Genomic DNA, 72,089 nt, shown 5'->3' on the forward strand with positions numbered 1-72,089 from the left:
AATCTTAAAATTTGCATGGAGACTTAAAAGACCCCGAATAACCAAAGCAATCTTGAGAAAGAAAAATGGAGCTGGAGGAATTAGGCTCCCTGACTTCAGTCTATACCACAAAACTACAGTAATCAAGACAGTATGGTACTGGCACAAAAACCGAAATATAGATCAATGGAACAGGATAGAAAGCCCAGAGATAAACCCATGCACATATGGTCACCTTATTTTTGATAAAGGAGGCAAGAATATACAATGGAGAAAAGACAGCCTCTTCAATAAGTGGTGCTGGGAAAACTGAACAGCTACATCTAAAAGAATGAAATTAGAACACTCCCTAAATTAGAACAGCTCTAATTTCATCAAATACATTTTTGATCCCCTTCTGTCTTTTTTCTCCTGCTGGGATCCATGTAATATCAGTGTTGGTAGGCTTAATGTTATTCTAGAGATCTCATGAACACTTTTCATTTTTTACAATTTGTTTTTCTTTTTGCTGTTCTGATTGAGTGATTTTCCATTATTCTGTCTTCCAGATCACTTATTCATTCTTTTATATCAGTTAGTCTGCTATTCACTCCTTCTAGTGTCATTTTTATTTCAGTTATTGAATTCTTCATTTCTGATTAGGTCTTTTTTATATTTTCTAGTTCCTTGTTAAAATTCTCACTGTGTTCATCTATTGCTATCCCTAATTCAGTGATCATTCTTGTTACTAATGCTTTAAATTATTTATCTGGTAAGTTGTTTATTTCTTTTTCATTATTTATTTCTTCAGGAGTTTTCTTTGCTGTGTTTCAGTTGAGACCAGTTCTTCTGCCTTTTTATTTTTTATTTTAACTTTTTCTGCCTCTATGAATTTAGGTGAAACATTTACCTATTGTGGTCTTGAAGGTGTGACCTTATGTGGGAGTGTCCCTATACAGACTGTGTGAGCCCAGTGCCTTTGGTGGGAGAGACGGATTTGACATGGACACAAGACATGTCCTTCCTCAGGTTGTACTCAGCTATCATCTTGGTAGGAGGTGGGACTGGAGATGGAGGGGCTAGAGCTGGAGTCAGGTGCGAGGCAGGGCTTCCCCTCTGCTCAGTGGACATCACTGCCCTATCAGGAGTGGGGTCTGATCCCAAGTTGATGGAGGAGAAGCCCTGAGGGTCGGGCCCTAGCTGGCTTTGTTCCCTCTGAGTGTGTGCTTTCCCTTCACCAAGCACTGAGACCCTTGCTCCAGAGTGGCAGAGTGCTGACACAAGGGGAGGCTGTGTGGGCTCTCAGCTCGTGTTGGTAACAGACAGAGGTCAAAGAGGTCTCCAGTACACTGCCTGTGCTGGTGCCTGCAGTTGTTTACCTCACTCTGCTGAATTGTAGCTTCGAGTCCAAGCCCCTTTGTCCCTCATAGCCAATCACTCCCCCAGCCTCTGACACCCCTGCCTTGTTGCGGAGCCACACTGCAGGGCAGGGGTCCTGCATGGAGTCTTGGACTGGTAGCTGTCAGAGCCCTGGGCTGCTTCCGACATGCTGCTTGAATAAGCACCAGCAGTGGCTACCATTGCCCTACTCAAGTGCTGCCCCAGGACCGAGTCGCCCCTGTGTCTGACATCTGAGCTTTCTTCCTCGTGGTGGCAGCCATAGATCCATTGCCACGTTGTGACATCGAGTAAGCGGGGCTGGAGCAAACCCTCAGCTTGAGCTGCGGTGTTCCCTGAGTTGGTTGTGGTAAACCCGGCAGCCATTGGAGCCATCTCCTGTCTGCTGTCTCTGCCCTGCCTTGGGGCCACACCACATAAGTGGAGTCCAGGATTGTCTTAGCCCTCCTGTTAGTCTCAGCAGTCCTTAAATCAGCCAAGGGGGCTCGTCTCCCTGTGTAGGACCCCAGAACTGGGGCGCCCAGTCTGTGGCTAAAACTGCTTGCTCCCCAGGGTGCGTCTTTGCCCATGTATTGATAATTTCCCTTTTTTCTCTGAGTCCCCTCTCAGGGGCACAGGTCCCGACCTGATTGTTTCTCTTCCCTTCCTGCCCAGTTCCTTGTGGATCTTTCTTACAGCCTTGGCTGTACAGGAGTCTTTCTGCTAGTTTCTATTTAGTTTTCACTGAGAATTGTTCCATATGTAGATGTATTTTTGATGTGTTCATGGCGGGGGGAGATGAGTTCCATGTCCTCCTACTCTGCCATCTCTATCGATCTCCTCCATTACTACTTTCTGATTCACATTAGTTGTTGGAATTTCCGTCATGTCGTGGTCATCCTCTCAGCCCATGGCTGAATCACCTTGTTTTTAAGTTTCCTGTGTAACCACTCCTTTCTGCGTCTTCTGCACCCTGAAGCAAAGGTGAAGCGGTGAGCATGTTTTGCCTGATCTGTTGCAACTCTCTTCTTAGCTCTCACTGTTTCAGATAGTATCCATTTTAAGGTGATTTTCAATGATGCTGCTAGAACTTTCCTCAGGACTCGTGGCTGTGATCTTATTGCCTTTATTCTCTTGGCCGCTGGACACAGTTGAGATAAATCACACTTTTGTTTTCATTATTCTAGGTATATTCTTCAACTAAATTTATTGCCAAATCTGAACTGTATAACTTAAAAGGAAATCTCTCAAATGTAATATAGTTTCTCCACAGTGTTTTCTCAAAAGAACATCATTCCATTAAGTTGTAAGAAGACAATTTGACATGAAAAAAATTAATTTAGGAATTTCTTTCCCTCTCCCATTTAGTAAATACTATCTAAATTCTTGGCTGCAGAAAAGACCAGAGCATTGAACTAATTACTGTGATAGTTAGCAGTCATAGCCTGTTTATTTGCTAGACCCAATATAAGCTCATCCAAAGTAATAGTCATGTTGATTTTGAATAAATAGACTTGGGCAGTATTTTGGAAGGTACCTACATGATTCATATATATATTTTTTAATGGGGTTCTCTCTTTTTTTAAAATTAATTTATTTTATTTTTGTCTGCGTTGGGTCTTCGTTGCTGTGTGTGGGCTTTCTCTAGTTGCGGTGAGCCAGGGCTACTCTTCATTGCATTGTGCGGGCTTCTCATTGTGGTGGCTTCTCTTGCTGCGGAGCACAGGCTCTAGGGGCGTGGGCTTCAGTAGTTGTGGCACGCAGGCTCAGTAGTCGTGGCTTGCAGGATCTAGAGCACAGGCTCAGTAGTTGTGGCACATGGGCTTAGTTGCTCCGTGGCATGTGGGATCTTCCTGGACCAGGACTCGAACCTGTGTCGCCTGCATTGGCAGGCAGATTCTTAACCACTGCACCACCAGGGAAGCCCCTGATTCACATTTTGTGATGCTGTTGTTTTGGAAGGGGGCAACATAGTTTAGTAACTTAGAGCACAGATTCTGGATTCAAAACGTCTGGGTTCAGATTTCAGCTCTAGCATTTGTCAGTCACGTTGCCTTGGACCAGTTATACAACATCTCTAAGCCTCATTTTGTCTCATTGGATAATAATAGAACTGATAAGATTGGTTGTTGTGAGGATTACATAATATAATGCATATAAGCATAGAACTCTGTCCTATATTAAGAATTTGATAAATGGTGGCTCTAATGATTTTGCTGAAGATTGGATTTTAGTGGATAATTTTTTTTTTTTTGCGGTACGCGGGCCTCTCACTGTTGTGGCCTCTCCCGCTGCGGAGCACAGGCTCCGGACGCGCAGGCTCAGCGGCCATGGCTCACGGGCCCAGCCGCTCCGCGGCATGTGGGATCTTCCCGGACGGGGGCACGAACCCGTGTCCCCTGCATCGGCAGGCGGGCTCTCAACCACTGCGCCACCAGGGAAGCCTTCCCTTTAGTGGATAATTTTGACAGGAAACTCATCCTCAGCCAGCTTAAGAAAAAAGAGAAGTCTGGCACAGAAAGCCAATTCTTGAATGATATCATAAAGGCTTGGTTCCTCTCCAATTCTTGGTCTACCCTTTCATTATTTTAGTTTCATATGTTGACTTTACTCTTATGCTTTCTGTGAAAACACCAGGAAATTTCTGCCTCTGCCTTTGGAGTGACCAAATGCTGCATCTGCTTCTCACATTTACTTAAGTTCTGTATGATGAGAAAGAATAAGCATTTTGTCTGGTGGCTCCTGGCAAAATTAGGAAATTCACCTTGATTGGGTCCTTTTAGGTTATGTGCCTACTGCATTGCAGTCAGGGGAATATATGGGCTCATTTGCTTATGTCTCCTCACATCCCTCATTGCATGTGTTTGGAATAGGGGTAGAGCCCTATCCAGACTCTACACTAAATGTGGGACAGAGAGGGCACCGAAATGGAAATAGGGGGCTATTTCTGTAGGAAGATGAAACAGATATGGGTACTCAAGGAACAACTATAAAGGTGATATCAGTGAAAAGGTTTTTTTTTCCTACTATCCATTTACTACATGAATGAATGAAAATAACGGTTACTTATTTGTAAGGGCATCAGATTATGTGCTTGGGAATCCTTTCTCTCTCTCTCTTTTTGTTGTTGTTGCATATCTCCAGAGACTGAAATTGAGGTGCATCTTATTTTCTGGAAGTTATCGTTTAGCAACTCTGTGTGCCAATATGGCATAGCAGAACTTTATCAGGCTTGGAAAAGAAGTTCTGTGAGATATAGCCCAACTCATTGGGATGTTCAGCCAGGACTCCTATTTCTCTTGTTTAGTTTTTCAAAAGAACCTTTGTAATACATGAAACGAATCAAAAAATGGGCCCCAGGACATATATGGCTCATCATCATTTTGATATTTGAAGCAAAGTAATCATAATAGCAAACTGGTTTTTAATAGTTTCAAAATTAACATCATTTATTTATCAAATTTACATCTCTTGTGCACATAGATAAATATTTTCCTATCATGCTGTTTGAAGGGCAAACCTCAGTGTATTTAAGCTCTTAGAGGTTATTATACAAAGTTTCTTTGTATATGAGTGACAGAATTAAATAATAATAAAGCTAAATTCTCTCATTCTAAGTTACTGTCTTTTGAAAAAAACGACAATAATCCAATTCTGACTCTTTCTGATTGTGAAAATTCAGTTATCTCATTTCTCAAGTAAGGTGGATGGACTTGTTGAATGAAGGCCTTTTCTGTTGTATTTGGGCAGGGTAGGATGCAGTGTTCACAAGGTCTGTGAGATCTAGAGAACATCCAGGTCATGGAGAGAGGGGAGGGTCCAGACAGCATGTGGACCATGTATTTGAACTCTCAGGGGGTGCAGGGTGCTCATTACCTCTCTTTACTTATATTTAATGGTTCAGATAATACTTATCATCATTTCCTGGGCAACAGAAGAGTGTTTTACCAGTGTGCCACCTCAGGGGAAGATCTCAGTTTATAATAATTTATAGTAGTAGGTACTGTAGTACCTTCAGTCTCATCTAAATATGGGTCCTTTGCTATCAGCACACCTCTTCCGCTCTACCACACACAATCTTAGATGTCTTGGTCCTCGCCCTTTGATAAGGAGACATGTGAAAAAAGGATGGTCGGGCTTCCCTGGTGGCGCAGTCTCATCAAAACCTCCAGTATGGACAGTTCTTCAGAGGACTTTTTCTTTCCCAAAATGCAACCTGAAATATATAAAAATTGCTGAGTTTTGCCACATACCATTGTCTACTCTTTATTACTTGCTTCCCTTCCTGAGATTTAGGTTCTTTCTTCCTCTGGTTGGTCTGGGTCTAGTGGATCCAACATGGCCCTGGGGGCCTAAACATCTGTATGCAACTCTCCTGGGGGTTTGCACCCTGACATTTGAGGCAGTGTGTGGCTGTCCCCCAGCCTCTACCACTCCTCAGTCTTCTGTATCTCATCTGCTCCTGATTTATTTTCTTCACTGCTCTCAGGGAAATCACCCTTCATACCAGTATTCAAAATTCCCTGGGACTCCTTTTCTTCACTCACTTCACCTCACTTTTGTGACCTGTCTGAATCTACTTTCCCACCTTTGGTCCTCCAGGTTGGCATGTATTGTTGGAAAAAAATTGGCCTGGTATACAGAGTTATAAAACTGAGAACCTGTGGCGTCAGACCTTTGTGAGCCTTTCCGTGGATTGGCAGTCAAGCTATTTCTCACTTGGTTTGCTTTCATACTCTCCACAGCAGCTGGTTGAAAAGGTTACTGTGCATTTTAAGCTGTATGTTACATAACTCTAGTCCTCCAGCACAGAATAGGTAAGCAATACAAAATTTATTGAATCCATGAATTAATGAATTATTGACTGAAAAGATGAATCTTTCATGGGGGAAACAAGGATTGGAATATAAAAAAATTATATATATATATGGACCTCGAGTTCTGTTGGGCATCTAGATCCTCATGGTAAATATTCCTTTCTGATTAATTTTAAAAATATTCCAAAAAATAAGGAATCCACCTAACCTCTAAATATGTTCATGAAGAATAACATAACAGAATAACAGAATAACAAATAAATCATGGCATACCATCCTAACATTTTGGTAAGCAGAGTCTCAACTTCAGTATTAAGTTGGTCTCACTGATAAAGCAAGATTAATCATGAAGTTATCAGTATCTATTTCACAAAATGGGATGGGGAAATATCACAGTATAATTTGATGAAATTCAAATGAAAACGAGGCTTGGAGCTCGTTATTCATACCAGTTAACAAATACATGAGATAGAGGGTATCTAAGTACAATTGTCTACCAGAAATCTTATCAGCTATAACTTATTGTTTCAGCAAGTTTGAAGTACTTGTAATCACTTGGCTTAAGATGATTACTGAATAAAAAAACGAATTGTTACACAGCTGACTCGGAGGGATTTCAAATAGGGTAAGTTTACACTATAATTTGAGACAAGCTAGAATTTATTTTTTGGAGGTGATTGTGAAAATAGTAAAGGACCTTTGGAGTTAGTGGCTGGCATTTTATGTCAGTGGAATTCAAAATAATATAAAAGGAAAACGAGGCACATGTAACCACATTTATTCACAAAATAACTCTATCCTTGGAAATGTGAACGATAGTAGGCTGCTTTGTGGAGATTCTGTCCAGCTTACCAAGGCCTCTCTGAATGCTCCCCCTCCCTCACGCCTCCCGTCAGCTCCTTTGTACATCACCCCAATCCTTGGCCACTGTTTATGGAGTCAGATGAGTACCTCTGCCTGCCCTGTGCGGAGCAAAGCAGCAGAGGCGTCTAGGATGGTCCAAGGGGAGCAGGAACGCAACAGCACTTTCTTCAGTGCAGTTGCATCCTTGCTCTTGCATGTGGCCCCTGAATTCGTACAGTAAATTCTCCTTTTCTGCTTAAATCTAGTATATAGTCCATGCTGCTGAGGCTGTGGTGAGATGTCATACATAGTTGGTAGTATTGTAAATTGTTACGTTTTCTGGAAAATATTTGGCAATACGTATTAAGAATATTAAAAACATTCATATCTGTATATGCACTTGTACCACTTCTAGGAGTGTATCATGAGGGATTTATCAGATTCATGCACTTGAATATTCATGTACAGTGCAATTTATGATACTGAAAAATCAGAAAAAAGCTAAATGTTCCAATTTGAATATTAGCTAACTGTATCATGATGTGTCTGTATTTTGTAATGTTATACAATTATTAAAATGTTTAGAAAAACATTTAATGGAGTAGCAAACTACTGTGCTATGACATTAAGTGAAAAATGTGTATACAAAATACTACATACTTTATGACTCCAGTATCATGATTTATACACGTACATGTGTATAATTAATAAGAGAAAAGTAGAACATTGCACCTAAATGTTAAAAATGGTAATTTTTGAGCAGGAGAACTAAATATGACATTTTTTTAACTGCTTTCCTATATTTCTTACAATAATCATGTATGTGAATAGAAAAATCCTATTATTAAAAAATTCTGTATAAAATAATATATTATTTTAGTGTTAAAAGGAATGAGTTTTTTCTTTGTTGCATGAAAAACTTTGGAAAATTCAACATGGTGTATTTACTCCGTGTTGTGCAGTGGAATAAAGTGTGTTCTTTATCTTTTCATGGCAGGATATAAAATCTAAAACCAACAGTGTTAAACTATCAGTTGTATCAAAATTTAAATAGAAATATGTTTGTACTTATTCACAGTTGTTTTAAAAATAAATCAGCATCTATTTTAAGTAATGAAGATTAAATACATTACAGTAACATTATTTTAATGTGAATATAACTTTGCCAGATTTTAATAAAATAACAACAGTTTAGAGATATACATATATAGGTAGAATATATACTTTTTAAAATAGTAAGGCATATTTTATGATATATAATCTTTTTACTACAAAATACATATGCTTCTCAGATACGAAATAAAACTAATATGACTAGGAAGACACTACTACCTGGGACCAGAATAACACCTTTACAAGTAGTTTAATTTTTTTTTTTTTTTTTTTTTTGCGGTACGCGGGCCTCTCACTGTTGTGGACTCTCCTGTTGCGGAGCACAGGCTCCAGACACGCAGGCTCAGCGGCCATGGCTCACGGGCCCAGCCACTCCACGGCATGTGGGATCTTCCCGGACCGGGGCACGAACCCGTGTCCCCTGCATCAGCAGGCAGACTCTCAACCACTGCGCCACCAGGGAAGCCCCATAAGTAGTTTAATTTTTATACATGACTTTAGTAACATCATTATACAAATAAGCCATTTAGCAGGCATGTTTTGGCAGTGTGAATCTATAAGACACTGGTTGAATTTCACATAAACTTCTGCAACCTGACAACTACTGCTTAGCAAGTCTTTGTATAAAGTGTGCAGTAGCAGGTACAAGTGGGCCCCAGTTGCTAATAGGTAAATAGGCACAAAAGCTTTGCTGCCCTTTGGAAGTTGGGCAGAGCAATCTTGAGCTCTGATCTCCTGTTGCTCCTCTCAAGTTTTAACATATTCTAAGTACCTTTATGTGGAAATCAAAAATAACGGAACAAGAGCAGACTGGAGAGATGGCATTTCTACCAGTAAAATTTTCCAAATCAACACACTCATCCAGTTTCCGACATCATTCTTTGAGTGGACATCGTCTATCTGATGCAAAATGTGGCTTTGCTTTGTTTAGTTGCAAAGGGAGAGGGAAGTTTTGTTCAGCTTTTGTTTAGAAAAGTCAGTTCAGTACACATAATCGACTTTCTTCTTTAATTCTGAGAAGTAGCTCATGCTCATTTGGTAGTGAAGTGTTGTAGAGGAATGTTTCTCTTGCTCCTTCTTCAACAAGATGACTTCACAGACAGGTTTCAAGTGTGTCACTCAACCTCAATACACGGGACAGGCTTCTTGGTAGATGAGCTTCCATTTTCTGAGGGGCGGTAGGAAAGTGTGCTCATTTTTGTGGACAGGGTTGAGTGGGATTTGGCCTTTGGGGGAATGTATTTCAGAAGCTGGAGAAAATGTTTTTTAAATTTTTTCCCCAGAAAGCCATAAAAGAGAGGATTCAGGCAATTGTTAAAATAAGCTAAGCAAATAGTGATGGGCATGGCGGTGTCGACAATATCTGAAATTTTACAGTCATGTATGATGCCCAACTGAATCAATACATCCAGAAAAGTGAATATTTGGTGGGGAACCCAGGAAAAGAAAAAGAAAAGCACAATTGCCATAATTATCTTGAAAATATCATCTTTTCTTGGTTTGTTCTTCTGAATTTCATAAGCCTTCTTTAGGGTCTTCCAAATAAGAGTATAACTTGTAAGAATGATCAGAAAAGGAAACAAGAAACCCAGTATATTCTTGGTTAGGCCCAGTCCTACCGGGAGGGTTGAATTTTGGGATTCGTAATGGAAAGCACAAACCGTGATATTGATATTCTCGATGAAAAATACATTGCGGTGGATTATAGTTGGCAAACTGGCCAAGCCAGCCAGCAGCCAAATAATGATGCAGGTGACTTTGGCCACAAGCATTGTGCGCCGAAGGCGGGACTTCATTGGGTGCACGATAGCCAGGTAGCGATCAATGCTTAGACATGTGAGTAGAAACACACTGGCATAGAGGTTGAAGCTGACGCTGGCTGAAGCGATCTTACATAGGTAATTGCCAAAGGGCCAGTGGTATTCCATAGCAGTGTAGACAGCCCATAGTGGCAAAGTCAGTAAAAAACATAAGTCAGCCAGTGCTAAATTCAAAAGAAAAACACTGGCCACAGTCTTCAGTTTCATGTAAAAGTAAATGACAATCACCACCAAGCTGTTTCCAAATATTCCCACCACAAAGATAATACTATATAAAGTGGGGATCATGACAAATATGTAATTGTGCCTTCCAGCTTTGGGACAGTCCTCTTGGATTCTTTTAATACCATATTCGGTGGAAGAGTTGAGGATCATTTTGATCTCCTGGGTTAGCTGGTCTCAGACAGTATGCCAAATGCACCTAGAAAAAATACAAATGAAAAGGTAAAAAATTTTTAACTTCCAGTTGTAAATGAATAGTTTTATTTCTCAATCATTAATACAGTAACTCAACTTTAGTTTTTAGGAAAAAAATTAGATCATATTTTCTGGAGAAAAGCTGTGAACTGATAAAACCTAAGATTGCACATTTAAATTAAGTTTTGGAACATATTGCTTTTCTAGGAAATGATAAAGATCCTTCAGACAAGTAGACGTGGGGTCCTATGTGAATACTTATCTAGGTCCTTTGCCTTTTTTCTAGGAGTAAATCCTAGCTTCCAAATTGATTAGAAAAACATAATCTAAATTTCAGAAAATGCTACTGAATTAAATTAGTTATTCAGAAAGACTTGAGTTTTTCCTGAGGCTAATTAATTTGTCTTTAACCTCAGAAATGTGACACATCCATATCTTATTCTTTGAACCATTTCTTTCATATCACAATCTTAGGTAAAAAAATTATTAGCATCCTCCCTTAAGTGGTCTGAATAGCTGCCTCTAGGTTCTGAGGAATTGATTTAAGAGGGGATAAAAGGGAGGGCTCAAGGCTTTGGGGAACAGCATTCTTTCTATGGTTTTCCAGGTCACTACAGGCAGTTACCACTTATTCTTTAACTTCCACCCCAGTCTAGCAAAAGGGCCTGAATCTCCTAACTTTTGTGCCCACAGTCCATTTCTGGAGTTAACTCTGAGGTTAACCGGTTGTCTAACAAGGATGTCAAATAAATAGATTAGGTCAGGATTATCAATAAAACATGTATTTTGGGGGGGCTCAAGATAGCAGCAGTTCTTTAGGATTTTAGGAAGAATCAGACGCTCAGGAATGAGCTCCATAGAGACTTTTGCAAATATTTGCTCCAATATTTTACATAATCAACAATCAAGCCATTCATTTATGTGATTTCGAAAAGCATCATATTCTGCCCTAGACAAGAGTCTAACAAAAAACCCTTGGAAGGGAAGCTGGAGATGCTGTGAGGATAACATGGCAGGGTGTGGCACAGGCAGGCTGTGAAGTGAAGGCCAGCCCTAGGCACAGGCGAGGCTGGCCAGGCAGGGTAGTGGTGTTGGGTAAAGACCCTATTGCTCCACCAGGAGTGGGTCCCTAGATGAGCATGGGCGTGCTTTCCACTTGTAGCAGATGATCCTGGGTAAGGAGAGGAGCAGGAATAAGACATTAATAGTCTGCCCAGGATAGCTGCACCTGGCATCCAGGAGAGCTGGATGAACTCGCGCACTTAAGGTGGTGTCCATCTTGGTGCAAAGTGGTGCTATGAAAAGGATGAGTCTCAAGTAGCCAGATTTTAAGAGGTAACACTGGGAAAGAGAGGTTCTTAAGCGGCCTCTTTGCCTCCCCCAAGGAGGCAGTTATTCTCCCTACCCAAGTTTTTGGCTCTATGCCCTCGTCTTGTACTCAAGACTATATAATCTAAATCCCTTTCTTCTCTTTCCATTCATGGGGGCATCAGCATCCGCCAACAGGCAGATGTCACATCATCTGTGGAGCCTTCCTGACTTGTCTGGGCAACTGGCTGTTCCATTTCTTGTGCTGCTCTGGCACTCTCGATGTAGGTTGTGACCTATGTATTACAACGGTGTGTTGACATATCTGTCTTCTCCACTGGTTTGTCCGTGGCTTGAGGGTAAGGCCTGTTCGAAGCATCTTGTTCATTAGTATAGGCCCTGACACCTTCCTGGAAGCAGATGATAAATGTCTGGTAAATAAGAGAGCAAGTGGACAAATTGAATGAGTGAATATTATATAACTTAAAGCTACAAGTAGAGAGTATTGAGACTAATTTCTAGGGGCTAATGAAATCAATTTACATTCTGACAGAAAATCTGACAGAAAATACTCAGTGTCAACCTGGGCTTCACCTTGGATAACAAGCCAAAACCCAAACCCAAATCTAATCCCGAACCAAACCAAACCATACTGACAAAAAAATAAAAAACCTTGGCACTTTTAGAAATCTGTAGTTTACAAAACAGAAGAAGATAAAAATAAGGAATTACTTAGTAGAAACTAGGGCTAGGCTCTCAGGAAGGTTTGACCTACTTCTTCCTTACCCAGAAGGATTTCTCTACACTTTCCTGATTTTTTCAGTTTTTAAAAAAGTCGTAATTACTGAAATCATGCCAATTTAAAAGTATAAATTCATTTAGGTAAACAAATACTCTATTAAAAATTAAATGCTTCTTAAAAAGCCTATGAGCTAGCAGTCATTTATACCTTAAAGTGGATTAATTTACTTATTTGCTCTCCTTCTAACATCTAGTTGTGATAAGTTGGATTTTGCCTAGGAAAAAATTGGAAATGTCAAGGTTAAAGAATCTCAAAGATTAAAAGTAGCCTGGGTTGAACTGAAAATAGGGCAGAGTTAAATATTTGTTTCAGTTTGGGCATAAGGGCACTAAATGTTAGGAAGGAATAAACCGGATTCATTAGGATTCCTTGGGTGCCCTGAGCTTGTGTGCACAAGAGTAGGGAGGAAACTCTCTTTCCTCTCTTGACCTCACTTTGAGGGCACACAACTCTTGCTGGTCCCATTTTTTGTCTAGAGGGGGTAGAACTTTATTGACTAGGCTGGAACTATAACCATCATTTATAAAAGAATTTCAGTGGAAAAATTTGCATTTGAAAGGACCAATTTATAAACATGGTTTTGGACTCCAGTTCCTTCACATTCTGAGGTCAGCCTTTTCTTAAGTTTCCATCGATCCATATTGACTAATATTTAAAATGTAAAAGGTTGCTCTGAACACCTAGGGAAACATCCCTGGAAGTTTGAATGAGGTATATATTATTTTAATGAGTATATTATTTGAGAAACTCTGGGCATAGCGTTGAATATACTAACTGGAAGGACATTTTATATAAATGTTTCTATAAGTAATGACCAAAACTTTCTATCTAGTAAGGCGTCGGGGAGAGGAATTTCAGGGAATGAAAATAGCAGGAGCAAGTACAAGAAAGCAGAAATGCAAATAGTGTGTTCAGCAGGCAGTCATCCATTCGTTCCATATTCACTAAACACCTACTATGTGCTGGGGTCAGGGATGCAAAGTGAATAAAGTCACAGTCCTTCTCCTGCTTTGGATGATTTGAGTCTAGCTGGGGGAACAGGAGCCTTAAAGCCAAAATTATCTCCACTGTGTTGAATACTATACCATACCAGAGGCATGTGGAATGTTCTGTATTTTTCACTGACCCAGCTTGATGGTGGGAATGTCCAGGAGTTATCAGGCACATTTCCCAGAGATGGCACTTGGACTTTGGAGGATGTATGGGAAACAGAGTGGATAGAAGTTAAAGGCAACCACCTGGCCAGCTAAGGTGGAATAGAGATTTCGTTATTGCTTGAACTTTTCCCTCCTTATAAATGTCTGAAGCTTCATCTATGGGAAACTGCTCTTGTAAATTTACAGATATTGTACAACCTTCCAGGCAGGGTGTGGGGTCTGAATGTGTACTGGATGGGAGGGTGACACAGGCCATGCTGGTAGGTAAGAAATATTGTTCTCTCAGTCTGCACTGTTGCCACTCATAGGCTTCCCTAGAGAAACCTGGTTCTTGAGAAAGAGAGAAAATGGAACGCTTATGATTGGAGTCACCTTAGATTGATGATAAACAAGTGGTAAAGAGTAGGGTGTTTTTCTCTTTGAAGCTTGAAAGTATGCTATTTTGGTGAGCAGCTGAAGGAGAGAGAGATGTGATCTCCTAGGACACCAAATTTTGAGTCCCAGAAAGCAGCTACTTTTCTGTTTCATCCTGCTTCTTCTTCCAGTAGGGTTATAAGCAGGTAGGATACTGATTAGAAACACAGGAGGATCCACCTCTCTCTATTTCTGGGTCTCACTGTAGCTTTTACTCAGGCTCTGTGGTTTACATGAATTCCACAACATCATTTCCTCTTGAGGTAAACAAGATGGAATTTGGAGTCAAAATGCTTGTAATGGAATCTTCCTTTACCACTTACAAATGTGTGTGGCTCTGGATAAGTCACCCAATTTTTCTCTGAACATAAGCCTCAGTTTCCTCATCTGTAAGAAATGGGAGCAATGATTCTTACTGCACTTAATTATTGTAGTAATTAAATGCAATAACTTGAAAGTACTGGGCCTATCTTTCAAATAGTAAGTGTTTAATAAATGTGTTTTATTTGAATCTTTACTATTATTTTTTTGAATGCAAGGCAAGTGCTGACTCAGCCATGGATCAAAAAAGCATGAGAGATTTAAAAAAAAGTTTATCATTGGTAAGCTTTTGCCATTAAAAGGCTAAAAATACCAAGCTGTTTTTCTTTCAGAGTATGAGTAAAAAATAATCTTAAGCAGATGAATAAATATGCCATGAGTCAGGTGGGAACTTTCAGTCTGCTACAAACACAAGGTTGGTTCACGGTGGCCACACCACATTTATCTACTGCTTGCTTTAGTAGGAGTTACCTTTCATTCCGTGACAGCTTCCCTGGTTCTTAAAAACGAACCTAGGAAAGAAGATTTTCTTTTTTCTTTCTTTTTTAATTCTAAGAATATTTCCCCAAGACTTTTGATTAGAATAGTAATACCTCCTTAAGCTTTTAGGCAAGCCAAAACCAATCTAATTAAATTGTTCATTACAAGCTCCTTTTTTAATGAGTTTGCAATCTGAAGAAAAAAAAATACCCCGAAGTTTCCTATGATAATAAAGAGAGAACTAAACAACCAAATAATTATATTTTAGGATAATCTATCAAAGTATCTTTCTTTTTTAAAAAATTCTCTTTAATTTTATTATCTCCTTTTATTTATTTTTAAAAATATTTATTTATTTGGTTGCACTGGGTCTTAGTTGCAGCAGGCGGGCTCCTTAGTTGTGCTCTGGGGCTCCTTAGTTGTGGCATGTGAACTCTCAGTTGCGGCATGCACGTGGGATCTAGTTCCCTGCCCAGGGATCGAACCCAGGCCCCCTGCATTGGGAGCATGGAGTCTTAACCACTGTGCCCCAAAATATCTTTCTTAAATATCAAAAAGAGTAGGCCAGTGTTTGTTATTTGCCTGTAGTGCTGGACAGCTCAATACACCATCCTGTTCAAAAGGCATTCTCTTTATTGCTCCTATCTTATAATTCAGACATTAGAAAGCAACTGTTTCTGCTCCTGTGTGTTCTTCCCCTAGTAATGAATGAGGCATTCTACAGGGAACAACTGTTAGTATCCATTTGTGAATTCACTGAATCATAGAAGTTGGCATTCAAATTTTTAGGGTTTCTACTTGTTTCTTTTTCAAATCCACTTGTTCTTATTTCTTAACCTTCTGTTCTTATTTTATGGGGTCTATTTCTACCCTTATCTCCTTAACCATTCTGAACATCTGTGTGTGAAAAGCCCCTATCCAATTGCTTTACTATTTGTAGTTCTTCAGGTATAAATTCTATTTGTTTCATCTATAGACGCTGTTACTTGGCATTTGCCTTCATTTTAGGTTTCATAATCTTTGCGAGTTAATCTCTAGTAGGCATTAACTTCTTTAGTAGGCCTGAGTGGATGGCAGTGGTGGTAAAATTTCTGCTTGGGCGTACAACACTCACTTGATCTGGAAAAGTTTTAATGCCAATTCTCAGCCTAGTTTCCAACCCCTTACTTTGCAGATACTGCAGATTAGGCCCTCTACCCATTCTCAAATTTTTGCCCGTCTACAGAAGTTATTTTAGTCTTTGGTCACAATGGGAAGTAATTTTCCAGTCCTGGCTTTAACCAGGAAACCCAGTGTCCGTGGCCTTCAGTACATGAGCTTAATGGCCTTTACTTCCATTCTGGTAAAGTCATTAGAACTCTATCTCAGCTGTGTATCTGGTGTTGGTTCTTCTCTGGCCCCTGTGGTCTCAATTCTTATATGGAGCTGTAATGGGATATTTTATGTATTTAGAGAAAAAAGGTAATATCCATGATTGCTTAATCCATTATCTTCATCTTGACTGGAAGTTGCCCTACACATTATTTGGTGATAATGGTTAAGTTTCTTGGATCCAATAAGCTTTGAAGTATAGTCTTGTCCCTCTTCTTGCGCTCCCTGCCCCATCCTGACCTTTGATGAAGCATCCAGGCCTTTCTGGGTGACACTTTCCTCCAGGCCCATAATGCTGGCAGCCATGACGAAGGGAGCATGGCAAAGAGCCTGCATCATAAGGCAGGTGACCAGAATTACTCTCAAGTCAGATCCACAGGAGAATGCAGTGCTTTTGGTCAGCAATTCCCGCCTAACTTCTCGACGTTAAGTACTTTTCTTGGAGATGATTTTGTTTGCCTCTGCAATTCCCAGATTAATCTTTCTCTTAACACAAAAGATATTTTATTAAAATTATTAATGCCATACTAATTACATACTTAAGATTCAATCTCTTCAAACTTAATGAATGCAAGTGTGGTATGTCTACGTGGTAAGTAGTGGTGTCTGGCCCTCTTCCTAAGTCAATGTCATCCACCGTGGCCTGCCCTCACAAGAAATGAAAACAGCGCAAGCTACTTTTTTATTTCTGCTCATACCATATGTAACCAACTGTAGTGACGGTGGTTAAATATTCTGTCATCCTCAACCAGTCCTCCCCTTTGCTTTGTCCAAAACAGCCCAAGAACCTAAAGAACTCAGCTTTAAGAAAGGAAATTCAGAAATTCCTTCCAAGTCAGGGTGTAAATTTCAAGGAAAGTAAAATATTAATCCTAAATTTTTGCTTCTTGGAAATTATTCAGTACTTTAATATCTAATAATATAACACTAAACTACAATTAAATTTCTCTCCACTCGAGAAGCTCCAATTTATCATAGATTATAGTTTAAACAAGTCAGTTGTGATGAATATCCCAAGCTCGCCAAACAACTCTCTTCATTCCTATGCTATTTCCTCCCACTCATGGCTATCCTAAACTCTTGGCTATTTCTGTAGTATGATTTTTTTTTAAATTTCAGAAAGGAAAGATAGGGATGAAAGATATGTGATTAAGTCTAACCAGGTGCTTAATAATCTTCCTTTGATGCACTGGTGTTAGTAGAAAATATTCTTTTTATGTTAAATATAGAAGGCAATGGGAGGTTCTTCAGTGAGTTTAGAAAGAGTAGTGTTCCAGAGACTAGGAGAAAAGGAAAATAACATCTAACTTGGAAGAAAGCTTGTACATACATGAACCCCTGTCCTTTACTACTTCCAACTTCCTCAAATTTATGGACTCATAGAATCTCCCTGAGGGAATCATAACCACATTTCGAAAGATCAGTATCTTGGCCATCAAGGTGGAGGAAACCTCATTTTTTTTTTTTTTTTTTTTTTTTTGCGGTACGCGGGCCTCTCACTGTTGTGGCCTCTACCGTTGCGGAGCACAGGCTCCGGATGCGCAGGATCAGCGGACATGGCTCACAGGCCTAGCCGCTCCGCGGCATGTGGGATCTTCCCGGACGGGGGCACGAACCCGTGTCCCCTGCATCGGCAGGCGGACTCTCAACCACTGCGCCACCAGGGAAGCCCCCTCATTTTAAATATATGGCTTTCGGAGACTGTTTACAAGCTTTTCTTTTTCTAAAGATGAAAAACGCAGCTCCTAGGTGGGCAGCTCAGTCGTCAACAGCTGCTTTATCCAACTTGTGAACAAAAGCCCAGATTTCATCTGTGAAGCCACTCCACATTTGCCTCTTTGAGACTTTAAATCGGAAGCAGACACTGCTTATTTCTTTTCAAATTCCACTTTAAGGGGTATGAGGAAAGTTATTGGGAAGGAAAGGATGCACTAATTAATTTATACCCTTAAGAAATGATGATAATAGTATAGAATTCTGTATTACGAGTTTTATGTTAGAGGTTATGGCATATAACCATAGATGGTATATGATATGGCAATTCATTTCAGATTAAAGTTTTTACTGTTATGCAAATCAGATAACCATAAATTTTAAATGAAGCTAGAAGGATTAAATATTCAGTATATTGTACATGTTTCCCCAAATTACCCAGTGTCCTAATTGAAGCAGAAATATTCTTTGGATGATAGTCTACAAATTGGTCCTGCACAATGTGTAAGGAGACTTGGGTTCTAATTTTGGCTTTCCCACTCACTAGCAAGGTGACCTTGAACCAGTCACTTAGCTTCTCTAGGTTTCTGTATCGTCGGGGAGCTGGTACATGCTTCAGAAAATCTCCTGAAACACTGAAATTTCATAATCTCTCTTCTGAATAGGTATACATCTTTTGTATACAATCTACAAAAGATATATATTAGGTAGGTATACAAAAGGTATACAATAATGGCTCGACAAGTAGAAATTACCCAATAAATCATTAAATCAGCCAGCTATTTGTTTGTCTATTGATACAGATATTATTAGTATCACAATGAGTTAATAACATTCTGTAATTAAATATAAAAACTCTTTTTTATTTAAAATGAAATGAAAAGAATTTTACCTTTTACTGAAGATGAATAAAGAAACTCTACTTAAGCTCATTATGTTATAGTGACAGTGCGTTCCCCCCCCACCCCATTTTTTAGATTAACTATTAACCCAAAGAAATGTTTCCCCAGCAGAGCATTTGGATAGCTGGTTGTGACTCCAGGTTGATGAGGTCAAGATTATAGGTTTGGACGCCATCTAGACTAGCTGTTTTCACTCCATTTATGGTCAAAGACTGTGAGCCTCTCAGACATCCCTTGTGTTATTCACTGGCAATTCCAGGTGAAAGGGTAAAGACAGATTGATTCATGGCTGCAAGTCAACATTAAAAGTATGCCCTGCAGTTAGGGAGTCAAGATTATATCATCCCATGAAAAAGGTGGCACAATATGTTATTGTTAAAATAACTTATTCAAAATGAACCTATTCTCAGATTCTCTGTGGGGAAAATACAACTTTTTAAAGTTTAGCATATACTCAGAGTGGTTCAGTTGCCCAGATAAAACATAGAGGTGAGGGCAGAGGAACCTCACAGTAATATACTATTTAGAATAATACTTCAAAGTATTATATTGTCAGTGTTTTGATGAGCTAAATGGACTTTTGTGCCAAGAAAATGAATTCTGTAAGGGTTATGTCCATTTCATTTTTATCACAGAGTTACATTTTTTTTCAAATACAGTTTTGTATACTACTTTTAATTTTACTTTTTACATTAAAATGTCATAAAAATGGAGAGATATTAGAATGGTTTGACAGAGAAAGCACTGGAATAGAGTCCTGTCCAATGGCTTGTTTTGTCACTAAAATCATACATAGGTAACTTAATCTCTTACTTTGTTAGCCCTTAAATATTACAAAGTATTTGGAATGGGAATACCAATACCTGTTCTCACCTCTATTTCACAGATGGTTAAAGTTAAAAAGTGAGGTCTTTGGAAGGTATGGAGACACTCTGAAAATATAAGCTTTCTATAATGCAAGGATAAATGAAATGAACTTCATGAAAGAAAACTCAGAACTTCAAAAGATTAATGGAATTTTTTCATTCAGAAATTCAGCAGAAATATTTTTGATTATTGTAATCTAATGCTTTTACTTCAAGAATTATAACAAGGTACTTGATTAATGCTGAAAGGTAAAATGATAAGATATTGTATAGCTTCTACATTTACATTGTAGCAGCAAATGTTTGTGTACAACGTGGGACCCTCAGGCTAAATCTGATTGACAGATATATTTTCTTTGGCCCCCAAAGTGCTTGTAGCTTTTGGGATTTGAATACTCTGTGGTTCACTAATCCCCACCATTCTCTCTTTTCTGATTCTTTAGGTCAGTGCTGTTCAAAAGAAATACAATGTGAGCCACATATGTAATTAAACATTTTCTAGTAGCCACATTAAAAAATAAAAAGGAACAGGTGACATTAATTTTGGTAATATATTTTATTTAACCCAATATACCCAAAATATTGTCATTTCAACATGTAATCAATATAACAATTATTGAGATAGTTTACTTTTTTTTTTTTGTACCAAGTCTTCAAAAGCCAGAGTATAGTTTGTTTCCAGCACATCTTAGTTGAAACTAGCCACACTTGAAGTGCTCAGTCACCACTTGGGGCAGGCCACTGAACTGGACAGCACAGCACATGTGCTTCCCTCATGTAAGTCACCTACCTAGCCCTTCTAGCAATGGTCCTGAAAATGTGGTCCCTGGAACAGCGGCGTCACCATCACCTGGTAATCCCTTGGGAATGCAAATCTTAGGCCTCACCGCAGACCTACTGAATTAGAAACCCTGTGAGTGAGGTCCCACAAAATTTTAATGAGCCCTCCAGGTGATTCTGATGCATGCTAACATTTAAAAACCACTGCCCTACTGGCATCTTCATTTGTGACCCTTGCTTACGTGCTCTGTGCCTGTCATGACTCATAGGCAAAACCAAATACAACAAACGACAAAAGTGCCATCAGCTGAAATGTTTTCATTTGGCCCCTTTGAGGCATTAAAACCTGAAGAAATAGGACAAATTCCTAAATGCAGCTTGAGAATTACACATTGAACTCTGTATTTCAGGATTGGAGTAGCTAAGGGGAGCCGAACAGGAGTCATCTAGTCAAATAACCCTTGCACCTACTCCTAGATGTCTGGAATTTCTTTAACTGGGGTGGAGTGGACGATACCCACATCTATACCCCCATTAGAACCAAGATCTACCTGCAGGAGAAGACATGCTGACTCAGGTGAGAGCCAGAGTTAAGGCCGTGGAAGAGCGTGATGCTGGGAACCAAAGACCTGCATCAAGTACACGATTTACCTCTTATGAGCTATGAAGTTTTTAGCTTTTCACCAAACCTATGACTCATCTTATTCATCTGGAAAATAACGATAATGAAGTTCATGATAATGATGAAGTGAAAAAATATCTGTCCAGTCTGGCTCACAATACCATTGTGAACATCAAATGAGATCATGTATGTGGAGATGCTATGAGATCCTGTAGCTTTAAGACTTTTGTTAGTGTTATTAAAATCCACTGTGGTATAAATGACCAATTTTTCCCTTGCAAGCAAATATGGATAAGAAGGATTGGAAAACTGCATGTAATTCTGGAAGGAGAAGAAGCTAAAGGACCAGAAAGGGGTGGAAAGGCTCAGAGAGGGGCTTGAAGGCACTGCTAATGAGCTTCTTGACCAGTTTTTCCAGCTCTAATCATGTTCTTGAATACCTATATAATTTTAAAATATAAATTACAGTGATACTACACCACTGATTTTAATAAAAAAAAGTTTAGACCATTCTATCTCCCATTATTTACCTCTCCATTCATTTCTATGTGGGGCTACTTGTGTTCTCTAATTAATCACCCTGTGATAAGAGGCACGGATGCTGGGCCAATAAAAGGTAAATAACACTTTGCCAACTGAAAAAATACGATGAGATACCGGTGACTGCTGCTTCCTGTGAAAACTTCATTAGCAATAAATGAGTTACCAGATGTCACCTATCAGATTTGAAATTAAAATATATTCCCAGTATTTGTGTGCAGTCTGAGCAGGACAAAAAAATGAACTGTTTCCAAGAGAGCTGCATAAGATAATGCACCTCTTTGCCTTCGATTGTTTGTTTCTCCTCTAAACGTAGAATAAATGCATCCCTTGGTTTGTACAGGGGAAATATAGCATTTCTGCATACAAGGTTATGCAGTGAAGTGGCACATTACTCATACAGCAGCAGCCCTTTAAGGACAAGGTGAATGTTTTCAAACATTCTGTACCACACCAAGACCACCATCTCCTCTTGTTTTTAACTTTGCCATAGCAATTTCTGTCTTTTGTCACCTTCACTTTCAGCAAGCAATTTCTGCTTTTATTACCGACAATAAAACTGTTCAACTCAGCAACTGTCAGCGTTGACTCCATTTTTCCCCCGTTAGTGCTTCCTTTTTTTCATGAGATATGAAACCTCTCCTCTTGTTCTTCTGGCTGGCTAAGCCGACTGCGTTCTGGTCCTCAAAGTCACAAGCCTCTGATCAGAAAGCAACTGTGGTTAAGGAGGAAATCCCACAGTAGGATATCGGACAGCACACTTTCACTTGAGCCAGCAGAAATTTCAAATGATAAGCCAGTGTGGTAGAAATATCTAACACTCTCTAGTTTTTATAAACAAGTTTTTTGGCAGAAGAAGGCCCATGTTCCTTTGCAATTTCAAAATCTCCACGGTTTTTTGGTTCCAACTAAAGACCACAACTGTTCAAAACTGTTTATTTCTTTTCCTCCCTAGTTTATTTTTGTTCTTATCTCCTGTGAGATAGGTGAAACATAAATCAAATTAAGAGGGTGAACTTAATCACCCTCACTCCCAAGAAATATTTACACAGAATTTCTTTACACAAAGAAATTCCCCAAAGCACTTAAAAGCTTATTTCTGGGTCATTTACTACTCATCAGATGCTGGGGATGCAGGATCTACTGCCCTTTGACCTTCGCATAAAGGAAGCCAGAACATCTTTGAAATAATTAGCTACGTCAGTGGGGAAAATGTCAATTTAAACTTTTTAGCTGCATAACTTTAGCACAAAGTTACACACAAGTGTTCAAATAAACTTATTGTTTTATACTCTTCTGTGCTTCAGCTGGTATCTGATTCACATTGGGGACTTATAATAATAGTGGCTTAATATTAACAATAGGAACATTTATGATTAATTGAATGCTTACTATATGCCAAGTATTGTGCTAATTGCTTTCATCTCTGAAAGAGCCCTGTTATGAACTGAGTTGTGTCCCCCCAACCCCAAATTCATACATTGAAGCCTGAATCCTCAATGTGACTATATTTGGAGATAGGGCCTTTAAAGAGGTAATTAAGGTTAAATGAGGTCACAGGGTTGGGGCCCTAATCCAGTAAGACTGGTGTCCTTATTAAAGGGAGACACACCAGGAATGTGCTTGCACAGAGGAAAAAAACATGTGAAGACAGTGAGAAGGTGGCTGTCTTCGAGTGAAAAAGAAAGGTCTCACCAGACACTAAACCTGCTGGCAACTTGATCTTGAACTTCTAGCCTCCAGAACTGGGAGAAAATAAATTTCTATTGTTATTTTGTTATGGCAGTCCTAGCAAACTAATACAAGACCTATGAGGGAAGGCACCATTATTCCCACTCTTCAGATGAGGAAACTGAGGCTTAGAGAGCAGGTCCTTACATTTCTGACATTCTAAAGTTTTGAGGTTCAGTTCTTTTTTTTTTTTTTTTTTTTGTAAGGTCATCTCTATATACTCTGGTTAAGTGCTTCTCTATCAGGTAATTTTGCCCTCCAGGGACATTTTGCAATGTCTGGAGACATTTTTGGTTCTGATAACGGGGAAAGGGAGGAGGGAGTGTTACTAGCATCTAGTGGGTAGAGACCAAAGATACTGCTAATCATCTTACAAGGCACAGGATAGACCCCTGCAGCAAAGAATTATCTAGTCTAAGATGTCAGTGGTACTGATGTTGAGAAATCTTTCTGGTCTGGACTTTGTTTTTTCCCCTTTCAATTCTTGATGACCTGTAGTTCTTATCTTTCATGGAATAAGTTAACTATACAGTCTGTTTTATTGGTGGTATTATATTCATATCTTCCCGGGGAAACTATAGATCCCTCAAAAGATAAAATTCTGTCAGGTAGCCTTTAAATGTTCAAGGTCATGCTGAATACTTGGTAGGGGCTCTAAAATTATGAGTTGACTAAATATCTGTTGTGTCAGATCATTCTAGAAATTATCCTCTCTAAATATTTTCCAGAATTCTAGGATTCTGTACAAGAACAATGGAAGAGAGAATTTGAGCTTAGATTCATTATAAGGGCTTCTAAGGATTTGATGGCTCTTATAGTAACTCCAAGGTTGCCTCTGGAGGAAGGCAGCCACCAGGTCCGGAAGTCAAACCCTGCCCTCTGGTGGCGTCACTGCCATAGGCAACTGCTGTGTCAACCTGAGTCATTAGTGTCTAAACTGACTGTACAATATTTGAATGTAAATTCATCTTTGCATTCACATTAGGCTTTTTTCCTCTGGCTTTTTTTCTCTACACATTGAATGTAGCCTGTCATCAAGGCTCTAATGAGAATTAAACCAAGTAGAGAAAAGTAAGAGAGGGATAAGCATACCTAGTTAGAGAGGGATAAACATACCTAGTTACAAATGATAATCTCTCCCAGTTTGTCAACCAAAGAGTTTCAGTTACTTAGTTTGAGTCTCTGTTACTTGTCTCTTCTGCCCAACTGCTTTACTGATCCATAAGGGCAATGAGTAGTTGTTTTTGTAGCCGAAGAACATTTCTGAAAAAAAAAAAAAGGGTTTCTAAAGGACCAATATTAATAGAGTTCTATGACCAAAATTTTAATTGTTTATTGGTTCCTGTGGTATTTTTCCCTACAAATTTCTTACTGACTAGTTCTAGAAGAAAAGCACCATTGTGTTTGAAATACCAGCTAAATCTGAGGAGATTATACTTCCCCGAAACCATTGAGGACTCTGTTCTCTCACTAGGAAAACACTGCTGTACTTCTTATCACAGAATGCAGCCTTTTCTGTATACTGATGCCAAACGGGTAACATTTTAGTGGGACATTTGAAGTTGTGATATGCAACTCCATGGGAGACAAACAAGGTCATTCAGAAGGTCTTTTCATTGAGAACATCAGAGCTTTCAGAAGACTCAGGCAGCCTTTCCTGGATAATTGGGATAAAACTGAAATAAAGAAAAAGCCCATAAGGTTCAAAAATAAGCAGTCAGATGGAAGCACTCAGAATTAGGAAGTTAAAAGATATGGTAAATGCTGATTCTGAATCTTAATATATAAAACCAATAGTGGTAAGTAAAAAAGCAACATAATTTAAGACGTTGAAGAGTAGAAATCAGTTGATTGCAGGGTTTAACGGAGGGGAAAAAAAAGACTGAGAACAAACAGTAGTCTGGAACTGGGGGGTGGAGGACTTGGTGGCTTTTTCTTTGCCATTCTAGAAATTGAGGTCTTAGGCAAATCATTAAACCTTCATTGGACCTTGCTCTGACCAATGGGAATGAGATGATAAAGCCTTTACCTCGCCCTTGTAAGAATGTTGTAAGATTCTATGTTTAAAATAATTTCCTCAAAAGATAATTTATTATACTCATTCAGTGTGAACAGACTATATACCATAAAACAAGTTTAATATATGGCTGAAGTGGAAAGCTAATCTATATATCAAGAGGTATATATTCAGTACTTAGAATTTTAAAAGGGAACATTAATTTAATTAACGTTAGCAGAGTCTGGTGGCTGGCAGGCATCATGGGAAACAAACCGTAAGCTTTGCAGTCACAAAGGTAAGATCCTGGCTCAACCTCTGACTAATCTTGTAACTGGCTAATTTACTCATCCTCATTGAGCCTTAGTGTCCTCATCTTTTAAAACAGGATAAAAACTTGCTGTTAACATGAGGGTTAAATACAACATGGGGGAAAAAAGATTGCCATATATTAAACACTCAATAAGTATCTATTTTTACTATCATTTTAAATATTCTCAATATATATTCATATGTCCCCACCAAATACTAAGTGAATTACCCCATAAACTTATATATATGTATAAGTTGTCACATTACTACACATGGCTAAGAAACAGATTGGCATGATGTTAGAGCTCTGTCAATACAATACAGTATGGTGATACAATTTGTTGTTAATCCCATAAAGCAATGTAAAGGATCCAGGAAGGACCCATTTTTAAAAGAAGTGAAGGTATGAACACCTAAAGTGTAGATGATTTTAAGAGTACTTTAAGCTGGAGGGGGGAAAATACCATACTATAGACCTTTGGTTGATGAAGCATACTTAAACTAATTAAATGGCAAAAATTTCCTTCAAAGCGTAGGATTGAGAAAAAAAAATATCTTTGCCAAGAGCCCCCCTAGTATTCATATATCTCTTCCTTGAATTATCTGACTTAACATGTGGTAATTGTTGTTTTTTAATATGACTTCATGAGATTCACTTTCTAATAATTATAAAACACTGTATTATTTCTGGTAATAACATTTTTTTTTTTTTGCGGTATGCGGGCCTCTCACTGTTGTGGCCTCTCCCGTTGTGGAGCACAGGCTCCGGACGCGCAGGCTCAGCGGCCATGGCTCACGGGTCCAGCCGCTCCGCGGCATGTGGGATCTTCCCGGACCGGGGCACGAACCCGTGTCCCCTGCATCGGCAGGTGGACTCCCAACCACTGCGCCACCAGGGAAGCCCCTGGTAATAACATTTTTGATATTACTTTATTACTATATAAAATAATGGAAAAACAAATTAGGCTAAATATTTTTGTACTCAGAATAGAGCAGGCAGATTTGTGCAGTTCATTAGAACTTTGTGAGAATAACATAGTATGCTAATAATTTTGGACATGAAGAGGTTCTGATACAGAGAAAATATGTCTAGGAATCAGTCTGTTTCAGTAGGCATTGTTATATGCATGCCAACGATCCGCTTAAAAGCCATTCTCTAGATAAATAACATGCTTCATGTTACATCAACAAATTAAGATGTTCTCTTTACAGAAAAAGTCATTCTGTAACTATGGACTTTCGATTTAGGTTTGAGTGTAGTTTTGTCTCAGTGTAGATCAGGAAGTCACAGAAATTTCTGCTATAGAAGGAAATTTAGGGGTCATATTTATTGCTTTTCTTCTTGAGAGAAATACAGGAATATATATGTACGCCCTTAGAGACACCAGGGGAGGCAGAGACAAGATGGTGGACAGGAAGGACTTGAGCCCACCTCTTCTCACGAAAACACCAAGATCACCACAAACTGCTGAACAACCATTGACAAAAAAGACTGGAACCTACCAAAAAAGATATGCTACATCCAAAGACAAAGAAGAAGCCACAACGAGACTGTAGGAGGGGCACATTCGCGATACAATCAAATTCCATACCCGCCGGGTGGGTGACCTACAAACTATATGTATGCCCTTTGTCCCTGTAAACATACACAATTACTATATTCTAAATGGGGTCTTGGTTGTCAGGCTACCCAAGCAAAGTCTGTTTTAACCTAGAATGTAGTTGAAATATTATTCTCTATAGTCTTTTGCTTTTATTGAGACAACCTGAGTCAGAGATTCATAACATTTTACTGCTGGAATGGGCCCTAGAAATTACATGCTTCAGGGTTCACATATTTAAATACTAATAGGGGCTGGGAGCAACAGAGATGGGTGAAGTGGGTATGGTGGTGGACCATGGTGGTGGACACTTCCCCTTTCTCAGAGGAGATGGGGATGGGGATTCTTAATTGTGCCAGTCGTGCAGGGGAAGATACAGGCTGCTTTTTTAAGATGAGCTGGAAATTTCAAATTTTACATGGAGTATCCTATTTTGAAATATTTTCAACTAAAGCAAATGAGAAAAAATCAACACTGCGTGGAAGTAAACAGAACTCTTTTGCAGACCAGATTTGGTCCAAGGGCTGCCAATTTACAACTCAGGATCCAGGCCTAATTTTACAATTAAGAAAACAGACTTCGGGCTTCCCTGGTGGCACAGTGGTTGAGAGTCCACCTGCCAATGCAGGGGACATGGGTCTGTGCCCCGGTTCGAGCTGCTGGGCCCGTGAGCCATGGCCGCTGAGCCTGCGTGTCCGGAGCCTGTGCTCTGCAACGGGGGAGGCCACAACAATGAGAGGCCCGCGTATCGCAAAAAAAAAAAAAAAAATAGAAAACAGACTTCAAGCCCCAGCAAGATGCTGCAAACCCCCATTCCAGTGTTTTTATAATACACTAAATACTTGAAGTGTGCTGTTGTTAGACATCCCCCATTCCATTTCCACATTCAACAATAATCCATGACCAAGGAGTAGCAGGTAGTGGGAAAACAAAGAGATATGATGGGATGAGGTATTACCCGCCCCTGCTCTCATGAGACTAGCCTGGTGCAGAGTCTGAGAACTGTCTCAGAATGGCAGCTGGTACTGCACCTCCCCGCTTCTTTGATCTTGCCAGCAACTTACCTTTCCTTTTCCCTTTTTATATTTTGGTAAAGATACTGTTATGTTTTCTAGAGCTGTTGTTGCATTTCACTAAAGTGATGTCTCCATGCGGGTGAATACAGCACACAATCTGTGATATTTGGTTCTTGCACATTATTTTAACATCTATTCAAAAGGTATCATCTAGTGCCCAAAAGACGATCAGTAGTGAAAGGGCCTGATGCCATTTCATAGAGCCACAGTGACCACATGGCCCTGGTTATATAACTGGTGATGAGGTGAGATTTTAAAATATTTTCAGTAAGTGCTGAAAAATACTTATTCTTGAAAGCTTCGTTGTCAAGTAAAGTGTTTCTAAAGTGAACTGTGGTGCTCCAAGCATGAAATTATCTACATATTTTTGTTGCAAGGCTACGTTTGTGTTTTTGATACTTTTTTTCTAAATTCATTCACTGCAGGTTTAGGAACACACACACACAAAATACATAGAGAGAATATATCTGCTGTTAAGTGGGTACATTGACTGAGGGAATCACACAGGATTAATACTGGATGCATATGGAGCATGTCTGATGAACAGTAATATTTGGCTAGCATATACATTTCTTGGAATTCTAGCCCTAATAAAACTTCCTAGACAAGTAAATTTTTTTTTTAGCTTGGTTGGAAAAATAGTTTAATTGTCATGAGCATATTTGAATTCTGTAAAAGGACAACATGTACATTTTGGTTAATTGCCTCATTGGCTGGAAGAACACAGTTCATGGTTTTATACATAGTGCCTTGGATGGGAAGGGTGGAGAGCTTCAAAAGTATCAATACTAACTTGCATTTTAATTGTATTTTGGGTGAAGAGAACAAATTTCATGCTGTTTCAAACTATAGAGTTTTCATGTGAGATGGAAAATCGAGATGGAACATGGTGGTCTGACGATGTAAACTTTCTTATAATTCGGAAGGTGCCACGTTGAGGACTGCTAGTAGCTACTCTACTGAGGAGTCCATGCCAGAGAGGAGTGTCAGTCCATGGACAGTGATGCCATCTGCTCCACGAGCCAGAGAAGGGCCTCGGGGGTGGGGGAGTCAGAGTGGGTTGGGAAAGGGCCCCTGTGGAGCGCCTTCGGGAAGTCTGTTGTCTTCAGCTGCTGAATCCCTCTTGAAAGGAAGTGTTCATCTGGGAATTTCAGTATTAAGCAAGTAGTAAGTATGAGGCCACTGGGATCAAACTCATGATCCAGGGAAGAATATGGTGGGGGCAGTGGAAGGAACATGGTCATAGTGTCTGAAGTCTTGGTTTGAGTTTTCAGCTCCAGAAATTCTATTTCAGACATTTGAATATTGTCCATGTCTCTTCAATATGTTCAGACTTTCCCCTAGCTTCTTGAACATATGGAATTCTATCATCTGTGTCATTGCTAGGTCTGTTTCTATTAATTGATTTTTTTTCTTTTTATGGATTTTATTTTCCTGCTTCTTTGCATGCCTGGTAATTTTTGAATGGATGCTAAGCACTGTGAACTTCACCTTGTTGGATATTGGATGTTTTTGTATTCCCATATAAATTCTCCAGCTTTGTTCTGGGAAGCAGTTACATTACTTGCAAACAGTTGGATTCCTTCAGATCTGGCTTTTAAGCTTTGTTAGGTGGGACCAGAGAAGCATTTAGTCTAATTTTTTCCTATTCTTGAGGCAAAACCCTTGTGAATATGCTACCTGATGTCCCATGAATTATGAGTTTTACCCCTCAGGCTCGTGGGAACAACAACTATTTTCTGGCTCTGGATAATCTCTGTGGAGTGTGCCCTCTAATCCTTCTGGGTGATTACTCACTCACATGCACTGAAACACAGGGAGGACCTTTCAGATTTCCACGCTCTTTCTTTGTAAAGCTCTCTAGCGTCTGGTACTCTGCTCTGTGATCTCTAGCTCCTTGCGTCTCTGGACCCCAGCTCCGTCTCCACAGCTCAGGGACACCTGGGAGCTCCTTCTGTATTATCCTTTCTGAGCCCTGGCTTGGAGCTTTCTCCAGGCAATGATGTGGGGCTCACTTCATTTGTCTTCTATCCCTCAGAGACTACTGTCCTTTGTTGCCTGGTGTCCACTGTCTTGAAAATCATTGTTTCTCATATATATATATTCATATATATATTCATATATATTCATATATATATTCATATATATTCATATATATATTCATATATATATAATATTTTAGTAGTTTTTTTTGGCGAGACAGTAAATCTCTCTCACTCCATCTTGCCTGGAAGTAGAAGTCTCTGGGTTTGAGTTTGACCTACATCTTATGTGCTATTTAATTTTGGAAGAATTACTTAGCTTCCTCCTCTTCTTTGTCTATTTATGAAATAGGGATAATAATATAATGATTAGGCAATGGGGTCATATAGAACATGTTATAGTCTATAAGATTAGGCAAAGGAGGGACTTTCTTGGTGGTCCAGTGGCTAAGACTCTGCACTCCCAATGCAGGGGACCTGGGCTCTATCCCTGGTCAGGGAACTAGATCCCACATGCTGCAGCTAAGAGTTCACATGCGGCAACTAAAGATCCCATGTGCCACAATGAAGATCCCGTGTGCTGCAACTAAGACCCAGAGCAGCCAAATAAATAGATAAATATTAAAAAAAAAAATTAGGCAAAGGAGCAGCCATACGTTGAGAGTGGACTTTAAAAAAAGACCTGCATGGGGTGCACCTCTTTCTCCCTCGCAGAAATCACCCGAGCTCTTTTCTCTTGCCCAAAAGGGATACTTGCCTTATTTTTTTGCCCTCATACCAACTAATGACCCTGCCCTTTACCTTGTGGACCTGCTGATGAAGGGTCTATAAGCTAAAGGCCACTTGTCTCCTCTCAGAATCCATGGGGCAAAAAACAAGTTTATCTGAAACATTTTGCCAAAGCTACACCACCACACAACTATAGTACCTCAACAGAGTCTATGTGACTTGTGGTTAAAAAAATCGATTTTTTTCCTTATTTACACCATAATTTAAAATAATCATGTTCGCCAAATTCCTGTGAAGCAGAATGCAGAATACTATTAATTGAGAACATCTGTGCACAGTTATAAACAGAACTCATTCAGCTTATAGTTAGTACTTTAACGTTTGAAAAGAAAGTGTTATTTTTTAAGGGAAAGATATCTTTCTTCTGCCATATTAAAATTCCAACTTACTAAAGTAGTAACGTTAAGTGAAAAAATAATAAAATCTATGGCTTTTTTTTATTACATGTTTATTTAGGCCAAACCAGTATGAGGCGGCTAGATTAATTACTTTTATACTGTTAAGTACTATACATAGTTAATTATTTCATCTAAGTCATGTCTGAGCCAGATCTGTGAATTACTGTTCATGCAGGGCAACGATGATAATTTATGTACTCCCTCCATGCTACAGCCTGTTAATATACTAGTTTTGATTGAAACTGGATGTTAAAAGTTTGTAGGAGGCTTTTCAAGACTACCCCATGACATAAGTTCTAAAATTACGGATTTCAAAATTAAGCTTGATAACATGCCATGATAGGAACTTATTTGGATGATGGATTTTGTCTGAGAAATGTTTTTCCCATATTTTACTCTGATCTGTTGACTCTTAAGGGTTTCAGCTCGTGCTTTTTATTCTGCCTGATTTTACGATGTGGATGTCACCTTGGGCCCTTAGTAGTTTTTCAGCATGCACAAATCCGATCTCAGGCACTCTCCCAGTATGGCTAATCAGGTATTTAATTGTGGTTACAAATGCCTAATTACTTCAAGTGCTAGAGAGGTGCTCACAACCACCATGAACTCACCAAACTAAACAGATGACACTGAATCCATTCTTAAAATGTAAGGTCAACTTTACAATACTTGAATAACAGGTTCCCAGAGATTTTTGTACATAGTCAAGTGAAAGAGAACTTTAAAAGTTATATAGAGTCAAAAATTAAATTTTGAGATGCCATTGAAGTAAAAAAGAAGAGAAAGATGAAGAAATCAGTGAAACACAAAGTGTAATAAAAAATTAGAGATGTTAGAGCGTCTCCTTGCTCCTCCCGGCTGTGGTCCTGGATGCCAGCGTCAGCATCACCTGGGAGCTTTCTAGTAAAGCCATCTCAGGCCCCATTCCACACCTACTGAGTCAGAATCTGAATGTCAACAAGATTCTCCAGGTAGTTTGTGTAGCTATTCATGTTTGAGAAGCGCTGGTCTAGAGAGACATTTAATAATCACCGAAGCTTGTGCACGGATCCAATAGTTTGCACCTCATAGAGATGGAGAAACACCCCAGACACTGAGCCCCAGTCCAGTGGAGTGTGGCTGTCCCCATGGAGAGAACCTGGGAAAGGACAGGCAAGCAGTGGCTGTGTGAGATTCTCTTGCATTTTCACGGGGAGCCCTTGGAGTTTAGAGGAAGAAGAGTCTCATGGAGGCAAAACTGTGTGCCAAGGAAAATGAAATCTATTTTTACATAACGCAGATATCTGCCAGCTCCATTCATATAACAAGTGAATTGGACATTAATCTTTCAGAGGAAAACCAATACAGATCCAGACTTCTTGCTGGGACTTTGATGGGAGGGGTCCTTGCTTGTCTTGGGAGAATTGAGAGCACCTAAAAGGGTGGGAAGTGCTCCATCTTCCCTTGTTGCACAGTATTACCTTTTTTTGATTTGTATGAACTATGTGAATTTTGCATTGTAATTGTAACTAGCAACAGTTTTTCCTCTTTAAAATGCAAGCACCTGGGCTTCCCTGGTGGCGCAGTGGTTGAGAGTCCGCCTGCCAATGCAGGGGACCGGGTTTGCCCCGGTCCGGGAAGATCCCACATGCCACGGAGCGGCTGGGCCTGTGAGCCATGGCTGCTGAGCCTGCGCATCCAGAGCCTGTGCTCTGCAACGGGCGAGGCCCGCGTACCGCAAAAATTCAAAAAAAAAAAAAAAAAATGCAAGCACCTGATGCACAATTTCCTCTTCTTGCAGAGGCTTTCAAACTGTTCAACCACTAGAGGTCTGTATTACCTATTTAAAAAAATCATACCCAACTGGTTGAGACTTTCAGCTCTCAATTTCAACACCTAGTTCTATGTTTTAAGATTTAAAATCTTTTAAAAACATAACACCAGGGAATAAAAATCACACTTTAGGAAATGAAGGAGAAAAGCTAATAGGCACCCTTTCATTCAGAAGGGTACCAAGTCTTCCCTGCTCTGTCTAGGAGACAGTACACCTTCACACTCAGAAACCCGGAAATCAACAGCCAGTTACAAGTCCAGGGAACAAATTTATCTTCTGTAAAGTAGTTCTTCCTCCAACATATTTTAAGATCTCTGTGTTTTAACTTTAATTCTTAAAGCATTTATTTTCCTATTGCAACAAAAGTTAAAGCAGTGTGATTCGGTTTAGTTCTTAAAACACCAATCTGACTACTTTTATGAAGGTTTTTAAATAAGAATTTCTTGTTGATCCAAGATTAGACTAAAACTTAATGTTCTTTCAGGCTTAATTTATAAGGCTTTGCTGCAACTTTATAAACCAATGCATGAGCCTGGGCTTGCCTGATTAAAGCTGTAATAGTGGCGATGATTGCCAGTGGTAGCGACTGCAAGTTGCGTCTCCCACATTTTCACTGGGTTCCATGTTTGCCGGGAATTTTTCACTAGCATAGTGCATTGGGGTCTGCCTTCTGCCAGCAGCAGCAAAGGCTCTGAGCCTTCCAGAAATGGAAAAAATGAGGTGTCCCATTTACTGCATACCTGATTAATAGTGATGAAACCTTTCCATAGCATTATAGAGCAGGCCTCCTAAAACACCACACACTCATATATTCACATACTTAAATGAAATTGTTGAAAATACTAGAGGTAAAAAACGGTAATTTACTGAGTATGTATTGCACCAGGGGTTTGGGATTTAGATGCTGGATTTTCATAGGTTCTAATTACCCCCGAGTTTGGAGTAAGTGTCTACATTTGTTGCCAGGCAAGGTGTAAAGCTAAGTGGCTCCCTTCTTTTAAAAGGCATTATTGCATAATGTTCCTGGTCTGTAACGCCTCCAGAAGCATAAGCAGGTCTAGTGTGGCTTCTCTCTCAGTCTGTCACTTTATTAAAACACAACAATTTGCAAATGTTATTTAGTAGATCAGCTGAGTTCATTTCAAAGGCTAATATTTAACAGAAGGGAAAATAACCCATCCCAATCCTTTAAAAAAGTGTTTTCTATGTGTTCTCAGGCAAACTGCCTAGTGTTTTATATAGATCTCAAAGCTAGGATTCAAGGATAATTTTAGTAATGTCTTACACCACTTGCCTGTATAATCCAAATGATCAGTTCTACAGCAGAAGGACACGAATAATCTGGTCTGTATTGCAGACCAGATTATTTAAAGTAGTTAAGTTTGTCATTTCCTGTTGCATTTCTGCATATGGCTGGTGGCATATGAATTAATTTTCTCACTGACATGTGACAGAAAAATACCTGCTTTACCCAATCCTGAACATTACTTTCAGAGCTCCTGACTCTTCTACTATTATTCAAGATGATGCTAGCTTATACTTGCATCCAACATCAGTATAAACGTATAATTAAATATTAGCACAGTGTTCGCTTGTATACATATACGTCAAAAAAATGCTGCTAGTGTAGCAGTTAATTGAAAAAAAGGAAGATCTCAGGCTTTGAAGAATTTGATGGATGACATCTGGGAGAGAAATGAGAACTAGGGCTTTGGAGTCAGTCCAAAATTCCAGTTCTTGCCCTGGTATTGGTTAGCAAGATGGGCCCCTTAGACTCACTGTCTGTGAAAAAATGAAGCCAATAAGAAAACCTAGCTTGCAGTTTTGTTTTGTTTTGTTTTTGTGAATTAAGAAAATGAAGATAAAGTGACTAGCCCAGTTCTTGACCAACTAAGTGTCCAATTAATAGATGTTAACTATTACATTCTCTTTGTGTCTGCATTAAAAAAAATAGCAATATAATACAATGGCAATAGTCCTAGTTACTTTTTTTTTTCAGGGCTACTGAGGTATACTTTATTTTATTTATTTATTTTTCCACATAAAAACACTTTATTACCATATTAAATAACAAGTTTATTTTTTAAATCCTAGTTACTTTTAAGTGTTGTTGTGAGAAGGTGATAAGATCAAGTGTATGAAACTACCAGGCTCTGGTTGCTTCCCAAACTGGTCTCCCAAAGTTTTCACCCATGAAACTAGACTGCAAGTTGGGAGAGTTTTAAGGATGATTCACTCCTGGATTTTTTATTTATTTATTTTTTTGAGTGAGAAGATTGTACCATTTCAATTACTTGCTCAGGTTGATGACTTAAATTTGTGACTCTTCTAGATTAAGAAGATATAACATTGCCCTGAATAAGAGTCAACGAGAGACAAACTATTTTCAGGGCAGTTAAAAAAATGAAGTTTAAGAATCTGTTCAACCTCAGGGAATTTAAAGAAAAAACATGATGCTTAAAATGCTATTTTCAACCCTTTTATTACCTTATCCTTAGCGATTGACAAAAGTTTGTTTTCCCTAAAATGCTGTCTAGTATCTCCTTTCAGGAGAAAAATCTGGGGGAGAGGGATTTGAACGAAGCTGTGACTAACTAGCTTTTTATTAGGGACAGAACACTTATTAAATTACAGGCATTATTTTAACTCAACTTGTCTTCCTAATACTGTTGGGTTTAGAATGAAAATTGTGGTATTTTGCAACAAGCACTGAGGAGAACAAAGACCAGCTACTGACATACAACTAAAAGATTTTACTCAGAGGAGAAGGAATAGACTTTGGCAGTTTGGCCTTTACGCAGCCATTTCCAAGGACACACTGGAGTTTCAAAAGAGATACATGCTTCCTGAAATCACAGGCCCTGGCCTGGACAGAAGTCCATGTCAATTCAAACCAACTTTCATGCTTTTGCATGAGAAAAGGAAATTTCCTCATTTAAAGTTACGTGTTGTATGTTCTCAGAATGTTCTAGTTCTTTTGCAGGGCTGATTTTATGAGATGTCAATGATAAGAGGGGTCCTGGGAAATACATTCCTGTATAAATAACTATTTGTACCATTAACTAGCCCTGGGACCTGGAATTGTACCAGAAGAAGTTCTTTTGGGGTCATATTTCAGTTTAGAGAGCCAGTCACATATTACCAGTTAAGGACTGAATCCTTTATCTTTCTGTCAACTCAGCACAGCCCTGTTTCCAGAAGCCTCCTTCTATTACCACCACTTTGGAAATCAAATCAGCATTTCTACTTCTAAGTGCACACCTTATAACTCTCCACATGTGCAGGAGAAATGTATGAAAATGTTTTACTGTAGCATTGTGAACCAGCCACTGAGTATTGTTTTTCTAGAATAAAGGAAATTGCATTTTTTCCTCGTTCTGTTCATGATCACTTCTCATTTCTTCGGTTAGAAGTCTCTAACCGAGGCCTGAAAGGCAGCTGGCCTATTTGGGGGAAGCATGACATCACAGATTATTGTCTTTTCCTTGGCCCCATCTGCTGGAAATAGTAACTAAGTCCTTTGCCTAAGCTGGTAGGAGAGGAGCTGTCGAAAATCAAATTAGCAGGAGAGAAACTATTAGTCTTCATTTTCTTGTTTACAACCTGCAAATACAGATTGTTAAATATGCCTGTTCTCTAATTCTCATTAGGAAATCTTGAAGAATAGCAGGACAGGAAAAAGGCATGGGATTATGAGAAAACACTACCACTAAAAAATAATACAAAGTCAGAATTGTTCCTTCTCATTCAGACTATCTTACATATTTAGAGGTGGCTGAATTTGAAATTTTCCATTAAATAATTTTATTTCAGTTATATGTGGATGGATGCCACATGTACAATCCCAAATGTATCTTTTTATTTAGAATTTTCTTTTTGTTGGACTTGAAGATAAAATAATTTAAATGGAATAACCAGTATATGAAGTCATTTTGCATTCAGTGGTAGCCCCAGGAATTATTAAGTTCATCAGTGCATTTGTGTCAGGAGGCAAAGCTTTCACTAAAAATAATCTAATGGCAATGTTGTGCACCACTAACTCTGTTACAGGGAGTTTTATTTTCAGGCCCAGAGACATGGGATTACAGGTCAGTGATAGGCAAAGTGTTTTTGGGGTATACCAAAGGTGCCAAACAAGTCATTTGGTTGTCCAGGAGGAACTGACATCAAATGCAGATTTTTAGTGATTAGAGTTCTAGACGTAGCCCCTGACCATGATGGCTACTGAACCAGTCATTGGGGATTGAATCATGGACCTGACTTCTTTTGAAAATCTCTTGTGTGAAAATATTTCACTATATTTCAAAGCATTTTCAATATTTAAACCATTTCAGTTTAAAAATTTCATTTGTTCCCCTCTTCTAGCATCCATTCTAAATATGTCTCTAGTCTACCTGTCAGTTTATACCCTTCAATACTGGCTTTTTGGATACTGGCCTATTTGCTGTGCCTCGAATATGCCAGTATAGTGCTGCCTCAGGGCCTTTGCATTTGCTCTGCTCTCTCCATACAGCCATCTTCCTCCAGATATCCACATAGTTCCTTCCTTCTTACTAAGCAGGCTTTCCCTAAACTCCCTTTACAAACTGCACCCTTCTCCCTCACTGCTTCCACATTCTATTTCCGTTATTCATGCCATCCAACATATATACTTTACTTGTTTTTCTGTCTACATGCACTAGAATGTAAGTTCTATGAGGGTAGGGATTTTTGTCTGCTTTGCTCACACTTTGTCCTTAATGCTGAAAATAGTGACTGGCATGTAGGTGTCCAATAAAAATACTTATTGAGTGAATAACAGCAGAATCTATTGCAAACTGCAGCCCTAAATAGGAATACCTTGTGTTTAATATAACTTTCATTCAGAAGATGTGAATGACAGAAAATGTCATGACATTTCTTTGATATTCTTATTTTAGAGTCAGAAGAAAGGAACTTTAGGGTTACCCCACCCCTGTTCAATAATAAACTTCTAGGTCACAATAGTTGCAAACTGAAATGCCATCAGGATTTAGGCAGTTAGATAAATGCGTGAAGTGCCATTAAGGAGTGACAAATAGTTGAGTTCATGTGCTCTTCCACTTAAAGACATTCAGATTCGAAAAACAAATGTAAACATAGCCCTGTCGGAAGAAAACCTGTCTACCTGTGGTTTCAAAGGCCCACTTTGGCTGTTAGTTTGTGGTCAGTAGGACCATGAAGACATTTTCTAAGTCATGCTGCTTTTTCTACCTCTTTCCAACTATAAACTCAGGCTTGGGTATGTGCCTAATTCCACATCAGGACAGGAATATTCAACTAATCAAATCTAATTACATTTGCTTCCCAACTAAATTGTATATCACCTTCCCCTCTTGTGAGGGAAACGGCCCCTCTTGGGTCCTTGGGAGCTGATTATTGCAAACCTAATTGATTTGCAGCATTTCATTAATAAAGTTAACTAAAACTAATTATACATATTGAATAAGAGTTTCCTGTGAAATGAATTATTCTATTTAGCTTAAGGGTTCTTTTTTTTTTTTTTTTTTTTTTTTTTTTGCGGTATGTGGGCCTCTCACTGTCGTGGCCTCTCCCGTTGCAGAGCACAGGCTCCGGACGCGCAGGCTCAGCAGCCATGGCTCACGGACCCAGCCGCTCCGCGGCATGTGGGATCTTCCCAGACCGGGGCATGAACCTGTGTCCCCCGCATCAGCAGGCGGGCTCTCAACCACTGCGCCACCAGGGAAGCCCCAAGGGTTCTTAATTGTTAGAATAAATTGCTGAGAAGGATTGCAGCATTACTTTCTCTTGAGATATATATATATATATATATATATATATATGTATGTGTCAACCAACATGGATTGATGGATGTTTACACCATAGAAACTGATAAAAGAAAAAAAATTAAATATGAAGGTTAAAGATATCAAAACATACTCCTAAGAAGATAAAAATCACAAAATAGATTACACATAGATCTCATTTTAAGATGTCAAATTAGATCTGTTACATTTGTCATATAAAGGAAACTGAAGTCAATTTTTAAATTTATTGACATTTATTATTTTATTCATAGTAAATTTTTCCTTCACTTAATTGGTTCATATTGTATTTCTCACTCTTTAATTCAGATGCTATGTGTCTAGTTCATTGATCTAGTTAAATCAACATTCTAGCAGAAATCCAGAGGGAGCCTATACTAACTACTTCAAATGCCCCAAACCAAGCAGATGCATTGTGGGCCAGTACTTCTCACAGGGCCATTTCCAGCATTCCCTATTTGTTCAGTTGTGTATAGATAAATATGTTCTATGTAAAATGAAGATGAGCATTCATTAATGGTTTAGAATTGAATAAAATATGGCTGGGCCATTAGTGTTACAGAATAAACTTCTATATCACATAAGAAGCTATGGTCATCAATGACTCAAATTTGCATTGCTTTCACACTGCCAAAGCAGGTTGGATTTCCTTCTCTGCATTGTTAAGGAAGATACTGAGTTGTTTTATCCTCTTGCTCTGTACACTGACCGCACTGGAGGGACCAAGAGGCAGCAAAATGCCCATCGTGTTCTTGTTCGTTGGCCTGGAGCATCACTGAGGAGCCAGGGTTCAGACTCTAGGTCAAAAGACAGCCTTACCCACTGCTTGGTTTTATCTACAGTGGCTTTGTTTGCTTTTTATGGTGGCCCATGCTGTGTGCAGAAGTATTTTAGCTTCGCCTGGATAAGAGGAGAAGGAAGGCTGCTCCTGATTGGATTTTGGACTTGCGGTATGACATTGCTCCTGTTGTCTCACGGATGCCCAGGGAGAGTCCAGTATTTTGTTCCAAATCTGGAAAGATGCCAAAGACCTAGTTCCAGATAACTGGTTACCTTCTGCCAGGTCTGCACTGTACTATTACATTTCTGAGATATCTTAGATCTTCTTAGAATTAAAAAAAAATGACTCCTATATATCCAAATCATCTCAAGATTCTTAAAAGGAATGACTAGCTAGTTGAAGGGAGAGGAGGACAGCACTTTTGGTACTAGTGAAAAGTTCTTCCTGCCGGCAAAACAGAACCTCTAAATTTAGAGGCTAATTCTCTGAGCTCTTTTAATTGTTAAAAGTATTAATAGTTGTATGTTGAGCATATCTAGCTATATTATTTAAACCTAGGAACAATGTTACTGTAGATAAACTGTGTGAATAATAGGTTACTTGGAGTAAACCTGTTATTCTATAAAGAAAGCTATTTTTTGGTTTATTGAAGAAAAAAAAAGCTTTGCCTTTTTTTCATTGGTAAGACTCGGATTCATATTTAACAGTTCCAAACTGGGTCCAAACTTCTATTATTTATGCTTTCACTGAAAAATGATACTATTAAATCTGTAAAGGGAATATTGGCTGGATATTTATATGCCTTTTTCACAGCTAGTTATATAGCTATCTCAAATCCTTGATACTTCAGTAACTCAAAGATAAACTTGTTTTTAATTTCTTGCCTTGTGTAATGCACAACCGTTAGTCCAGGAACCAAATTTAATTGAATTACTAGGTATAAGTGACTGGAAAGTAATTGAGACTGATGTTAAATAACAGGATCGTATTAGTGGAAAAATCGTGACTAAGAAGTTTAAGAATACACTGTAAAAGGGGGTGAGTATATTAATTAAAATGATAAACAATATTGTTATCTGTGATACATACAATTTTGAAATCAAAATACTACACATTTCCATAAAAAAAGATAAAAAGAAATAAATGATCTAATAGTTATTTTGCTTGGCTCTCCAATTGCTGAAAAAATGTAAATCAACTTTAGTTTAAAGTCAGTATCATTGAGACACATCTATCATTGTAGGAAAAATAAAATCTTACAGAATATCAACAATAAAGAAAAAATATTGGCCTTAAAAATGATCCTACATCTTTTCTAGTTTTTTCTTACTTGGAGATGTCAATGATTCAGGTAAAAAAGCCAACAACCATGTATTAGCTCAACATAATTGTGTGTACCACTTTTCACAATTTTTAAAGAAATGAAAACCTCTAACTTTAGAAGAGTACATAAAATATTTAAATAAATATTTAAGTAAAACATTTAATTCCACATATTTTAACAGGCAAATAAATAGGAAAAAGGAAAAGGGGCTTGTGAGAACTAACTATACACCAGATAACCTACAACTGAGAAAACTGGAATTTAAAAAATATTTTAAAATTTCCAAATAAGTATAAAAGAGCACAAAACTTTCTTGCCAAGTAGCAGTGGAAGTCCACTGCATTATTAATAGTTTGTTTATGATAGTATTGTCTAATAGAACTTTCCATAGTGATAGAAATGTTCTGTATCTGTGCCATTCAATACAGTAGCCACTAACTACATGTGTCTATTGAGAACTTGAAATGTGGCTAGTACAACTGAGGAACTCGGTTTTTAATTTCATTTGTTATAATTAATTTAAATAGCCACATGGGGCAAATGGTTACCAAAGATTTTAAGCTACTGAACATGTTCTTTATTCTATGTCCGAACCAGGTTTTCCCATTTTTCATAAGTAGATTTCAACCTAAATATTTTTGGTTCAATAAAACAAGCTCTGAAATGCTGTTTACACATTACTGGTTTAAATCAATAAGAGATCAAAGTTCTGTAGTTGTAAGTTGGTGAAAGTTTTAAAGTGACAATACAAAGTTCAGAAGGCCCTTGGAAAACACTTTTTGTATTTCAATATAGTGACCATGGATTGGGATGGGGCCTTGAAGATTCTTTCACAGGAAACCAAAGGCAAAGTTGCTAGTTAGTGGCAGAATTGGTATGGCATTAGTTCTTTAACAACAAAAAAAAAAGTCTTAGAATTAAGTATGTTTTGCTCATTCATTTGAACCTTAAAGTTTTGAAAAAGTTTAAAATTTTACACAGTGTTTTTGTTCAGTGTTTTCTTATTTGTAAGCAAAATGTCACAGTTATTTGGAAAATTTTGCTACAAATATGGGAATGTTAATCAGAAACCGATGGGGCTTCCAAAATACAGGAGAAGAGAGGATGGTCTAAGAATCATTTCCAGTAGGAGCCCCCCATATTGCTGTCCCGATTCTTCTGCCCTAAGGCTGATGGGGTGTTACAGACAAAGAGTTCCTTCTGATCCGTACTCTTAGGATGCAAAAGAAAGCTTCCTGTCTTGGTGTCTTCCTAACTGATTCAATAGATTTTAATGTACGTTTTCCAGAGCTGGATTTTTGCTAAAAACATGCACAGCTCAGCTTCCTAGGTTTAACTACACCTCACAAAAAAACCCCTAAAGATTTCCAGTGGCAGAACTCTGTAGAATGTTACTAGTTTTGTCTCCAAGATTAAAGCGGTCCTAAATAGTTTCCTAACACCACTGTGGAGTGCCTTCCAGCAAATGTTTCCTACTTGTCAATCAAAAAGACTAGTCGCCTCTAACATATGTAACCCACCACCTATCTTATCTACCTTCTACTCTGATAAAATGCAATCACAACATATTCAGAATGGGACAAGCTACTCTTTTCATTCCCCTTGGAGGAACTAGGGAGTGTCTCCCCTGTTAGTTTGGGAAGCTGAGGGCTTGTCCTTTGAGCTGAATTTACGTCAGGAGAAAAAAGTCCTGCTAGCCGGGTAAATCCAGGAGTCTTTTTATGAAAAATATCATTCAGGCCTATGTGATAGGAGTTGGACCAACAGAGCAGTCTCTAGCTGCCCTCTGAGGTTCTGAGTGTAATGCCCCGCCGTGTGACTCCACAGGACTCACATCTACCAGGGGGCTAACCTGCATGGGAATTAAAGGGTACCTCTATATCCAATTTCAGAGCCCCTTTTCCTATATCTTACTGGAGTAAGGGAGACTTTTGTAAGAATAAGACTCTGAGACATTCGGGTTTTCTGAAGGTGAGCAGGTAGTTTCAAGGTTTATGGTGTTTAGACATATGCCCGCCTCTAGAAGTGAGTGCTGGGGCATCACAGAGCCCCGATTCCCCATTTGGTGGCCGATGAGAGAGCACAGTCATTTTCCTCCTGGCCCTACTAAAGCCCTACGTAGCATGGAACGCACTGCTCAGAGCAATCGCCTATGACCATGAGGAGATCCTCGCCAAGGGTTTGCACATCTCTCACATGGTTTATCATCAATACATGAATATCTTGGTAATTCTGAGACTGTTTATATTGAAAATCATATTAATATATATGTTCTTAAGCTGTATATTGGAAGGGATGGGGTAAGACTGGAACTTCATTCTTTTCTGCCACCTCTGTTTCTGTCACCTGACAATGGCATATGTGACTTTTTGTGCTACCTTCACTGTTGACACGTTAGAGAAAACTACTGACAGACACAGCATTATAGGTGTAAGACATTTACCTGGATGCAGACCTTCTGGGATGGCTTCAGTGGCTTATTCAGATAAAACCTCAGCCATTTTAGACCAATCTATCATGTATTAAATCTGGAAAGAAAAAAAAGATTAATGAGATTCACTGAATATGGTCAGATTTTAATTTTCTAATTTATAAAATAAGCATTAACACTACATCTTAAGAAAGTTTTTGAAGGTAATGAAGCCATCTGGTTGACATCAAGAACATATTCTTCCTTATATAGACTAGGGCTCTGCTGAGTGGCTGACCTGGTCCTGTTCCTGCTTATAGTCGACATCTTCCCTCACACCCTTTTACATGAACGCTAGAGAAGGAGAAAAAGACTGTTTCTGGGTCAAAAACAGTGCAGTCTTCTAAGGCATTTCTGTAGACATAACTACTAAATATAAGAAATATCCTAATAGATTAGATTTTTACTTGTGAATTTACATTTAAACTTCGCTGTGATTCTAGAGCTTATACAAGTGTTATTGTACCATAATTTTGAAAAAGAATCTTTTAAAAAGATGTTTTCAGTTTTAATCTTTCATTGCAGTAATAGATGCATGTGATATAAGTGTCAACTTACAGAAACATATAAAACAAAAGTACACGTCTCTTAACTCTGTCTCTCCAGATCCACTTCCCAGAGATACTTACTACTAATAGTTTCTTATGTACCCCTCTAGGACTTTAAAAAATGTATATACATGCATATAAATGTGTATATCCATGTTTTTTCATTTTATACATTGTATGTTCTGTGCCTTGCTTCCTTTTTTTTAAACTTAATAATATGCTAGCAGAACTTTCTACATCAGTATACATAAATCTAACTCATTCATTTTAATAGCTATATAGTATTCCATTCATTGCACTGAAATATGATAATTTATTTAACCAGCCCCTATTATGGGCTGTAAGGTTGTTTTTTTTTTCCAATTTCCCTTTTTGGATGCTTAAAAAAAAGCCCAATGATCATATTTATACATATGCATTTTGTACTTTTGTACTTATATGATTATATCAGTAGAATAAGTTCCAAATATAGTTGTTGATGCAAATTGTTTATACACTCTAAGTTTTTGAAAGATACTTACAAAATGTCCTCTATAAAGGTTACATGAATTTATGATACCAAAAATCTGGCTTGTATCAAATCTTAAATTTTTTTCTGTCTGATAAGTGAAAAGTATATGTTTGTTTTGGTTTGCATTTTTTTAGTTATGAATGAGGTTGAGCTTCTTTTTGTTTTCTTATTTTTTGTAGTCATTTTTCTACTAGTTTGCCCAGTCTTGGCCTTTGCTCATTTTTCCATTGGGTTGTTCATTGTTTCTCATTTTAAAGAGCTCATGTTGAAAATGGGCGTTTTACGTGTAATGTGTGGCAAATAGCTTTCCCAAGTTCTTGTTTATCTTTTGACTTTGTTTATGGTGCTTTTTAATATACAACCATTTCAGTTTTTTTTTAATATAGCCAAATTCATCAATATTTTTCATTATAGATTTGGGGATTTTTTAAGTAGGAAATTTTTTAAAGTTAAAGAGTTATTCAAGAAGACTGTGTAGAGGTTGCTTTTTTTTTTTTTTTTAAACAACAATGTACACCAGCTTTACTATCACATTGTGATAACAGGAGATATAGGCGAATTTTGGCATTAGAAGTATCTATTTTTATCCCAATTTTTTGGTGATTTTGTTGTTATAGCAAAGATTTTCCCATTAGATGATTCTTCCTATAAAATACCACTCTGGTGTAAAATCTGTGGATTCTTGTAAGGCTCTAGTGTACCTTAGGGACAAAAAAAAAACAGAGACAGGGCTGACTTGCCAGTATCATTCTCCAGAGGGTTAACAGTAGCGTCTACAATTTGAAATCTAGAGTGAGTTGGAAGGAAAGGAAAAGAAATTCCAAGATAAACAGCAAGTATGAAGTATAATAGAGGTTCATTATAGGAAATTTTGAAAGCCCATGCAAAAAAAAAGGGGGAAAGGAAAAAGTCACCTTTGATCTTAGCCTTGATCTTAATAATCCTCAAAAGCATTTAAGATTTGTTATATATTTTTCCTAGTATTTTTTATCTGTTCCGCAAATATGCAGGCATTTAAAAAATATATCAGTGATTTACTCACAAATCAGTGCTAATATAACTAAACTATTTTCATTAGAATACCAGTGACCCAAGTAAGACCTTAATGGCACCTTGACAAGAATCTATCAAACACATACACACACACAGGCTCTCACTCGATTTATGTTTTATATGTTGCTATATTTACTTGTGATTATCTTTCCTTGTCACTAAATGTTTTAAAATATATTTATATAAAAATATATAATGACTATATAATGTTTCATCATATGGCTTAATGTAATGGGAATTTAAAAGAGTAGCTTTGTATTTCTCTCAAAAATCCATTCTGTTAACCCAGTAGATCAAACACTAGGACACATTCAGGAAATCATTACGTAGGAATCACATCAGATTCTTTTCCATTCCTGATAAAGTGGCAGTAATTAACTGTGTGAAGGTTAAGTGCTGGAAGACATCATGGTACAGTGTGTTTTATGTGACATGACATCATTTGAATGGAAAGAGAATTAGATTACTAAAGCTGGGTTAATGGACCATTCTTGTTCTAGCGGCATCCCACATAATTCAGAAGCATGTAAGATGCATTTGAGTTGTATAACAAGAAGAGTTTGGGTCAAAAAGTGAAGAAAAGTGTGTGTGATAATAAAATTGTAAACGAATGAAGTTTACTAGAAGAAATGCTGTGAGATTTTTTTTTCAATTTATTTAGGAAAAAACCTGGTGCAGATTATATTCAGCCACAGTCACAGATATTTGGGGTTAGTGAGACAAGCAGGACTCTAAAGGGTCATAAGAGAATCACTAGGACGTTATCATTTATTAGCACTAAGAAACTCTGCCTGCTAACATGCAGGATGTCTCCTGGGCACGAGTTCCCTTGCTCCTTGGCTTTACGGCACAGCTGGGTTGATTTCGCCCTCAGCCATAACTTACAAGGGAGACGCTGTACTGTTAGCACTGCCGGAAGTTCTCGATCTAAGCAGCAGCTGGTGAAATTCTGTCTCCTAAGGATGTCCCTTTATCACGGAGAAAATCATGGCTGCTCAGTCCCGTTGACACACCTCTTCTCTCAAACATGATCACAGGGAGCCCAGACTCACCTCAATCTTTTCTTTTTTTTTTTTTTTTTGCGGCACGCGGGCCTCTCACTGTTGTGGCCTCTCCCGTTGCGGAGCACAGGCTCCAGACGCCCAGGCTCAGCGGCCACGGCTCACGGGCCCAGCCGCTCTGCGGCATGTGGGATCTTCCCCGACCGGGGCACGAACCCGTGTCCCCTGCATCGGCAGGCGGACTCTCAACCACTGCGCCACCAGGGAAGCCCATCACCTCAATCTTTTGACCAACATCAGTGAGGCCCTGTCAAAGCAACAGACATTTGACCAGATCCAACTCACAACTCTCAATCTATATGCATTGGGAGAAATCTTTCAAAGACTAAATCATCTGGGGAGTCGTTGGCTTAAAATAAGTCACCCTTGTTTGCAGACTGACTGATTAGTAACTATATTCAGCTAAAGTTTTGTAAACTATGCCTATAGGTAAATAAGTGTTTATATTAAAAGCTGAAAGAGTGATATATAATTTGAGTTGGAAAGATGAACAGTTTATATATGTAGGAAATGGCTTGTTTAATTCAAGTACTTTAAAAAAAAAAGTTCATCAGAACACAAAACGGTAAGGAAAAAAAGTAAATTTCAGGTAAGTTATGGGAAAATAGAGATATCAAACCTTAAGTTTTAAATAATGGGCTGTCATAGTTTTCATATTTTTTTCCCAACTAAAGAAGGAATTTCTAGAATTCTTCATTATTGCAGTTAAAGGTAAGATGACAGGCAAATGTTAACCAAAATGGAGGACATCTTGTTCTTTGCTATGAGGGAAACAGAACTTGATTTCCAGTTATAACTTTAAATAAATTATCATATAATTAATTTGCCTTCAAAAGCAGGCAGCCTAGTGTAGAGCAGACAGTGTGGGTGGTGGCTCAGAGCACAGTAATCAACATTTGTGTTTAAATCTTGACTCTACCAGTTACCACATCTGGGTAAGCTACTTATCTCATTATTACTCGGTATCCCAATCTGTAAGATGGGGATAAAGCAGTGACTATTATATAGGGATGTTGTGAGGATTAAATAAAACACAGTATTTAAAGGCTGAATATTGTTCGGCACATTGTATGTGCTCAATAAATGTTAGCTTTATTAAAATTGTTTATTAAAAAGCCAAGGAAAGAACCTCTAGGTAATCATTCTGAACAAGCCAGAGGTACTGTCCACTTGTGCTTCTCTAGCTTTAATGTGCATTTGAATCACGTGGGGATCTTGTTAAAATGCAGATTCTAATTCAGTGAGTCTGGGTAGGGTCTGAAAGTGTGCATTTCTAATAAGCTTCCAGGTGATGCCCATGATGCTAGTCTCTGGACCTGGACACTTGAGGTAATTATGGAAGATTGGTTCTAATTTGTAATAGATGTGGTGGTTCTCAATAGGGGGAAATGGGGAAAGGAGGAAAAAGGGAAGTGTAGACAATATGTACAGATTTAAAATGCTCCCCAGGTGATTGTCATATGCTTGCCTTACCTGCTCTCTAAAGCCTGAAGAACCACCGATTTGATATTTCAACCTTTTATTCTTTTTCATTTCTCCTTTTCTTACTCTTTTCTCTACCTTGCCCTTGCCATTACAGCTTTAGACTAAAAAAATGATATTAATACTTAGTTCCTCAATTAGTAAGACTAAAGCATCAATTTTAAGTCATTTTATTGTGTGTAATAGGAAGTGGTTTCTCTCTAACATTTCTCTTCTACAATATAGGGATCTGAAAATGTATTTTATGTTTTCCATAGCTTTAGCCAAAAACAAACAGGCAAGAAAGTGACTTGTGGAGCATTTAGTAACAGAATACAAGGATGCAATTGTGTGTGGTGCATACAATCAAAGGAGTTATAACCCCATGGGGAAAGGAAAGTTGTAGTGGTTATTATGGAAGTGGCTAGAACCAAACAATGTAACCACATTAGACATTCCACCTAGTCTGAAAGGTAGGAGGGAGGAGGGTTGTTTCTAAATGGCTTCCCACCCCAGCGGCATTGAGATGATTAGAGAGACCCATATCTAAATATGTACTTAGCTTGACCAACATCTCTCTAGGGCAAAGACCATTTTTATACTTTGGTGTGTCCTCAGGGCCTAATATCACTCAGATCCATTGAATTCCCTCTAAGTATCTTCTACTACTGTTGATATATTTCGTAGATATAATTCTTCATTTTCCAAGGTAGAAAAGAGGAGCTCTGATTAATATAAAATGGGAAATAGCCAAAGAAAACTTAGAGGGGAAATTAGCAATCATTAACTCTCTTTAAAAGTGCAGAACCAAATGTGTATTCTCTACTATTCTTAGTCTGAAGTTCACTAGTCAAAGTACTTTAATTCATTGATCTAAATGAGATTTTAACATCATTTGAAGAACAAAGCAGCGTGTATGTATATAAAATGAACAAGAAATCCCATAAAAGTTGACCCAAACTGAATGATTATTAATTCTATGATTTTAAGTTTTAAGGACACCTAGAATTGGGACTTGGAATGTGAAGGCACAATGAGATTATGAAAAATAAAGCATGTCTATTTCTTACCCATTTTTCCAACTTGTGTTGGAAAAGTAATTAAATATGAGATTGGCAACACAATTTAAAATATTTTTGAGTATGGGAAGAAAAATCAAACCATAATGGGCAGATTCTAGACACTTATTTCTACTTAAGACATTTAGATGATACACCTATTTAGGAACCAGACAAACAAAAATAAACTCTTCTAAATTGAGCTATAAAAATAATGTATCAATAGTATAAAGCAGCTGTACGGCATTTACAGTATATAGTGCATTCTTCGTTAGTAAAATATTTTGAAAGAAATTTTGGTTTTCATATTCAAGGGAATTTTTTTCCCTCTGTGATCATTTACTATCAAGAGAAAGAATCAAAATCAGATAGAAAAACTTTCAATGTTAATACAACCACAGTTAAGATTCACTTATCATTTTTATGATTGTTATAGATATATATTTCATTTTCTAATCATCAAATTTGTCATTAACTACCAATGAACAAAACATCTGGCAAATTTATAGCTCTTTAGATAATTTATTTGCTGTGATTTATTTTAGATGTATTTTAGAGCTTTAATAGGATAATGGTAGTCATTTGCCAAATCATTTGAATAGTACCTTAAATCCCTATAGATACTCCTAGATTTAAGATGGCTTTGTGTATTAAGCCACTGAAAAGTTGAGTCTTAGTAGCTAAAATTCATATCATGATGAAGAATAGAAAATGTAAAGTGATAGCTAAATTAAGGCTGGAAATGGAACAAAATTTACTTTTGCTTATGGGAGCTTTAGTATACTGTTTTAATAAACACTTACATGAAGAGAAACACATGTAATCCAATGACTTCAGGCAATTTTGAAAGAGAAAGCTTATAAGCATTTTGAAGAAAATAATAGTACTTTCCAGTGGTGATGAGTTGGAAAGCTGATTTTTCCAATTTGCTAGATAACATGGGAGAAGAGTGTTCCTAACCCAGCCTTGGATACTTTGTCATATTTTGTTGCTCTGGCTCTATATTTGTTTATTGCCACAGGCTGTCTTCAAGACAGCTTTTTAATGTTCATAACACTTGGATTTACATCAAACTTCTAAATAAATTTCTTAATTTGCTAACCCACTTGGGAGAATCTCTGGCATTGCTCAGTCATGACTGAGCAGGAAAAGGACCAAGTAAACTAGCGATCTTGGGGCTGAAGACCAGGAGCCTGTGTCAGGCAGCGAAAACATCTAAGTGCGATGGGACTTGATCTTGGTCCCTGTAACAAATTTGAGAGCAAAATACAGCAACTATCAGCTGCATGAAAAGGACAGTGTGACAGCACAGATAAAACTATGGGAGACGTGCACCACGCATTTTAACTGTGAGTTTCAAACTCCTTCTCAGCTAAGTATTTTACCTGGGCTTTGGGTAAGGAGCAGATTAAATTTTCTTTCATTATTTTCCCTCTAGCATAGGGCAAGCAATTAGTCATAGTAACAACAACAACAGCTATAAACAGCAGCAGCAGCAGCAAAATCACCCCAAATTATATACAGGTGTACCCACAGAGTTCTTACCCAACGTAGGAAAAGAAAAAACGAAGAAGTAAGAAACCTGAACAATTCACAGTCACAATTTGAACACTGAAGCAGGGCGAGAGAGTGATAGGAGAGATTGAAGCTCAGAGCTCTTGGGATGCAGAGCGTTGCCAAAGCAACAGTGACTGAAAGACACTTTATAAAACTCAAGGAAGACAAGTCTTCCTTTGGCATCAGTTGAAGAAAACCAGTTTTCTTCCGAGCTGGATGATGGACCAGTTTATTCAGTTTAAGATCAAAGAAGAACCGAGCTAGAAATCAAGGCCTCATGATGGGCACAAAGAACAATGAAGTCAGGGGAAAAAAAGGGAGAAAAAGAGTAGATAACAGACTTGACACTAACAATCATGAAACTTTAACAAATGTTGAGATCTAGCAACTTGGGGCCACTCCCTGAGCCTTAAGCCAGGTTGTAGGAATTGCCATCTCTAATCTGGGGGATGGACACTTGGACCTAATGATTTTCCAGACAATTTACCAGGAGAGCTATTTAGACAGTTTTGCGGACCACAGACATGGGCTATAAAAGGGTAATTATTTTAGGCTTTTATTTTTTTTAAGCAATAACTAGGAAACAAAAGGAATCAAGGAATTTTATCACTGGAGCGAAACTTACAGGCGGGGGCTTGAGGTTCAGAGTTGTGAAATAACTCTAACAGCACATGGCCAGTTAAGTGGGAGTGTCCATTCCCAGCTCTCTGTGCTTCCCTGCTCCTGCACTGTCTTCCAAAAGGGTGGTGGACTCCACCACAGCCTGAGGAAAGATTATCCACGCGGTGGGGCCTTTAGAGCTAGGGAAACACTGCAGGGGACAAGGGAAACAGACAGTTTCCTTTTTTGAGAAGACTTATAAAGGTGTTACTGCTTATGCTAAGGAGAATAAACCGTGGAGACCCAGGATCCTTGGGTGGTAACTACCAAGAGAATCATGTTGGGGATGAGGCACCTTTAAGAGGAGATATAAGTTGCTCGAAAAAGTTATAAAACAGAGAAGCAGGGTGCCAGATTCCCTCCCTGCCTCATTGTTACTTTCTCCTCCAGGAATGACACTGGGAGTAAACGCAGCAGGTCGAAAATGTGATCCCAGCGGAAAGTGAGCACCCAAACGTTCACCAGGAAGAGAGGGCTCCAGAGGGCCGCGAGTGAGTGTTTGATTCTTAATGAAGCCATCAGCAAACAAAGATTAGGTACAGAGGCCCCAGATGGGTTCAATAGCCAGGTCTCTAATGGGCACCCAAAGTCAGGGCAGGAGATGCTTCTGGAGACGAAGCATCTGGCACTTTGGAGAGATTGGGCTGGATATTTAAGAGAATTGGAGAATGGGGTGCTAGGTAGAGAGGTGGATGAAGGGAAGGGGCCAGCAAGACGTTCTGTTCAGTCTTGGAAGCAGAAGAGCTTCTCCTAGAATCCCCCTCAGTTACAAACGTGCCCTGGCCAAAGCTGTGGGGATTGGGGTGTGGAGAAGCCCCGCGTTTTCCCCTCCCCAATTAATTCGATGTGGGCACGGCATCCTGTGCCAAGGACCCACCGATATGGTTTGCAGAGAGTGGTATGGGGGAGGTGAGCTGTGTTGGTGCGAGGCCTGGGAAGGCAGGGGACGGACGCTCTACTTCACTTTTAGAAGTGGCACAACTTTTAAATGGACGCCCCGCGGAGTCATACACTCAGGTCACATTTAAAAGACAAGAGTTAGCTAAAAGCGTGGGGAAGAAAGTTTACTTGGCTGCATCCCATTTCTGCAGATTCCTTGCTTGTACTCGATAGAGTTGTGTCAAATCGGAATGAAATTTCTGGTGCATGCGGCAAACAAGCTCAAATTGTTTCTTCCCAACTCAGACGCCCCTCCTCTGATTTGGGGAAGGGCCTCCAGCTCGGGGTGGGCGCCGGTTGGAACTAAGCTCGCTCTCGCCTTCGTCCCCGGGAGCCTCCCGGCACAGCGCCCGCAGTTCACACCTCGGCAGGAAACTGACTACCCTCGCCCCCAGCCCCCAAGCCTGGCAGGGCAGTCCGCGCCACTCACCGCCACTCGGGACGCTGCGCCCACGTCCGGCCGAGCTGGTGGCGCTGGTGCGGGGTGCGCCCTCACTCTCGGGGTCCGCTCGGGTTCCTCCCCATGGATCGCCGCCTCGGGCCGGCAGAGCTGCTAGTCTTGCGTCCGCCCAGGCGCTCAGTCGCCCACTGCCTGGGGCCCTTGGCTGACAGGCGCTGGAATCATTCACTACGAAGGCAGCTACAAATTTATAGCGAGGGGCGTTGCTGCTTCGAGGGTTCCAGGGGCGAGGCTGTGTTTTGAACTCCCTCCTCCTCCGCCCCGCCCGGGAGACCCTCTCGGCCCAACCCCCTTTCCTCTCCAGATGCTGACGGAAGCGGGATGATGCCACAGTCACCCCACTGTCACTTATTAGATCTGAGTACCAGGCCCAGAGCCCGGCATCGGGGGAAGGAGTGGAGAAATGGAAGAGAGCTGCGGTTGCAGGAGCAGCTTTTCACACCGAGATCATTCCTCTACTTTTTTTTTTTTAAACTTGGGAAACTTCTAAGGACTAATTAGGGGACTTCTTTCTCTTCCCTGGGAGTAACTCAAACTTTGACAATACCATTGTGGATCATAGATCCATAGATTAATCTCAGGGTTGTTACAGAGTGAATGGGTGGACATTCATTTCCTCCTATCGGACATGCTATTGGAGTTACATTTTTTTTTTAAATGTAAAAATAGAAAAAGTTAAAAAACAAAGTATGACCAAATATTTAAGGAAGAATTAATATAAATTCTTCCAAAAAAACAAAGGAGGAAGTATCACTTTCCAACACACACTATGAAGCCAGTATCACCCTTATTCCAAAACCAGATGAGACGTCAGGAGAAAAGAAAACTACAAATCTTCCATATGAGTGTAGATAAAAATCCTCAGCAAAATATTAACAAATCAAATCCAGTAACATATTAAAAGGATAATACACTATGACCAAGTGAGATTTATCCAAGTAATGCAAGATTAGTTTACCAAAAATCAATTGATGTAATATACCATATTCATAAAGGACAAAACCCACAGGATCATCTTAATAAATTAGAAAAGGATTTGACAAAATCTGACACTTTTTCATGATAAAATCATTCAGCAAACTAGGAATAGAAAGGAACTTCTTCAAACTGTAAAGTCTATCTATGAAAACTCACTAACATCATACTTAATGTTGAAAGATAATGTGTTTGCATCTAAGATCAGGAAAAAGACAACGTTATTTGCTTTCAACGCATCTATCAAACATTGTACTAGAGGTTCTAGCTGGGGCAATTGGGCAAGAAAAAGAAATGAAAGGCATCCAGATTAGAAAGGAAGTGAAACTATTTTTATGTGCAGATGACATGATCTTGTATTTAGAAAATCCTGAGAAATCAATAAAAAGCTATTAGCGCTAATAAATGAGTTCAGAAAGTCTTCATGATACAAGAAGAGTATACAAAATCAGTTGTATTTCTATACATCAGCAATGAGCAATCCAAAAATGAAATTAAGAAAAAACTGCATTTACCATAGATCAAAAATATTAAAATACTTGGGAATAAATTTAACAAAAGGGTGCAAAACTTGTACTCTGACAACAGAAGACATTGTTGAAAGAAATTAAGTTAGACCTAAACAAATGGAATGACATTCCATGTTCATGGATTGGAAGATTTAGTATTTAGTATTGCAATAATCTCCAAGTATTATACAGAGCAAACACAGTCCGTATCAAAATCCCAACAAGCTGCTTTTGAAGAAATTAACAAGGTGATCCTAAAATTCATGTGGAAGTGCAAGGGACCCAGAAGAGCCAAAACAGTCTTGAAAAAGAACAAAGTTGGAGGACTTGCCTCATAGTATCAGATATTTGGAATCATTTATCACAAGACTTTGTGTAGAAAAGCCAAAAGTAGGTGACAAATTCCAGAGTCTGTGAGTGATATTAGGAAATGCTCCTGTGATTATTATTTAAGAATCAGGAGAGTTTTATATTTTTAAACCTATTTAGTGCTAGAAATCATTAACCATAGTCACACCTGTACTAAATTTCACCTTGATTTTAGAAATGATAATAGTTTTGAAGACTGGAAGTTTGTTACAAAGTCAGTTGTTTTGGGTGAAATTTCTCAAAAGGGTGGGGTTCATTCCTTGGGATGTTACATCATCAGACACAATCAGATGAGGACAAGTTTCCAAGAAATTAATGGCATCATTATTATTGTGTTGAATCAGCTGAGTAATAGTATGGTTTCAACGCCCAACACTTAAGCTGAACTCAGCTTTGCTGCTTGTTAGCCTCATACCCAAATTTACCCTCTGATATGGATTTTTTAATATATAGGGTAATAATGTTCTCTACACTCTTGTCAGGATTAAGGGAAAGAGCATATATATATATATGTAAAAGCTTCAGGTACTGTGCCTGGTACATAGTAAAGTGCTTAGTAATTGGCAGTCATTTTTAGTGAGGAACTGGCAGTTTTCCATACTGGTCAGGGATGTATTGGCTTTTTGATGCTTTGAAAAAAGAGATAAACTCCTTGATATCTTTCTAAGGATTAAATTTGTCTCTGGTACTTAAAATTTGAAATTTTGATATAAATGAAGTCTTCTGATACAGCAGACCAAGGTGTAGGCTTTTTTTCTCTCTTTCCTCTCTGTATGCGTCATGTGAGGCAGAATCAGAGTGAGCCATCACCATGAAGCTGGAAGTGGGAACACAGAAGGAAAGGGCAGTGGGCTGTTGAAACGCTAGGTGAGCAAAGGCGGAATGCAGAGCCTCACTGCTGCTGAGGCCAGGGCTTGGCTCATGTCGGATTCTAGATCATCTAAGAAAGACTCAACTCTGAATATCAGTCTGGAATACAAATTTGACAGGACATGCAAAAGAAGTGCAGTGCCCAATAAACATGAAACAAATGTTTAGTCTTCAAAGTAAGAAAAATGAAATTTAAAGCAACAAGGTGCAATTTTTCACCTATAATATCACCAAAGAGTAAAGAAAAAAGATAACACCGGAATTCAATTTTTGCAAGGTAGTAGGTAAGTTGGTACTCTCAGAAGCAGAAAAAAATATATATTTGATACTGTAGGATTGTTGCGTACCATCATCAACCAGGAATTTATTCTAAGTAATAATCGTGGATATATTCAAAGCTTTATGTACAAGGATGTTATTTACATTGTTAAGCATGATAGTACATAATTGGAAAAATCTTAATGTCCCCTAAATAAAGGGTTAGTTAAATAAATTATGGCACATCTAGAATGGAACTTAGCCATTGAAAGTAATGCGGAAGGATATTTAGTGATATAGGAAATATTCATGGTATGTAAATTAGTGAAAATCAGCTTATTGAACAATATGTACACTATTATCCAAATTAACTAAAACATACACACACACATACACACACGTATACACACACATTCACATGCATATGCGTAGAAAAAAAATTAGATGTATATTCACCAAAATGTATACAGTGGTTTCTTCTGAATGAAGAATGTTGGGGCTTCACTGGTGGTGCAGTGGTTGAGAGTCCGCCTGCCGATGCAGGGGACGCGGGTTCTTGCCCCGGTCCGGGAAGATCCCACGTGTCGCGGAGCAGCTAGGCCCGTGAGCCATGGCTGCTGTGCCTGCGTGTCTGGAGCCTGTGCTCCGCAACGGGAGAGGCCACGACAGTGAGACGCCCGCGTACGCAAAAAAAAAAAAAGAATGTAGTGATTATGGATACTTTTAAATTATATTTTATTTTTATGTTTGTCTGTATTATCCAAATTTTACATAACAATTAAATCACCATTAAAAAGTTAGCAGAATGAACAAGAAGGCGGGGAACTTAGCACAGGAACTGTTTGGAGATCAAGGAACATCCGGGGGCACCATTTGTGGACAGTTTTTGCTGACACTAAACTTGAAGTCCCCATGGCTTCAACACTGTGAGTGCACCTATACCTGTACTGTTTTTGAATATATAAAGTAGCATGATTTTATGGGAAGATATGTTAACTAGGAATTCAGAGACCGGAGCCCATTTCCCATTATCTCTAGAGACATCAGTGGAGCTTGGCCAAGACAGCTGACATCTAGATCTTTCCTTAAAATAAGGGTTTTCCAATATCCTGTTTACTAGCTGTGTGAATTTGGGCAAGTTATTTAATCTCCTATCTTTTAGCTTACTTATCAGCAAAATGTGGATATGAATAGCACTTAATTCAGTGTAGGTGAGGGTTAAACTAATTAATGTAAAGCAAACAGAACAGTGTCTGGTCTGTAGTTAGTACTCAATACATTTTATCTTTTTTTTGAAAAAAATTAACCCTAATAATTCTACATATGTATGATGTCAAAATATTCAAATACAGTCACTATTCTAAGAAATGCTTTTAATAAGACAGGGATTTTCTTACTCAATATACTTTACCAAAATTGGTATCCCTGCTTTAAATAGTTTTACAGGAATATAAAGAGATGAATATGACAACCAAACAACAATTGTCGAGCATTCTTGACTGGGGCATGTACATCGCCTCATTAAGTGTAACTGAGTTTTACAATGCCATGTATTATAATGAGGGCCTATATCTCAGGTGATTTATTTCAGTTGTCCATATAGTATACTGCAGAAACTAATATGTAGAGTGAATAAACAGCTGCTTTACCCCTCTTATTTTCTGTCTGACAAACCTGATTTTTAAAAAAACAGTTCTAAACTTCATAGATCATTAATCAGACAGGATTTCTACTATTTCTTATCACCCCATTTATAAAGATGGAGAATGAATATTTGCAAGGTTCTGTAACTCACCAGAGCATAAGGATATTATTCAATAGATATTGTCCAATAAGCTGGTGAATGTGATAAAATTTGTAGAGGCTTGGAAGACTCTAAAAGAATAAAACATTTATTCAAGTTATATTTTGCTTTAACTATGAGTTATATATTTTAATATTACTTCAATGCTTATGAGGAAAGAGGAGAAAACTAGTAGGAATAAAGCTATTGTTAATGATAGAAATGAAGTCAGATGTAGTAAATGACGATGGGTCAATTTCATAGAGAATTAATTTCACTTTCTAAAAAAAGCAAGGTTACTGTATTCACCAATAAAATGTTGATAGATAATAAGAAAGAATGAAACATTTTATTTACCACACAAATATAATTCCCAACTGGAAAGTTGTAATATGTGAGTGTTTCAAATCTGTGAACATCATTGTTAATAAACATTGAATAAATACATCATGTTCTATATAGGGACTGATATACTAAGAGTTGTATAATTTCATAAACATTTAACTTTAAGAGAAGGAAGTTTTATATGGTAAATGCTAAAAAATGGAGGTGCTGAGAAATAAAGTATCTGGGAAGAACAAGGGTAGGTATTTAGGATGGCAAAGGGGTATATTTTGACCCATATAAAGAACTCAGCCGACTTTCAGATTAAAAAGTCTAGAAAAATGGGTGACATTTGCAAAATTGTGTTTGAATTTAACTGGCTGAGGAAAGATAAGGAGATGAGGTTGTCCCAGTTTTATTTAAATTCCCATTGTCTTCAGAATACAATTCAAATATTTTCCACCATATTTCTTACTTTGGTTCAATTTTGGTGGGTGGTCCCTTCTTTACTGTCAAATAGTTCATTCACACAATCATGCTGGCAGTCCTTTACTCACTACAGAGGTCATGATAACAAGCTGTCCACTTTGGCTGACGCTTCTCTGGCACCTGGCCACCTTGAGAACACCCCTACTGGCTGAGGGCAGACTCCTGCCCTGCTGATTGAGCTGCGTGATTCCTGGTCCAGGCAGAAGGCTCCTCCCTGATCAGTGAAAGGCATGTCTTTGACAGAGGGGAGATGTTTATAGCTGATCTGAGCTCCTTTGGTTAGAGGCAACTAATGTATAAAGCTTCTCCTGGCCCATTTAGAATCTTCAGGTTAACCCTGCAGTCCAAATACTTCCTTATACATAAGTAAATTATGTTTAAAAAAGTCAAACTGTATACACTCACATGCAACCCCTTGATTGCTAACAGCTGTCATCTTGTCAGGATTTCATCTACACTAGTTTTCATGCTGGAGGCATTCACGAAGTCGTCCATATTTGGCTGGCTTGCAAACCACTTATTAGCAAGGTTTGATCAATTGTTTTTTGGGAGATGAAGTGTGAATGTTGAAGTAATGCCACTGGTAATCCTGTGCATCATTTGGAGTTCAGTGGTGGAGGCGTGATTGAGTTAAAGAGATCTTCTGAACAGCAAGTTTTTTAAATTAAGTGCTGTCTTTTCTAATATATCAGTCAAAAGTTAATTTTATACTAATTCTTATAGGATTATTTTAATTGAAACCAGTTTTTCACGTGGCTATTGGTATAATTTTAAATAGACAAATTCAGGTTTCTTTGGCTGACTCTGCTTGTAGTCACTTTCTGTTTGGTTTTGTATTCCACGATCTTTCTACATGAACTCATGCTGCCAGTTGCTCATTAAATTGTTCTTGCCTAAGTACTTCCTGATCAATTTTATTATTATTTGTTCTTTTCTTTCCCAGTATTGATGTTAACTTCTTGGTAATTTCCTGGATCTCCCCTTTGGCACATCTTAAAGATTAGAATAGTTATTATTATAATTGTTTTCTTGAATCTTTTGCAGCCCATCCATCATTTTCTATTTTCTGCATTGTTTATGACTTGAAGGTTTACAGGCTGTACATACATTATTCATATAAAGCAAATATCTTATTGTGAGGATAATATTCTCAAATATTTCTTAGCAAAGAGATTTCTATTTCACTAAAATATACTTCAAACACACTAAAATAAGAAACAATTTAGAGGATAAAATAAGCATTAACAACTAAGTATGGCTTTGTTGGCAAATTGGCTTTTCCTGAATGAACAAAGCATAAAAGTCAAATGTTAAAAATTTATAACTCAAATATGCAAATAAAGTACTATTTTATTCATATTATTTATACATGAGCAACATATGTTGTGTCTTTAAATATTTTTTACTATTTAATTTTTTCAAATATTGCTTATTATTATAGCGTAGATATAAGCCAGTTTTTGGCCTTGAGTCACAGAAGAGAGACAACTAACTAATCAAATCACCGATAATGACTACTGAATTAGGAATGGGGACATCAATAAGACACAACCCCTGAATATAAGATGTCCACAATCCAATGAGGTAAGAGTAGCAGGGATGTATAATATTGTGTTTAAATAAGAGAGATATGCTCAGATAATAAAAAGAAGGACAGAATTAATCTGAGAGCCACAAGTTGCCGAAAGTTCCCATCTCAGAGAAGGTATTTGAGCCTTGCCTTGAAAGTTAGGGTATTCTAAACAGAGGTCACGACACTATGACAGTGTGCCTTTTCCAATATCGGTATAAGAGACATGGCAGTGGTACTTTGTTTAATTTTGATTTCTTTTGCTGGATTGGAATCCCCCAGCAAGCAGAGACCATGCTGATCTTATTCACTGCTGTGTCCATAGTCTGGCATAACACTTGGGACATAGTATAAACTCAATGAATATTTGTAGAAGGAATGAATGGAGGTAAGGGCAAGATTGTGAAAGGCCAAGTTCAAGTGTTTGGATTCATCCTGTAAGTAATAAGAGCTACAGGCATCATTGAGCAGGGATCCCATTTGTTATGTAAGAAGATGAAAAGTGATTCTGGTGGAAATGTACAGGATAAATCCAAATGGGACCAGACTGCAAGCTGATTTGAGTTAGAAATTCCAGATAAGAAATGAAGAAAGAGGACTTAAACTAAAGTGATGGATCTGTGAATGGTGGGACAAGCTTCTGAAATGCAGTGGAAAGGATTCATTGACTAGTTGGAAATAAAGGCTGAGAGAGAAATAGAAAGGAAAGGATGAGATTTCTGGGTTGGGAGACTGGGTAGATGGCAGTGCTATTAACTGAGTTTAGGAATACAAAAAGGGAAGATATTTTCAGAGGAAGGGTGAATTTAATTTTGGATGTACTCAGCTTGCTTTCTTGAAGGGCATCCAAGTGAAGCAAGAGCTGGCTGGGATTTGTAGTTTTGGGAGTCATGAGTATGGAGATGATGCCTGAGGCCATGGAAGGAAATGAGGTTTATAAGAAAGAGCGTGAAGAGAAAAGAGAGGCAAAAAGTAAAGATGAATCTTGAGGAACACACATCTAAGGGATAGATAGAGGGGAAGGAGTCAGCAGACAAGACAGTTCACACTGATTCGAACACAGACTGTGAGAGATGCTGTCTTAGGTACTCTGAGTATGTTGTCTTGTGTGTGATCTTCACAACAACTCTTGGGGGGCCTTATTGGAGAAGAAGGAGCTTTTCCAGGAAAGGCATCCTGAAACCTTGACTGGAGGGCGTTTAAGTAGGTATGTGTGAAGTTTTTCTGTAAAGGGCCAGGTAGTAAATATTTTAGGCTTTTAGGGCTATACTCTCTCTGTGGTAACTACTCAACTCTGCCTCTGAGGCCAAAAAACAGCCATAGACAAGCAAATAGATGTGGCTATGTTCTAACAAACCTTTATTTATGGACACTGACATTTGAATTTCATATAATTTTTGTGTGTCAAAAATATTCTTTTTTGACTTTTTTAACCATTTAAAAGTTGGAAAACTAATCTAAGCTCATGGTTTATATTAAAAACAGGGAGTGGGCTGTGGTTTGCCATCCCTTGGTTTAAAGAAAAAGAGGGTGTTAAGTGTCAGATGTAGACATATAAGCCCTAAAAATACCACTGAATCTTGCGAAGAGCGGGGTAGTTGATGACCCAGCAGAAATGCTTTTAGTAGGGTGGAGGGGCAAAAACCCTATTGAAATAGGTGGGGGAATAATTAGGAGGTTGATGGAGTAAGTATAGAGACTGTTTTAAAAATTTGGCAAGAAAAGATAGAATTAAGGTGATTTTTAAAGGGAAATGCAATGTCTAGAGAGGTTTTTTTTGTTTTGTTTCCTTATTTTAGGATTTAGGAACTTTGATCATTTTTTGAATGTAAAGGAGCCAGGTGAAAAAGAAGAGAGATTATTGGTTTAGGAGAGAAGAGATCACTGGCAGAAAAACATCCTGTGGAAGACAGGAGGACATAGGGTTCTGTGCACAGGTGGAAGATTACCTCCGGTTGAAGTTGGACTAAGCCATCATATCCGTTTCTGTGATCCCTGTTCTGAATGGTGTTTTTAAAACAGCTTCTACGAAGGCTAAGAGGAATTCTATTTGATCCTTAAAATAATCCTGTCTGACATATAAATCTGGCGTTACATTCCACATTTTACACATGAAGAACCCAAGGATCGGGAGGTAAATGTATCCAGAGACATCTAGCTCACAGATGGCTGATTAGAACCTAGACATGCTAATTCTTCCTCCAATTCTCTTTCCATTGTATTCTGCTTCCTTTCCGGCTTCTAAGCGAATTTGCAACCTACAAGAGAGTTTAGTGGTGGTATCTTAAATAAGATTTGAATGAAACATTCATCTATTTGCCGGTATTTAGAGGTCTTTTGATTTAAGGGCTTATGTTAAAATGGAGTCATATACCTGTAGTTTTCTATTCTGGAAGTCTGACGTAAATGAATATTGATTTCTTTTAAGATTAGAGTTTTAGTTTTGGATTCTAGTTGTTAAGATCTTTTAGGAAACTTGAATTATAACTCATAGCTACATAACTGTAATTAGGTAATTCCTATATATATGCATAGGGACCTGCTCTGCTGACATCATTTGGAGGACAGTTAACTTGGCATGGCTATCCCTCAGTTCTTTCTAGCCATGAGACAGATAGCAGGCAAATGGATAATTCCTGAGGGTGAAAAAAATTTGCCAAAAACTTAGGGATGTTTGTAAATAGTTGAAAAATAATGGAGACAATTTAACCTATGCTGAAATAATTTTAATATTCACCACATTCTTTTTTCCATCCTTTTTTCCTTTACTTTCAAAATAATTGAGGAATGTTGTGGAGATATAATCTAAAAATAGTGAGGGAGCACAAGCAGGGATGTTTAAACACTAAATTCTACCTGCAGTTTGAATTTTGCTAGGGCCTCCATAGATCACAGCAGTTTGGAGACAATGCTACCTCACCTGACAAAGAAGTAACTGTTTCCTTTGGCTAGCCCCTCCCCCCCTTCCCCACCAATGGAACAATTCCTAAACCCTTCACCTCTATGAGTCCTTAATGTGTGCTAACCAGGAAGGGCAAGGAGGCTCCAGGGAAAGTCATTTAAAAGGAAAAATGAACAAGCATAAAAACAATGCATGTGGAAACGTTTTAGGTCATGAGAAAAATATGTTGGGAAAGGAGTTTGACAGAGAAAGGAAGTCTTCGTATAGCTTCAGAACACATTTTCATTTAAAAATAGAAAAAAGTTAAAGAAAATTGGCAGAAAAGGATAATACTCAAACCCACTAAGCTTTAAATATTTCTCATTACTTAAGATAAGTGACGTCTCTGACGTGCTTGCATATGAAAGAAAAATAATGCCAAGGTATAATGGAACTTTTCTAAATTTCAAGTAATAGAAATCAAATATGTTATATTAAGACTGGATTATCCTTTGACTGAATTATTTCTCAGTTCTAATTAGGATTCTATTTTAAGTTACATTTAATTTCATTAGGCCTGTTCCCTCCTGCCCTAGACTTGCTTTCTTTCTACTTCTCCAGCTGCATCCCTGAGGACATCGCTTTCTAATCACTAACCTTGACCCTTACCCTGATAAATCCCTGAGTCCAAAGTCACCCAGAATCCAACTTTATATATATTTTTGGCACACTAATATTATTTTAATTATTATTTAATGATGTTTCCATACACTAATTTTTCTCTTTTGAGCTCAAATCCTGCAGTTATATTTTCTATGCTGTATTTCCTGCTAAAGGCAGACGCTTGACATGTGTTCTGGGACAAATTGTCTTCATCAATAGAGAAACACCTAAGATGTCTTTTCCAAAGAGGTTTCAGAAACAAAATGTTTTGGATTTTGCCTTCTAATTTATTATATTTGGTGAGTGCTATAATTAAAGATTAGGAACCAAAGGAAATTATTTCAAAGCTCAGAGTTTCCTGGAAAGGAATTATCTAATTACTAAGAAGGTGCTCATTGCAAAATTCAAAATTTTCAAGTAAAAGAAACTCAGGTAATAATTTAGAAAACATTTTTATTGTGAAATGTTATACAGAAGAATATAAAGAATAAACATACACTGTGGCAAACCACTATAAAGCAAACATCCATGTAAACACCATCTGTTATGACTGAATTGTGTCCTCCCAAAATTCATATGTTGAAAGCCTAAACCCAATGTGATTGTATTTGGAGATAGGGCCTATAAGGAGGTGATAAAGGTTAAATGAGATCATGAGAGTGGACCTGAATCTTATTGGACTGGTATCCTTATGAGAAAAGGAAGAGACACAAGAGAACTCTCTCCTATTCCACAAGCACAGAGAAGAAAGGTCATATGAGGACACATTGAGAAGCCAGCCCTCTAAAAGCCAGGAAGCAAGGCCTCAATCAATGATGGCACCTTGATCTTGTACTTCCAGCCTCCAGAACTGTGAGAAAATAGATGTCTGCTGTTTAAGCCACTGAGACTGTGGTATTTTGTTATAGCAGCCCTAGTAGACTAATATACCATCTAAAGCAAAAAATAGAACATGGCCAGAATGTCAGAAGGCCCCGTGTGTCTCTTTTCTATCACATTCCTTTTACAGGTCACCACTATGCTGACCTTTATGGTAGTCATTTCCTTGTTTATCTTTATACCTTTTCCGCATATGAATGTATTTCTAGACAATATAGATGTTAAGCTTCATATAGATAGACCCATACTGTTAATGTATTTGTCTCTATCTTGCTACTTTTGGTCAACATGTTGGTAAGAAGTTTCTGTGTTGCTATGCATAGCTCTAGTCTGTTCATTTTCATTATGATAGAGTATTTCATTGTATGAATATACCTACCACATGAATTCTATTGTGGGTAGACATTTGGGTTGACACTTTGGCTATCATGGGTATTGTTGGAATGAACATCCTTGTACATGGCTCCACTTACATATACATTTCTCAAGGGTATATACCTGGAGTAGAATAACTGCGTTACAGACTCTGTTAAAATAATAATTTTCAAGTATAAATTATTTTAGAAATGTAACTTTGTGCTTCTATTCTTCACTCCAAAAGACAGGATCATGCCTCGTTGCAGAGAAAAAGTCCCAGTAGTAGGAGCATAAGCTTTCAATTGGCCATCTTGGGATAGCTTTGAAACAACCACTCTCTTAGGAAATAAATTTAAGTTTTTTATTCTTTTCATGCTGTTTTCACTTGGTGAACCCAAGGAGTATCCTATTTACTTTTCCAATTCCTATCTTAAATCTAAAGGGCACTTAGCTATTCTGGTATGTTGATTAATCTACACCCCTCTACTTCCTAAACCCATTCTCTCTCCTTCTCTATCCTGCTCTATTCCTTGGAGGATTGACTCCTACTGAGGGCTTTACCTGGTCTTCTTGCTGGTTGGCTTCTGGTTGGGTTTGAACTATAGGAGATTGGGTTTAGATTCTGGTTCAGGCATCTTGTTGGGTTTGGCTAACAGGAAGCAAAGGCAGGAGATCTGAGGGGTGAAAGGTTGGGATATTTCTTCCTGGCTCCTTCCCAGCTTTGATATTGAGTCTCTAGCAGTATTTCCACTCCTTCTTGCGTCTAGTTCCTTCTGGGAGGCTCATTCTTCTTGGCTCCTGTTTTCGCTGAGTTCCAGGACCACCATTTCCTCCCCCGGTCTTCTTAGTCCTAGGATTGGTAATGGCCTCTCACTATTGCTTGTGTCTGAACACCTTACTCTACTGTATTTGGTTCCTTAGCCCTTCCCTGCCTTCTATGAGGCTTTTTTTTTTTTTTTTTTTTTTGCGGTACGCGGGCCTCTCCCATTGCGGAGCACAGGCTCCGGACGCACAGGCTCAGCGGCCATGGCTCATGGGCCCAGCCGCTCCGCGACATGTGGGATCTTCCCGGACCGGGGCACGAACCCGTGTTCCCTGCATCAGCAGGTGGACTCTCAACCACTGCGCCACCAGGGAAGCCCCTATAAGGCTTTTGAAAGTCTTTACTGATCCTCCCGGGGTGAATTCTGTTTCAAACTGGGACCCTGTCTGATACCTGAATTTTGAATTTCAATTAAGTAGAAATTGCAAGTGTCTCTTCAGGTACAGTGTCTGTTCAAATTTTCTGAGTATTTGTCACATTTTATTCAGGTTTAAGAAGAAAAGTATTGCTAAAACTGAAAACCACAATCCAAATACAAAAAGAGATACCGGAGACTGACTAGTGTAATTGAATAACAGGTGGTATGCCTCAAAGTGAATTGAAATATCCAGCGTGTGAACTAACCCAGGATCGCAAATTGGAGCCCATGTGCCTGTCTGCAAGTTGGTGACTAGTCAAATTATTCCTGGTTTTCTAAATCTCTAATACTCAAGGATTTCTAATTTACCCCACTTTTATAAGTATGTTCAAGAGGCTCTTCTTTAAGATCAACTAAGCTATTCTCCTGCATTATATCTGACTTCCTTTTGTTCTGGTCTCTGCAGGGAGAATGTCATACTCACAAGTATGGTAACAAGGCTGGATCTTTGAAAGAATAGGGAATTTCAACATTTCAGCTGGCTACAGGTTATACCTCCATTTTCCAACACCGAATCTTAGAAGAAAATAGGCACAACCTTTCCAGAATTCCTGCTCTGTTGAGCTCAGTACAGTGCATAATCCTAGTTTAGCTTTTATAGGCATTGTTGCTAATGCTGTCTCTAAGGTTGGCACCGATTCCTAATCTACACTGAGCAAACACCTATGTTTGGTAACCTGTTTTTGTCTTGGATATTTTGATTTTATCCAACTCCAGCCTTAATGACTAAAGGAGTTATTTTAAAGAAAAGTTATAGTTTAATTTGAACATAATATAAAAAGTCTTTCTCTAGCACCATTTATGTTATTTCTGAATGTAAAAGTGTGGACTGTTTAAGCACAAATACCCAAACACCCAAGGGCTCCACACCTACAGAGGGAAGAAAAATAAAAAATAACAAGCTACCTATTCAATTGGCCCCAGATATGCTATGGTACTCTTGGATAGGTAGAAGTGGTGAAGATTTTATTTGTTGAAATATTTTAGTTAGCTACTTGTGAATACATAAACTTTAGTATGTATCTAAAATAATATAAGACATCTTGGTATTTTATTTCTAAGGAAAAGGAGGGTATAAAATGGCCAACGATATTCCTATAGCTCAGAACAATGCCTGGCACAATGTAGATGCTCAATAAAGATCATATGTTGTTGTTGAGAAAGCCAAATATCATCCATTTACTGAAGAGATCCATTCTGATTCCTCATACCTGCCACATATTTATTATCATATAAGCCTCATTTGATATTCTAACACTTCTATTGCTTATAGGTTTAGTGTTTTGCATGCAGTATGAAACAGATGGTAGAGATGAACTCCTATGGAATATGCTGTTGTTTGAGGCTAATTTCCAGCCACGGAGATGCTGTTTATATTGCTTAATAGCCTCTGAAGTCAGTATGAGACTAACGTACAGTTAATAATTTTACAACTATCCCCTCCTGACATAAAACATAAGGCTTTTAAATAAAGAGAACAAGTTTAAATATAATTTGCATCAACACATTACAGTAACATTTGTACCTAGGGAAAAGAAAAAGCGTATAATGGGCTTTACCTGCAATGCAGGTAGACGCTCAGCATTGCTTTGACACTGCAGTGTCTTTATAGTTTTCAAAATTAATTATTTTTCCTTTTCTATTAACTTTTAATTACTTAAGGTTCTTAAGTGAAATTTCTGAGGATTTGGAATGAATCTGTTGTTTTGTGTGCACACACACATATATACATATGTGTGTGTGTGTATATATATATATATAATTTTAATTTTAATTTTTTTTGCGGTACACGGGCCTCTCACTGTTGTGGCCTCTCCCGTTGTGGAGCACAGGCTCCGGACGCGCAGTCTCAGCGGCCACGGCTCACGGGCCCAGCCGCTCCGCGGCATGTAGGATCTTCCCGGACCGGGACACGAACCCGTGTCCCCCGCATCGGCAGGCAGACTCTCAACAACTGTGCCACCTGGGAAGCCCTTATATATATACTTTTTAAAAGTCACATCGTTACTGATTCTGGCTTCTGACCCTTGGCTCTACTTTAATTGAGTGTGGTCAAGACTTGGAAAAATACAAGATGAAACCAATTCATATCATGGAGAAAAAACAGTGCTAAGGTAGGATGCCAAAGTGGAAATAGAGTATAAATAACATTAACTATAGAAGGAGCAGGTTTAGCAGTACCCAATCAATTAATTAAAGTTCTTGGGTGCTTTAGAACTGTGTAACAAGAAAGTATGCATATAAAAACATTTATCCCAGTCTGGGATATAGAGAGATCTCAATGCATTACTAGCAACATCCATCTCCCCTCTCTTACTGGAATAATATCCCATCTATGTGATATGTTGCAATTCACCCATACATTCTTTAAAGCTTCCCTGTTGAATGAAATTTGTATAGATTTCTCTCTTTCCCCACTACAGACTCAGAAAAACACATAGGAAGTGTCCTCCTGTAAAGACATACTGATTTATCAAATTTTTAGAGCTGTAGAGAGCTATACAGAACTCAGAGTGCCCTGTCCTTGTATAGATGAGGAAGTTGAAGCCTAGAGCATGGAAGCAACTCATTTAAATTCACTTGTTACTAATAAAACTAGGACCAGAAGTCAAATTTCCTAACTCCCTCTCCATTGCTCTGTTATTTAGCACACATCAAATGGTGAATTAAATTTAAAAGAATTTTGATAGATCAGGAAAAAAAATACTATTCTTAGGAGTTTTAACTCCCCAATTGATACTCCTATGCATTATTAGAGTACAAATGTCTTTCACACACATACAAAAATGAGCACTAAATGTAACAAATAAATTCTAGATATTTTAAAGGAAACAGTGTGATTTGATGAGAAAATAAGAATTTTTACTATTGCCATGCATTTCACAGGTTGATAATTTTTAACTATTTTATAGAAAGTAGAGTAGAGAAGAAAGAATACAGAATGGGAGAAGACTTGAGTTCTTGTCCTGGATTTATCATATCTCAGCCATTTGACTTTGGAAAGATGAACTTTTCTGAGTTTCAGCAATTTCGGCTTGAAAATGGATATATTTTCTCTTGGTTTTGGTGAGACGATCATGTGATAGCATTTTGTAAACTGCAAAGCATTACATAATGCAAGGTGTTATCATTCCATGGTAGAACATAGTATCAACAGTTGAGAATGACTTGAACTACACTGTTTCTGCCACTTATTGGGAAGTTACCTCTCCAGGCCCCACTTTCCTCATCTGTAGAAGAGATATAATAATAGCACTTACCTCAAAGATTTTGTGAGGATTAAATTGGTTAATTACATGAAACTACTATAGTACCAATATATTTTTCAACACTATTGGTAATGACATCAAAATGGTTTTATGTTATAAAATTGATATTTGTTACATTGCATAATTAATAGAATGATACAATAACAGTAATTATTAAGAAAGGAAATATTATTCTAAAATAGCTCATCCATTAAAATGTATGAAATACTGGTCAAAACTAAGCAAAGAGGAAGTTCCTTGAACACATTCACATATGATGACTCAAGGATGAACATGGCTATTTAAAAATCAGTCTAATAACTATCCTTACTTAGAATTCTTCTCATTTCTTGGCTCCACTGACCATTATAACCTTATTTGTCTTAATGATAATTCCTCATTTTATTCTCAGCTGTGCACCATGTCCCAGAATCATAGAGGATTTTGGCAGAGGATTTCAGGCAGATTTTGGCCTGAGTCTAGTCTTCAGAGAGAGCAATTAAACATGTGAAGATTAGTAAAGTAGTTTGTACTTTGCATGTGAAAAAGAAGGAAATGAGAATCAATAAGTAACAGGTAAATAGGATTTTAAATAGACTGGTAAGATTTTTGATCACTGGATAAATTCCTCTCCAGAGTTTAACACTGTAACTAACTTAGTTAAACTTTTTTCCCCTATAAAAGATATGTTGAAAAGGGAGAAAGAAATTCAGTTTGCAGAAAGGTAATATCAGGAACTCAGATTGCAAAGTTTTTGAATTGATAGAGGTATTAGATTCTTCGGTTTGGGGGAAATTTCATAATTGCTTGAGATCTTTATAGTGAACATTCATGAAAATATTATCCACAATATAATTTTAGGGAAATTTTAATTTTTAATTGCCTCGTTATCATTTGTTGATTTTGAAAGAACTCATTGTTGAGCAGACAAGGGGAAATGACCCTGTGAGCTTACATCGGGCCCTGGCAAGGTACATTTATTATAGGAAATTCATAGCAATGGGACCCTTGCAGAGGTGTTGCCCAGCACTCTGAGGAAGCACACAGAGACCTAGCAGTATCATATGCCATTGCCAGTGCTAAGAGGAAACCCTTGGGCTGGGGACTTTTAAGCTGAACGACTAGGGAAGTCTAACCTTACCCTGCCATGATCAGGAGCTGAATGAATATCCCTCAAAGATAATGAGGGGACTTCATATCCTCTTTTTAGTTGTACATGGGATAGTTGTATCATGTTAGCTAGAAGCTTGCCTTTGTTATTGTTTTGTTTTTTGGATGTTACATATGATTTAAAGGCATATGGGTGCCATGTTGACAAGGGGTAGACTATGGTGTTTTGTCTTACGTCAACTCGCTAGACTCCATTTCTCTGAATTTCCTTCACTGTATGTTTCCAATTGGGATGGGCCACAAGCGGTATTTTTTGCAAGATTTGGAGGATGGAAAAGAAGCAGCTTCTATATTGTTTTTACGCTCAGAAGGTCAGTGCAGGTGCTATTACAGCTCGCTCATGTTGTCAGTTGCTGGTGTGGGACAGCAACCAGGCCTACAGCTGCTTCATCTTCCTCTGAATCCTCTCTCAGCTGCCTCAACTTGTGGGTGAGGTGAGGTGTGTGTTTAGTTCCACGATGAAGAGCACCACCTTTTTTGGTTAAGACACACGTGTCATCAATGTCAGAGATAGTGAGAGTCTGATTGGGTTGCAGCCTATCTTGTGGGCTCCAGTTTGAGCTTGTGGGTAACAGCTCTCCCTGTAACCCACAAGAGAGGATAACTCTCTCTCCCCCATTTTATATGTGTCTTCTTCTTAATTGCTTGCCCTGAAGACTTTAAGCTCCAGCATCAGATGTGAAGACAACAGCTTTACAGAAAATTTTATACCAACTCCTACAATTACATAAGGTCAAATTATAAAATAACTCACACATATAATATATATTCTAGTGCTTCTGCTTCTCTTATTGAACTCTTATTAATACAGAATTTGGTACCTACAGTATGGTATTCTTTGGAAGAATTCTGTTCCATAAAGGAGGCAGAGAAGTGGTTTGATGGCAGGGAGGGTGAGGTGTGGCACAAATAATTTATTAAGAATGCTAAGGAGAGTGAGACATAAGTTTGGGTGGGCACCGGACAATACTTCTCGGAAAGGGCAATATTTAAGCTGTACCTGAGCATTCAGTTAGAAGTAAAATCAAGGGGGTATAACATTCTAACAGAGGGAATATCATTAGTAAAGCCGCAGACTAGTTCCTATTTTTCTCTAACATTTTCTGCTATGTATCTAGTCACCAAAACCAATGGGCATTATCTTTGATTCCTCCTTCTCTGTCAAAAGTAACAAGATAGGGCTTCCCTGGTGGCGCAGTGGTTGAGAGTCTGCCTGCCGATGCAGGGGACACGGGTTCGTGCCCCGGTCCGGGAAGATCCCACATGCCGCAGAGCGGCTGGGCCCGTGAGCCATGGCCGCTGAGCCTGCGCGTCTGGAGCCTGTGCTCCGCAACGGGAGAGGGTACAGCAGTGAGAGGCCCGCGTACCGCAAAAAAAAAAAAAAAAAAAGTAACAAGATAGTCAAGCTCAGAGTAGGAGGGAACTAAAAAAAAGCCCAAGTCAAAGAGAATACGTACAGGAAGGCCAATAATTGGAGCCATCAATGCAATCAATCAC

General features: G+C 38.4%; 1 protein-coding gene across 3 annotated transcripts; it reads right to left on the reverse strand.

Moving 5' to 3' along the window:
- Nucleotides 1-8,585: 8,585 nt before the first annotated feature.
- AGTR1 (angiotensin II receptor type 1) lies at nucleotides 8,586-53,188 on the reverse strand. 3 transcript variants are annotated; one of them, XM_060149143.1, is made up of 5 exons: nucleotides 52,977-53,188; nucleotides 43,672-43,756; nucleotides 24,469-24,615; nucleotides 16,439-16,682; nucleotides 8,586-10,349 (listed from the first exon to the last, which is right to left on the reverse strand). In XM_060149143.1, exon 5 carries the CDS (start codon nucleotides 10,301-10,303, stop codon nucleotides 9,224-9,226), a length of 1,080 nt encoding a protein of 359 aa, XP_060005126.1. In that variant the 5' UTR covers nucleotides 10,304-10,349; nucleotides 16,439-16,682; nucleotides 24,469-24,615; nucleotides 43,672-43,756; nucleotides 52,977-53,188; the 3' UTR covers nucleotides 8,586-9,223. The 3 variants fall into 3 exon arrangements, with proteins under 3 accessions (XP_060005126.1, XP_060005125.1, XP_060005127.1); XM_060149142.1 differs by lacking the exon at nucleotides 16,439-16,682; XM_060149144.1 differs by lacking the exons at nucleotides 16,439-16,682; nucleotides 24,469-24,615.
- Between the last annotated feature and the right edge of the window lie 18,901 nt (nucleotides 53,189-72,089).

This window comes from Lagenorhynchus albirostris, chromosome 5 (genome assembly GCF_949774975.1).
Source record: "Lagenorhynchus albirostris chromosome 5, mLagAlb1.1, whole genome shotgun sequence".
Classification (NCBI taxonomy): domain Eukaryota; kingdom Metazoa; phylum Chordata; class Mammalia; order Artiodactyla; family Delphinidae; genus Lagenorhynchus; species Lagenorhynchus albirostris.

Excerpts from the sequence above, each read along its gene's own strand:
- AGTR1 (XM_060149144.1), bottom strand. The coding sequence starts at position 10,303 with ATGATCCTCAACTCTTCCACCGAATATGGTATTAAAAGAATCCAAGAG.